This window comes from Papio anubis, chromosome X, assembly GCF_008728515.1.
Source record: "Papio anubis isolate 15944 chromosome X, Panubis1.0, whole genome shotgun sequence".
Classification (NCBI taxonomy): Eukaryota; Metazoa; Chordata; class Mammalia; order Primates; family Cercopithecidae; genus Papio; species Papio anubis.
In genome coordinates, this window is record NC_044996.1 from 117,699,023 (window position 1) to 117,771,111 (window position 72,089).

The 72,089-nt window shown below is 36.6% G+C and overlaps 1 protein-coding gene and 1 long non-coding RNA gene across 2 annotated transcripts; one reads left to right on the plus strand and one right to left on the minus strand.

Moving 5' to 3' along the window:
• Positions 1-11,368: 11,368 nt before the first annotated feature.
• Positions 11,369-45,461, minus strand: DCAF8L2 (DDB1 and CUL4 associated factor 8 like 2). The gene is made up of 2 exons (XM_021932896.2): positions 44,825-45,461; positions 11,369-14,458 (listed from the first exon to the last, which is right to left on the minus strand). Exon 2 carries the CDS (start codon positions 14,398-14,400, stop codon positions 12,520-12,522), a length of 1,881 nt encoding a protein of 626 aa, XP_021788588.1. The 5' UTR covers positions 14,401-14,458; positions 44,825-45,461; the 3' UTR covers positions 11,369-12,519.
• LOC108583866 lies at positions 18,828-47,696 on the plus strand. Its single transcript, XR_001898683.3, has 3 exons — positions 18,828-19,711; positions 45,453-45,497; positions 46,833-47,696. It is a non-coding gene; the product is annotated as an uncharacterized LOC108583866 (long non-coding RNA).
• The last annotated feature ends 24,393 nt before the right edge of the window (positions 47,697-72,089 follow it).

Here is a 72,089-nt window from a genome sequence, read left to right on the forward strand (position 1 = left end):
GAATACAGCAGACTGATGGGTCTTGACTCTTTATCCAGTTTGCCAGTCTGTGTCTTTTAATTGGAGCATTTAGTCCATTTACATTTAAGGTTAAGATTGTTATGTGTGAACTTGATCCTGCCATTATGATATTAACTGGTTATTTTGCTCATTAGTTGATATAGTTTCTTCCTAGCCTCGATGGTCTTTACATTTTGGCATGTTTTTGAGATGGCTGGTACCGGTTGTTCCTTTCCATGTTTAGTACTTCCTTCAGGGTCTCTTGTAAGGCAGGCCTAGTGGTGACAAAATCTCTAAGCATTTGCTTATCTGTAAAGGATTTTATTTCTCCTTCACTTATGAAACTTAGTTTGGCTGGATATGAAATTCTGGGTTTAAAATTCTTTTCTTTAAGAATGTTGAATATTGGCCCCCACTCTCTTCTGGCTTGGAGAGTTTCTGCCGAGAGATCTGCTGTGAGGCTGATGGGCTTCCCTTTGTGGGTAACCCGACCTTTCTCTCTGGCTGCCCTTAAGATTTTTTCCTTCATTTCAACTTTGGTGAATCTGGCAATTATGTGTCTTGGAGTTGCTCTTCTCGAGGAGTATCTTTGTGGCGTTCTCTGTATTTCCTGGATTTGAATGTTGGCCTGCCCTACTAGGTTGGGGAAGTTCTCCTGGATGATATCCTGAAGAGTGTTTTCCAACTTGGTTCCATTTTCCCCCTCACTTTCAGGCACCCCAATCAGACGGAGATTTGGTCTTTTTACATAATCCCATACTTCTTGCAGGCTTTGTTCATTTCTTTTTCTTCTTTTTTCTTTTGGTTTCTCTTCTCGCTTCATTTCATTCATTTGATCCTCAATCGCTGATACTCTTTCTTCCAGTTGATCGAGTCGGTTACTGAAGCTTGTGCATTTGTCACATATTTCTCGTGTCATGGTTTTCATCTCTTTCATTTCGTTTATGACCTTCTCTGCATTAATTACTCTAGCCGTCAATTCTTCCACTTTTTTTTTCAAGATTTTTAGTTTCTTTGCGGTGGGTACGTAATTCCTCCTTTAGCTCTGAGAAATTTGATGGACTGAAGCCTTCTTCTCTCATCTCGTCAAAGTCATTCTCTGTCCAGCTTTGATCCGTTGCTGGCGATGAGCTGCGCTCCTTTGCTGGGGGAGATGTGCTCTTATTTTTTGAATTTCCAGCTTTTCTGCCCTGCTTTTTCCCCATCTTTGTGGTTTTATCTGCCTCTGGTCTTTGATGATGGTGATGTACTGATGGGGTTTTGGTGTAGGTGTCCTTCCTGTTTGATAGTTTTCCTTCTAACAGTCAGGACCCTCAGCTGTAGGTCTGTTGGAGATTGCTTGAGGTCCACTCCAGACCCTGTTTGCCTGGGTATCAGCAGCAGAGGCTGCAGAAGATAGAATATTTCTGAACAGCGAGTGTACCTGTCTGATTCTTGCTTTGGAAGCTTCCTCTCAGGGGTGTACTCCACCCTGTGAGGTGTGGGGTGTCAGACTGCCCCTAGTGGGGGATGTCTCCCAGTTAGGCTACTCAGGGGTCAGGGACCCACTTGAGCAGGCAGTCTGTCCGTTCTCAGATCTCAGCCTCCGTGTTGGGAGATCCACTGCTCTCTTCAAAGCTGTCAGACAGAGTCGTTTGCGTCTGCAGAGGTTTCTGCTGCTTTTTTGTTGTTGTTGTTGTTGTTGTTGTGTAGCTGTGCCCTGTCCCCAGAGGTGGAGTCTACAGAGACAGGCAGGTTTCCTTGAGCTGCTGTGAGCTCCACCCAGTTGGAGCTTCCCAGCAGCTTTGTTTACCTACTTAAGCCTGAGCAATGGCGGGCGCCCCTCCCCCAGCCTCGCTGCTGCCTTGCCGGTAGATCACAGACTGCTGTGCTAGCAATGAGGGAGGCTCCATGGGCGTGGGACCCTCCCGGCCAGGTGTGGGATATGATCTCCTGGTGTGCCTGTTTGCTTAAAGCGCAATATTGGGGTGGGAGTTACCCGATTTTCCAGGTGTTGTGTATCTCAGTTCCCCTGGCTAGGAAAAGGGATTCCCTTCCCCCTTGCGCTTCCCAGGTGAGGCGATGCCTCGCCCTGCTTCAGCTCTCGCTGGTCGGGCTGCAGCAGCTGACCAGCACCGATCGTCCGGCACTCCCCAGTGAGATGAACCCAGTACCTCAGTTGAAAATGCAGAAATCACCGGTCTTCTGTGTCGCTCGCGCTGGGAGTTGGAGACTGGAGCTGTTCCTATTCGGCCATCTTGCTCCGCCCCCTAGAGTTCAGTTTTTATGGACCATTCCTTTTGTCTTTAGCTTTCAGTTTCCTTCAAAACACCATTCAGCAAAGTTATTTATGCTAACTTCTTTTCCCCCACCTGCTTCAGCGAGGTTATGTCAAACACTGTAATAAAGGCAGATTTAGTTGTCGTAATCTATATTCCATCCTGAGATCCCCTGATATCCTGCTGATTTTTTTTACTATGCATACATTAAAATGTACTCTTTTTTGACGTACGGTTCTATGAGTTTTGACAAATGCATTGAATCATATATCCACTCAGTGTTTTCAGTAACATACAGATCAGTTCCATCATCCTAAAATCCTACAGATTTTTGTTGAGGGGGGACTATGAGAAAGCACTTGGAACAAAATCTTTTTTCCTTTAAATATTTGGTTTTATGTGATGATGTTAAGGTCAGTTTATTTCCATATTTCCAAAAACATGTTTAAAACTTTTACAAATATCCTTACTCACCAAGAGTTCCTAATTACAGACTTTAAAAAATATTTATAGGTGTGATTATTAATTGTCAATTATAAGTCTTAACAGAGTAACACTGAAGGCCCAAATACTGTGTCTTACTTTGTAACTCTCACTGCAAAAAAGAGGAGCTTGTCTATAGGATGCAAGCTCTTAATGGTTACCTATCATGAATCTCAGTCCCTTACAGTGTTTGTCATACCACTATCTAGCAAAGAAATATATATTCAGTGTTCCATTAAGACATGAGATCTAAATTTGAAAATTCAACCCTCTCATTTTACTGTTGAGATTAAAATTGAGAAAATTTAAGATAGTGAAGTTCCTAGAAGTCAATCACAGGATGGCTAAGATTCAGTCTATTGTGAATTTATTGCATTATGCTTTTGGCTCACAACATGGGAAAATAAGCACTGCTGACAGTCACTGTTGGACTTTGACAAATCTTCAAAATTGTTTTGGCCTACCATTTAGCAATTATGCTCCATTATACATATTTTTCATCTCTATTCTTTTCCACACCTGTCTCCTTAAGAAATGGCTGCCAGAAGATTTCTTTTTAAAAGTATAGTTTGGCATCTCTCACAACTTTATGCAGGTAAATCCTGTGCATAATTAGGAGACAATTACAATATTTCATAAAGGTCATGAAAACCTACACAGAACTGTCCTATAGACAACCCACATTGGATGAAAATAATTGGTGTTGAAAAATTAAAGCTAAAGGGGCAGCTTCACCTGCTTATTGAACTGACGGAATTGTTAGTTTTGTCCAGTATCTCATAGCTGTCTGGTGGTTGTATTCTGTTGCTCTCTTCTATGTGCTAATAGGAAACATATGTGCATAAATTAAAACCATAACAATTACTTCATTTTCTAGAACCTAAAAAGCATATCTCAGAGATATTGCACGTTCAGTTCCACACTACTGCAATAAAGTGAATATCACAATTAAGTGAATCACACCATTTTTTGTTTCCCAGTGCATATACAAGTTATGTTTATACTGTACTGTAGTCTATTAACCGGGCAATAGCATTATGTCTTAAAAATAATGTACATACCTTAACTAACAGTATTTATTAATAAAAATGCTAATGATCATCTGAGCCCTCAGAAAGTCATAATCTTTTTGGTGGTGGATGGTCTTGCTTTGATGTTGATGACTGCTGAGTGATCAGGATGGTGGTTGCTGAAGATGGGAATGACTGTGGCAATTTCTTAAAATAAGACAACGATGAAGTTTGCCACATGAATTGAATCTTCCTTTCCCAGAATATAGTGCTTTCAAAAAATGTGATGCTGTTTGATAGTATTTTACCCACAGTAGAACTTCTTTCAAAACAGGCATCAATCTTAAACCCTGGCACTGCTTTATCTGCTAAGTTTATGGAATATTCTGGATCCTTTATGGTCAATACAACAATGTTCACAATGTCTTCACCAGGAGTAGATTCTGCCTCAAGAAACCACTTTCTTTGTTCATCCATAAGAAGTAATTCCCCATCCATTCAAGTTTTATCAAGAGACTGCAACAATATAGTCACATACCCAGGCCCCACAATTAATTCTAGTTGTCTTGCTATTTCCACTACATCTGCAGTGACTTCTTCTACTGAAGTGTCGAACTCCTCATAGTCATCCATGAAGACTGGAATCATCTTCTTCTAAACTCCTGTTAACATTGTGATTCTGACTACCTTCCATGAATCATGAATGTTCTTAATGGCATCTGGAGTGGCAAATCCTTCCCAGAATAATTTCAATGTACTTTGCTCAGATCCATCAGAGAAATCTGCATCTATGGAACCTATAGCCTCATGAGGCTTATTTCTCAAATAACAAGACTTGAAAGTTGAAATGGCTCCTTGATATAGGGGCTGCAGAATGGATGTTGTGTTAGTAAGCATGAAAACATTAATCTCCTTGCACTTCCTTCTCAGAGCTCTTGAGTGACCAGGTACATTGTCAATTATCAGTTTTATTTTGAAAGGAATCTTTTTTCCCTGAGCAGTAGGTCTCAACAGTGAGATAAAATTATGAGTAAACCATGTTGTAAACAGGTGTGCGGTCATCCAGGCTTTGTCATTCCGTTAACAGACCACAGGCAGAGTAGATTTATCATAATTACTAAGGGACCTAGGAATTTTGGAATAGTAAATAAGCATTAGCTTTAACTTAAAGCCACTAGTTGCCTCAGCCTTTAATAAGAGATACAGCCTGTCCTTTGAAGCTTTGAGGCCAGGCATTGACTTCCATTATCTATCTATGGAAGCAAGCCCTAGATGGCATCTTTTAACAATACAAGGCTATTTTGTTTACATTGAAATCTGTTTAGGCTAGTCACTTCCATCAATGGTTAATATGGTTTGGATGTTTCTCCCCTACAAATCTGATATTGAAATGTAATCCTCAGTGTTGGAGGTGAGGCCTGGGGGGAGGTATTTGGGTCATGAAGGAAGATCCTTCATGAATGATGGCTTAGTGACATCCCACTGGAGATGAGCGAGTTTTCACTGTGAGTTCACATGATATCTGGTTGTTTAAACATGTGTGACACCTCTCCCCTCTGTCTCTTGCTCCTGCTCTTGCCATGTGACAACCTGCTCCCACTTCACCTTCTTCCATGAGTAAAAGTTTCCTGAGGCCTCACCATAAACCCAGCAGATGCTGGCATCATGCTTGTACAGCCTATAGACTCATGAACCAATTAAACGTCCTTTCTTTATAAATTATCCAGCCTCAGGTATTTCTTTATAGTGACATAATGGACTAACACAGAAAATTGTATTGAGGGCGTGGGGGCTCATGCCTGTAATCCCAGCACTTTGGGAGACTGAGGCAGGCAGATCAGGAGTTCGAGACCAGCCTGGGCAACATGGTGAAACCCTATCTTTACTAAAAATAGAAAAATTAGCTGGGCATGTGGCACATACCCGTAATCCCAGCTACTTGGGAGACTGAAGCAGGAGAATCACTTGAACCTGAGAGGTGGAGGTTGCAGTGAGCCGAGATTGCGCCACTGCACTCCAGCCTAGGCGACAGAGTCTTAAAAAAAAAAAAGAAAAAAAAGAAAGAAAGAAAAAGGAAAATAAAAGAGAGAAAATTGCACTGAGAAATGGGACATTGCTACAAAGATACCGGAAAATGTGGAAGTGGTTTTGGAACTGGGTAATAGGCAGAGGTTGGAAGAGTTTGGAGGGCTCAGAAGAAGGCAGGAAGATGAGGGAAAGTTTGGAACTTGTTAAAGACTGGTTGGGTGGTTGTAACCAAAATGCTGATAGAAATATGGACAGTGAAGGCCATACTGATGAGGTCTAGGTTGGGAATGTGGAAGTTATTGAGAACTGCAGTAAAGGTAAATCCTGTTACACCCTAGCAGAGAACTTGGCTGCATTATGTTCATGTCCTAGAGATCTGTGGAAGTTTGAACTTAAGAGGGATGACTTACCATATCTGGCAGAAGAAATTTCTAAGCAGCAAGGTGTTCAAGAAGCCTGTTAGAAGACTAGATGCTTCTAAAAAGCTAAATCAGGAGCAAAGGAATGACTTAACATTGGAACTTGTATTTAAAAGGGAAGCAGAGCATAAAATTTAAGAAAACTCACAGCCTGGCCCCTTGGTAAAGAATCCAGGCAGGCTGCAGAGCAACCACTTCCTAGACACAGTAGCATAACTAAAAGGCAGCCAAGTACTAATATCCAAGACAGTGGTAAAAAGGCCTTGAAGGCATTTCAGAAGTTTTTAAGACAGCCTCTCTCATCACAGGCCCAGAGGCCTAGGAGGAAAGGATTGTTTCAGGTACCAGTCCCAGTGTGTTACTACCCTATTCAGCCTCAGGAAACTGCTCCTCACATCTTGGCTGCTCTGGCTCCAGCCTTGGCTCAAAGCGGCTCAGGCACAGCTCAGGCCACAACTCTGGATGGTGCAAGCCATAAGCCTTGGCAGTGTCTATGTGGTGTCAAGTCGGTGCATGGAATGCAAGAGTGAAGGAGGTTTGGAAGCTTTCCCCTAGATGTCAGAGGATGTATGAAGAAGCCTAGGTGCCAGTAAGAAGCCTTCCACGGAGGCAGAACCCTCACAGGGAGACTACTAGGAAAGTGCAGAGAGGAAATGTGGGGTTGGAGTCCCCACAAAGAGTTCTCCCCACTGCCTAGTGAAGCTGTGAAAAGGGGGACTGCTGCCCTCCAGACTCCAGAAAGGTATAGCCATGGACAGGTTGCATCCTGAGCCTGGAAAAGTTACAGGCACTCAACTCCAACCCGTGATAGCAGTCACAGGGGCTTCAACCTGCAAAGCTACAGGGATAGGGCTGCCCAAGGCCTTAGGAACCCAACCCTTGCCCCAGTATGCCCTGGATATGGGACATGGAGTCAAGGAGATTATTTTGGAGCTTTAAGATTTAATGCCGACCCTGCTGGGTTTCAGACTTGCATGGAGCCTATAGCCTTTTTCTTTTGGCCAATTTCTTGCTTTCAGAATGGTAGTGTTTATCCAATGCCTGTACCACCATTGTATCTTGTGAGTAAATAACTTGTTTTGACTTTATAGGCTCGTAGGTGGAAGATGAGTCTCAGATGAAACTTAAGACTTTGAACTTGATGCTGGAATGAGTTAAGACTTTTGGAGACTATTGGCAGGGCGTAATGGCGTCTTTCAATGTGAGAAGAACATGAGATTTAGGGGGCAAGAGGTGAAATTACATGATTTGAAGATTTATCTCCTCTAACTCTTATTTTGAAATGCAATCCTCAATGTTGGAGGTGGAGCTTGGGGGTGGTGTTTGGATCATGGGGGAAGATCACTCATGAATGGTTTAGCACTGTCTCCTTGGTGATGGGTGAGTTCGCATGAGATCTGGTTGTTCTGGTTGTTTAAAAGCATGTTCCCCCCACCCCTGCCACCTTATTCCCCTTTTTTGCCGTGTGATGTGTCTTCTCTGGCTTCACCTTCTGACACGAGTAAAAGCTCCATGAGGCCTCACCAGGAGCTGAACAGATGCCAGTGCCATGCTCTTACAGCCTGCAGAGCCATGAGCTAATAAAACCTTTCTTTACAAATTACCCATCCTCACATACTTCTTTATAGCAATGTAACATACAAACACAATGGTTTTAGTTATATTTTCTGGATAATTTGCTGCAGCACTTGTTGCTTTACCTTGAACTTTTATGTTATAGAGATGCCTTCTTTCCTTACACATAATGAACCAACCTCTGCTAGCTTCATGATTTTCTTCTGCAGCTTGCTCACCTCTCAGCCTTCATAGAACTGAAGAAAGTTAAGGCCTGCCTGACTCTGGATTAGGTTTTGGCTTAAGGGAATGTTGTGGTCGGTTTGATCTATGCAGATCACTCAAACTTTCTGCATATCAGCAATAAGGCTGTTTCAGTTTCTTATCATTTATGTGCTCACTGGAGTAGCACTTTTAATTTCCTTCAGAAACTTTTCCTTTTCATTTACAACTTAGTCAACTATTTGGCACAAGATGCCTAGCTTTTGACCTATCTCAGCTTTTTTGATGCTTTCCTCACTAAGCTTAATCATTTCTAGCATTTGATTTAAAGTGAGAAACGTGTGACTCTTCCTTTCACTTGAACACTTGGAGGCCATTGTTGGGTTATTGATTGGCCTAATTTCCATATTCTTGTGTCTTAGGGAATAGGAAGGCCATAATAGAGGGAGACAGACACCGGAATGGCTGATCAGTGGGGCACTGAGAACACACACAACGTTGATTGAATAAGTTCATCATGTTATAATGGGCACAGTTCATGGTGTGCCAAAACAGCTACTATGGTGATATCAAATATCACCAATCACATCTTGCCTGTAATCCCAGTTGCTCAGGGGGATCACTTGAGGCCAGGAGTTCCAGACCAGCCTGGGCAACATAGCAAGACCCCACCTCTAACAAAATTTTGTAAAAAAATAGGCTAGCCAGGGGTGGTGGTTCAGGCATGTAGTCCCCCTACCTGGGAGGCTGGGGTGGGAGGATCCCTTGAACCCAGGAGGCTGCAGTGAGCTATGATTGCACTACTGCACTCCAGCCTGGGTAACAGAACAAGATTGTCTAAGAAAAAAAAGAAAAGATCATCAATTACAAATCACCATAACAGATAAAATTATAAGGAACATTTGAAGTATGGCAAGAATTATCAAAACGTGGCAGAGGCATGAAGTGACCACATGCTGTTGGAAAAATGGTGCTGATAGACTTGCTTATTGCAGAGTTGCCAAAAAACTTCAATTTGTAAACAAAACAAAAGCAATATCTGCAAAGCACAGTAAAGTGAAGTGCAATAAAACAAAGTATGCCTATACTACATCAGCTTCATTGAGAGAGAGAGAGACAGGGAGAGAGAGAGAACGAGGGAGAGAGGAAGCCAAGGAGGATGACTAAGAGGCAGTTGCCCCCGGCCAGGACTAGGATGAGGTGTAGAGGCTGTGTCCCCCATCTCCAGGGCTGGACTGAGGCCCGAGCACTCCTGCAGCAAAGCCAGCCTTGCCAAATAATGTCTCTATGAGACCGGAGGATTTTCTTTTCTTCTAGGCAGGTTTGGATTTGGGGTGGATTTTAGTTTTGTTTCTCTCCTCTCTTCTTTTTTAATGGTGTATTATCTTTGTTATTTTTATTTTATTTTTTGAGACAGAGTCTTGCTCTGGAGTCACCCAGGCTGTAGTGCAGTGGTGCGATCTTGGCTCACTGCAAGCTCTGCTGCCCGGGTTCAAGTGATTCTCCTGCCTCAGCCTCCCAAGTAGCTGGGATTACAGGTGCGTGCCACCATGCCCAGCTAATTTTTTTGCGTGTTTTTAGTAGAGACGGGGTTTCAGCATCTTGGCCAGGCTGGTCTTGAACTCCTGACCCCGTGATCCACCCGTCTTGGCCTCACAAAGTGATGGGATTACAGGCATGAGCCACCACGTCCGGCCAATGGTGTTTTACCTTTGATTCACTTTTAGACCTCACCCCTGGTTGTTATCTTTCTTCATCAACATCTTTTCCCGATTTTGTCCCCTTCTTTCCCCAGATCTCTTAGCTACCTTCCAACCCAGGGAGCAGCAGTGTAGACAGGAAGCCAGAAGCCTGAGACTCCATCTCCTCTCCTTCTTAGAGCCTGGAGCCGGCCAGGAGAAGGAGGTGGTGTTCTCCAGTTCCCCAGCACTGAGGAAGAATGGGGTTCTTACCATGTCACCCTTCCCTTTGTCTCCTGCTCCCAGGACTGGGCCACTTCTGAGTGAGTCAGCAGATCCCAGCTCAGCTCACACTGAGAATGTAAGAATGTGTGTGTGTGTGTGTGTGTGTGTGTGTGTGTGTATCAAGTTCAACTTCTCCCTTTAGGGACCTATAATTCCTCCAGATGGCAAATGTCCAAGTCTAAGTAACCAGGGGATTTATTCAGTCCAAAGCATGTGGGGGAGGTTGTATCAGTCAGGGTTCAATCAGAGAAACAAACACTCTGATTGAACAAATATAAGATGATACACATATGGGGGTGATACACATATAATAAGGGACTTATAATAGGGTCTAGGCCTTATTGAATTGTGAAAGCCGGTTAATCAGTCTCAGTGAGGCTTTTGTCTTTGCATCATATGCTGGAACCTGAAGTCAGCAGGGAAGTCAGGAAGAAGAGATGTTGCAAAGTAGAGGAAGCAAGGGTAAATAGAATCCATGAGGAATATCTGGAGCTCTCAAGGACTGACTGGGACCCATGTTGATCTTCCACTGCCTCTAAACCTCCAATTTCAATGACATGAATGTCCTGCCAAAAAAAGTGGGCATTCTTTTTTATGGAGCTGGGAGAAGGAAGATATGAAGGAGAACTGGAGCAATTGTGGGCCCAGCTGCTGTCCCCCCACCAAGGTAAGCCAGGATATAAGCAAAAATATTCATGAGCTGTAGTAGCACCTTTCTTAGCATAAAACAAATGTGGCTACTACTTTACCTTTGCCTCCTAAATCTTTTACCAAATGCCTCTTGTAGCACAAGCTATCTCAGAACCATTCAGGGAACTCTGAGTAAAGTTTTAGTTCAGCTAAGTGAGCAGAGTATAAATCCCCCAGAGGCAGACCTTCTAAACAGCAGGTGGGGAAAGAACTGCGTAATTTATCTGCTTTCACTTTTGCTAACACTGACACTGTCACTTGAAATCCCAAATGATTTTTTAAAAATGTTTTGTTAATATTATTGCTGGTATGTACCCCATGAAGTTATACAGGGTGCCCCAAACTTGGAATTCTAGTTTTAACACTCTTCTTATGGACTATAAATTCTCTTTTAGGACTCTTAAGATCTTTTCCTGACAGCAGACCTTGGTAGGGGCTTCTTGAGGCTCCCAGACCCCCGGGTAGTTGTCCCTAACTTTGGATCTCAGTGAGTAGGAACTTCGGTCGTTATGTTCCACTCTAAATTCTAATCTCATTATGCAAATTGCTCTACATTTTCCCAAAAACACAGAGATAATACTCATTTCAAGAAGTATTATCAAAGAAAGCCATTGTCAGGACATAGGATGTTTCATTACATTCTTCTTTCCCAAGAAAAGTCTACAGAGAATGGTGTGGTATAGTTCATGGGTGTTGGGGAAAAGGGGATCTTCTGAATTCATTCACACAAATAACACATATAAAATAAAGACGAATATTTTTATTGAGCAGTAATTGGACATCCAGTGCCCTTATTTAATTTATATTAAATGAGGCATAAAACAATTTTTAAAGCAATTTAAACAGCAGAGAGAATTTTAAGCAATGTGAGGATGTCAAATAGGATTTTTCTACCAATTACACCCAATGGTTATGTGTAAGTATAAACAATTTTTATTGCAACTTGTTCTTAAAAGTTAATTAAAATGTATTTTCAAATATGAGAGAGTTTTATACCAGTAGCTGGCATTTACAGGAAATAGCTGTCCCAGGAGGACTTCCTGGAAGGTAACCCTGTAGGAGTTCCCAACCTTAAAACTTTAAGAAAACTTAATGCACAGAGTAAACAATGTCATGTGATCAAATTTAATTTAATTCTTACCAGCTACAGTGTACTCAAATTTTTAAAAATTAATATATGGATTCAGAAAATGTAGACAATCTCATGTTATTTATTCTGAGGGAATGAATTATCTGGTTAGGAATTAATCTACACACTACTTCTTCTCTTTTCCTTTTCTGAGACTGTGTGTGTGCGGCCAAGTGTTAGGAATTAATCTACACACTACTTCTTCTCTTTTCCTTTTCTGAGACTGTGTGTGTGCGGCCAAGTGTCAGTATCGACAGAACAAAACTATAGTTTGTCTTATTTTACTTCTAAAGAAGAAACATATTTCTGAAATTTTCAGGTTAACTGAAGAACTTGATCTTCAGAAAAAATTGTTAAAGATGAAAAAAAGTAAAAAGGTAACTGTTTTCAGAATGCAGATTTGAGTAGATGCATCTAATAAGGGTATTAATTTTTTCAACAAAATTCGGAAAATCTAGAGGTCAACTATAAGGGAACAAGGGAAAAGAGGCATAAATAAGTTGCGTATGCACTCATGTAAGAATAAGGGGTAACAAAAGAGGCATAAAGAAACCAAGAGGAAAGGAATGAGAGAAGGAATGTATGGAAGAAAGAAAGGAAAGCAGAGAGGAAGGAATGGAAGAGATGGTTTTCAGCATATATTGTGGAAATTAGAAGACAAAAAGCAAATCTATTAATCTATTGACAATTCTAAATTAGTCAAACTGAATTTTAAAGTCCAGTGTACTTAGGTGGCATCTAGCTGGACTGGGTATGAGGCCTTCAGGATGGCATGCACTGCACTCGGTCTTGGCCCTCCTCCTCGGATGTCTCTGAGGTGCTGGAAGACTCATCCGATTCTTCATCTGGAAATTCGGCTTCACCACTTCTCCAGCCCCGGTGATGACCTCTCTGTGTCAGGTGACGCATGAGGAACCAAAGCATGTACTGGTCAAACAGGCTGGCATGGTGCAAGCTATCTTCATCTCGTTCCCACTTGTTCTTCTTAATCACCTTCTTTAATCCAGTAAGCTCAGTGGCAGCTTTAGCTGTGGGTGTCCAGATCTTCACATTATGATCTAGGCCACTGGTCGCCAGCACAGGTAGGTAAGGGTGGGGTTCAAGACAGTTTATTGTACCTTCTCTGTTCCCCTTTAGGAACTGGATGATCTGGCAGGATGATTTCTCCCAGAAGAAGATATGCCCGCAATCACTACCGCTCACTACAAACTCACTCCTGGGGCCATAGAAATTAACACCTTTGACTGTGGTATTATTTCTGTGCCCCTTAAATCTCTTAGTGTATTGAGCACCATCACTGTGAGAGGAGTCGAAGAGGTAAATATCTTCGTCATTGTAGCTGGCCAGAATCTCTGTGCCATCGTGACTGTACACAACACAGGTGATGTTTGTTGGGAAAACACAATTAACCAGATGATGAGGAGTGAATTTCTTGAGCACTCCATTGTTTTCTTTCTCATCAATTCTCCTCTGGTCATAAATTCTTACAAACTGATCTTGTCCGCCCACTGCAAATTGGTAGGTATTGGCGGGATTCACAGTAATTGTATATAGTCCCACTTTCTTATCCTTTTCTCTTGTTACCACAACTTTTGAAGCTGGCCGGTCTTGTCTGAGGTCAATGGTGAAGACAACAGCATCTTCACCTGAAGTGAGGAACTTAGAAGGAGAGTCAGGCACCAGAGCCAACTTGTGGGCAGGTCCCCTGTGCTGGGCCACACACTTAGTATTCTCGAAATATGATGCATTAATTAGTTCTGCTACCCGTACCTGCCCATCACGGGCACACATGGCCAGGGTGGAATCACCACAATTAGGAAGGAATTTGGCCTGGAAGACATTATTTGTGTGACCACTTTCAAAGTTGAGTACTGGCCTCTGCCGTACCCAGTCCCACACTATCACCTTTAGATCATCACCGCTACTGGCCAGCCGGGTGCCACGCTGGTTAAAGTGTACAGTATTGACACAACCGACATGGTCTGCAAGACGATATTGCAGGCGGAGACGCTGCACAAAGGCTCTTGCCCCACAGGCCTCATATACAAATCGGGGACGTGAACCCAGCTGCCGCTGGTGAAGAGCAGTAACGACCTGCCAGCGAGGTAGAGGCAGGGCAGATGTCTCTGAGGAAACCCACTCCTCCAGCGCCTGATCCTCCTCTAACAAGTACTGCTCATGGTTGGCACCACTGCATTGTGGACCCGCCCGAGGCTGTTCTTCTTCCTCCTCCTCCTCCTCCGCCTCCTCCCCTCCCTCCGCCTCTTCCCTTCCCTCCTCCTGTATCTCCTCTTCTTCCTCCTCCCTTTCTGTCTCCTCCTCTCCCACCAAAGGGTAATGGAATAAACTTTCACCACTCATGAGGAAATGCTCAAAGTCCTCCATGCTGTCAAGTTCGATGTCTTCACTTGCACTTTCTCGGTCTGAGCTTCGATTTTCTGTGCCAACATCGTTGGGGAATCCACCATCCGTGGTATCACTGTCATCTCCGGTCATTGTCACACTCTGCTCTGAGGTCGCTATGTCAATGTCTGAGGAGGCCTCTGTCGCCGCCACTGCTCCAGACTGCTCCTCTGGGTTGCTGAACAGGCTTTCAGTCCCTAAGTCTGGTAAGCCATCTGTGCTTCCCTCTTGGTGGGACATCTCGAACGATCTTTGCTGTAGTTGATCTGGAACTGCAAAGGCCAGGCCCCTAAAAGCTCTGGGAAGAAAGTTGGCCTGCGGTTAGGACTGATGGTCGTGAAGGAAGTAAGCGCGTGGCAATCAAACGCCAATCTGATTGGCTAAAGGGGACAATAAACTATTCTGACAAGGCAGTTGCCAGTATGGGATCCCATGAGGTTCAGAAAGCTTCTTACCTGCTCGCCTCCTCGCAGCATCCAGATTGCTCTAGGTTTTCCAGGCCCAGAGCCCCACCCCGACAGGCATCTTACACTGTGAGTAGCTGCGGGTTTTTGAAGATGAAACTTGCTGCACCTTGGAAAATGTTCTTATTAGAGAACCATGAGCAAAAGTGATCCTCTTTAAGCAAAATAGTTTTTAGAAGCCTCTCAGTGTTTTGCTTGAAGGTAATGTACTCTATAAAATGAAGATGTAGGCAAGAACAGTGAAAAGTTAGCTAAGTGTCCCACAGCTAGTGACTTTTGACATACAAGAAATATCTTAAATCGAGCAGCTTGAGGGAAACCTTGAGTGCTCTAACTGGTAGAATCGATATAGGGTTGCCAGATAAAATATGGTATGCATAGTTAATTGCATTTCAGATGAAGGATGAATACTTTTTTTAGTATGAGTAGGTCTCAAATATACATTAGATATATTGCCACTAAAATTTTATTTATTATTTATCTGAAATTCAAATTTAACATGGTGTCCTCTATTTTTATTTGTTAAATCTGGCAGGCTCCTTTAGTGAAAAGAATTTAGACCCTCAGTGTAATGAAGGCTGAAATCAACTGAAAGTGGACATTGAAATGAGTAATGGCTTCACCTATTTGAGATAGAAGTAGTACTTCCTTTTTTTCTTATGCCACTAGAGTTCTTATATATTTATTTAGAGTTAATTCAATTTAAGATACTTAGGGAACACCAACACAATTTTATGGAAAAAGAAATTATGTGATGTCATAGAACTATAAAATCTCTTACATATCACCCACAATATGTCAGAGGTTTCTGTGGGGCCTCTAAGGAACAGAAAACAGCTCTACAGAGACAGTTAATTGGCATTACTGTGTTAATTTAATAGTTTCTGTGAATGAATTATCTAAGGTGATGTCAGCATATTTTCAAAGGGCTACAGTAAACTGCTAACTAAGAATGCCAGAATGAGGAAAACAAAGTTTCCCTCAGAGTAACTGCAAGATAAATGCAAAATTGATTAAAAGTAGAAGTACACAGTCTTCTAAAGAAAGCGGATGGTTCCAAGGCCAATAGTAACAGAAAGATATGTAAAAGAGTATTCATAGCAACTTGTAAAGCCTAGCACAGCAAACTGAAAACCACTGAAAAGCCCATCAGGAATAACATGGATATATAATGGAATAATGTACAGAAGTGAGTAGACTACACTAGAATTGAATACATGAGCATGGATGAATCTTTAACACAATGATGAGTGAAAACACAATTAACAAGGATAGTCAATAATTTCAATTTTTTGCAAGTCTATATTATTTTCATATAAAATAACATCATTTAAAAAGGCAAGGGAGTAATTGATTCACAACTCAGGATAATGATTAAAGTTCAAAAAGAGAAGAAGGTTGAAATCTGAGAAAGATGGAACTTCAAAAATTCTTGGCATTATTTATATCTTATCCTCAGTATAGGTGTCCAGTTATTCTTTTTATTATTTATTGCTAGGCATACACATTTTATGTGTATGATATATTGCATAGTAATTATTTAAAAGAATTCATGTTCATAAACAAAGGGTCTTGCTCAGCCATGGAACACAAAAACAGGAAACCTAGAGCATCAAAGACTAACATACCCATAAAGGAATTATCCAGGAAAGGAAGTGTCTTAGTCCATTTTGCTTTGCTCTAAAGGAATAGCTGAGGCTGGGTAAGTTAGAAAGAAAAGTGATTTACTTGGTTAAAAGGTCAGCAGGCTATACAAGAGGCAGGCACGAGGTTCTGCTTTTAGTGAGGAACTCAGGAAGCTTTAATCATGGCAGAAGGAGAAGGGGAGCGGGAGTGTCATGTGGTAAGAGAGGGAGCGGGAAAAGAGGAGGTGCAAAGCTCTTTTTAACAATCACATCTTGTGAGAACTAATAGAGTGAGAAATTACTCATTACCTGGAGAGAAGGCACCAAGCCATTCATGAAGGATCTATCCCCATGATCCAAACACCTCCCACCTGGCCCCACTTTCAACACTGGGCATCGATTTTTTTGATAGCTTTTAATTGTGCTTTTCTTCAGCTTAGTTCATTAAAATATATTTATTTTAAACATCCTATAAATAAAGTGACCACCAACTAATGTGGAATATAGGTCACCCTTCAGTATGATATTTGTTTTAAGCAGTGTTTCTCATAGGAATTTTATTGATTGTACAGTAGTTACAGTAATGTCAAATATAATGATGTATACAATTTAAACGAGATAGGCCGGTTAAGAACTTACATAATATAAAAATATACATATTAAAAGTTAGCCAAGTGGACAGATGCATGTAACAGGGAGAGCAGGTAACAAGAACCCCTTTAATTATCAGTCAAGGGCCCAGATGCAGGAATCTTGTTTTCCCCTCCATTACAGTAAACAACGTTCATTAACAGATACAGGTCTTCCAGATACATCTAAACACACAGGAGTAAGTTGTGAATTGCTACGTGTACAGTCTAAAGTGGTGTAATTGTGATCTTCCTGTGATACTCCTGAGAAAAAGTAAATAGTGAACCCCAACAAGTAGTAGGAAGCATTGGTCTTTTATCATAGGTTGGACTTGAAGATATTTAACTCCTGACATTAATATCTGTAAACAGGCCAGGCATGGTGGCTCACATCTATAATCCCAGCACTTTGGGAGGCTGAGGTAGACATATCATTTGAGGTCAGGAATTTGAGACCAGCCTGGCCAACGTGGTGAAACCCCATCTCTACTAAAATACAAAAAATTAGCCGGGTGTGGTGGTACACACCCATAATTCCAGCTACTTGGGAGGCTGAGGTGGGAGGATCACTTGAGCCCAGGAGGTGGAGGTTGCAGTGAGCTGAGATCACACCACTGCACTCCAGCCTGGGCGACATAATGAGACCCTGTCTCAAAAAATAAATAAAAATTATAAATAATAAAAGCCAGGCATGGTGGCTCATGCCTGTAATCCCAGCACTTTGGGAGGCTGAGGTAGGTGGATCACTTGCAGTCAGTAGTTTGAGACCAGCCTGGCCAACATGGCAAAACCCCCTCTCTGCTAAAAATTAGCAGGTCATGGTGGCGTGAACGTGGTCCCTGCTACTCGGGAGGCTGAGGCACAAAAATCACTTGCACTCGGGAGGCGGAGGTTGCAGTGAGCCGAGGTTACGCCACTGCACTCCAGACTGGGTGACGGAGTGAGACTCTGTCTCAAATAACAAACAGACAAAATATTCGTAAACAGCGCGTGCCCCCTTTTATGTTTTCTCCAAAAATGGCACGGACTTAGGGTGGGAGAATTCCGATGGTCGTTTGACCTAACAGTGAACTACTGAACTACTGTTTAAAATGTGAGAACCTTTCAAAAAAATTAGACAGGTGTGATAGCACGTGCCTATAGTCCCAGCTACTCAGAAGGCTGAGACAAGCGAATCCCATCCCTTGGGCCTGGGAGATCGAGGCTGCAGTGAGCTGTATTTGCGCCACTGCACTCCAGCCTGGGTCACGGAGTAAGACCCTATCTCAAAAAATAAAATAAAATGAAATAAAAAATAAAGTGTGAGAACCTTTTAATACTATTTAGTTACGCAGTTTAAAAAATGGGGATCATCCATAGCTATAAGCCAAAAGGTAGAAGGGAGTGCATCTTAATTTTTATGCTTTTAGTTTTACTGTTCTGTGGTTTCTATGGCTGTCCTAAAGAATGACACTGGTACACTGCTGGTTTCTTTACCAACGCAGACACTAGTTAGAGCACTTAGATCAGACAAAACCTGAAATAGAAGAAATGCCACTCTTTTTCTCTGGGATCTTCTAAGAAACTAGACTAAAATTATGAATTATTAAAGTTTCCTATTGAGTGGTGGTGTTTTTATGTATGTAACTATCCAGAGAACAAATCAAATAGCTGTCTAACACTTGCGAGAGCATAGACTTTTGGTATACTTCTGATAGGGATCAAGAACCCCGAGCAGCAGTCAGAGTTCTTTTCTTTCTTTTTTAATTATTTTTGCTGGATGAGATGAAGTCTCGCTCTGTGGCCCAGGCTGGAGTGCAGTGGCATGATCTCAGCTCACTGCAACCTCTGTCTCCTGGGTTCAAGCAATTCTCCTGCCTCAGTCTCCCGAGTAGCTGGGATTACAGGCGTGTGCCACCACACCTGGCTAATTTTTCTATCAGTAGAGACAGAGTTTCACCATATTGGCCAGGCTGGTCTCAAACTCCTGACCTCAGGTGAGCCATCCACCTCGGCCTCCCAAAGTGCTGGGATTATAGGTGTGAGCCACCAGGCCTGGCTAGAGTTATTTTCCTACACACCCCATTTACCCTGCGCTTGTGCCAACTACTATGATATATGCATTTTGAGGGATTATGGTTCACAACGGCTTAAAGATCCTCTTAGAGAGATTGCTCTAGTTGAGTAAAAACCCCTCTATAAAAAGGTGGCAGGTTCTGTGAACCTAAAGATAAGACTCAGTGTCTCTCTGAATACCTTTAAATTACTGCTAGAATGGGAAGTTCCTATTTAGGGGAAAACAATATTAAAATAACTTGAAAGTCTATTTTATTGGTAACTTAGAATGCAAAATATTTTATTTTAAAAATTCTAAAATTTGGAAGCAAGCTAGCCTAGGTTAAATAATATGGTTTCTAGACCTGAGTGTGTTCATTTGGGGCTCAGTTTTTCTGTTTAATTACAAGAACAACTTCCTAACTTCCTAGGTGGGAACACTACTGTTTTGGAGATCTACAATTAGATAAACTGATCCATCTCAGTTGGTAACACTTCTTTTTTTCTTTGGTAATGGTGTAAAATTCTAGAATAAATGCATTTTTATCTAGTTTTACAGTGACAATTTCATTCCAAAATCTATTGGGAGGCATATACCATATATAGGAAGCCATCTTCATCCTTCTCACTCCTCATACACCTCTGAAATCAGCGAGGTGATGCTCATCATTCTGTGCCCAGTCACCGACAGGAAGAAGGCTTGATTAGCACAAGGAACTTTGTTTCATCCAGAACAGGCAGCTGCTTCTCACTCTTGTATCCTGTTATCACGGGGATTCTGGTTGGATGCTGCTCTCCGGTAAGTGAGACATCTACTCTTTGTCTTAAGGTGCAGGCTGCTTGAAGGTCTTCTGAGACATGGTGCTGGGGCCTGGGGGTGGGGGCAGGGGGGGGCTAGGCTGAGGAGGCAGGCTGCAGAGACCCTGAAGGTCTGGTGGCTCTGGAGAGGGGAGGAGAGGGAGAGTGGTGGTGGCTCTGACTCTCTTCGGGATCAAATTTTAACACAAGATTTGAAGGTACAAATATCCAAATTATATCAGGAAATCTTAATCGGCTTTGGATATGTCTTGACCCGTTGCAAAGAACAGTTCCAGTGTTAGAGGGTGAATCAGATTACTTTAACCTGATGCTATTTTATCAATCTGCTTTTCATATTTGCTTATTAGGCAAATTTTGACTATAAATTGGCTTTTCATTTAAGTTTTTGTTTAAGTTTGGCTTTACATCTCATCAATTCATTTTATATATTTCCATTCTCGTTCATTAATCCACCATGCATTTATTTAGGACTTCTATGTGCCATGTACTATTCTAGGTACTGATAATACGGTGGTGAATAAAAGTGGCATTCCGTTGACTCATGGAGTATGTAATATAGTGGATGAAAGAGAAAATAGACAAATTAATATATAGATAGACCAGATGAAGCAGTAAGGAATATTATGGAGAGAATTAAAGTTGTGTAAGTGCATATAAAATATGAGTTGTTATTTTAGATAGCACATTCAGGAAGGACTCCTTAATGGGGTGACATTTAAGTAGAGGGCCGAATGAAAAGAGAAATAGATCCTTAAGTACCTAGAGTAAGAACATTCCTTATAAAGTGATACTGAGTGCAACTTATCTGAAGTAGGATCACAATGTGAGTGTTCATGGAACTTCAAGGAGGCTGTGATTCAAACAGTGTGAGTAAGCTTTAGGGAGAGTGACAGGCAATGAGATTGGAAGTAGCCATGGCCAACTAAACAGAACCTTGTTGACCATTATAAGGAATTAGAGTGCTTTATTTTATTCTAAGTGTGCTGGAAAACCTTTGGGAGCTTGCCAGCAGGGGAATGCATTGTGTGACTTACTTTTTAAAAGGATGACACCAGCTATTGTGTGGAGAATAGCATGGGAGGAGAAGAGAGAACAGATGTACTAAACTATTGCTCTAATCCAGGTGAGAAATTAAACTGGATTAAACTAGTGTTGGAATGGTGTAGGTGGAGAAAATTAGTTAAGTTTGGAATATATTTTGAAGTGGAAAAGGCAGCATTTGCTGATGAGCTGAATATGAGTGTGAGGTGAATTAACCTGTCAGCAAGAAACATACCAGTTGGGTAATTGGAAGCAGTTCAACAAGTGGGCTCCTTACAAAGGTGAGAGCAGGCTAAATCACAAGGGAAGCATGCGGACATTATTGCTATTACGAACAGGAAGACATTATACTCCTAAGCCAAAAGGTATAGAGGGCAGAGAGAAGTTATCAAAAACCTGAGACGAAAAAGGGAGTGTGGAGAGTCTGGTGTGACATAGCCATTCCTCTGTGAACCCATAGAGAGGCAGTCAGGGAAATAAATTCCCCAGATTTATTCTCCTTTCTGTGCTCTCCTGCTGGTGCTTCCCACTCAATCACATTAAGAAGGGAGGAGAAGGAATCTGGATGTGTAAATGTAAGCTATCCAGCCTCTGGTGGACAGATAGGAATCAATGGTAACTCCTAAGTATTTGACAGGAATAATGGGTTAATGGTGGTGACATTTACTACAGTGAGGATTAGGGATGAAGATGGGGAATCAAGAGTTCTGTTTTATTTACATCAAGTATAAAAATGTCCACAAAACATTGAGAAAACAGAAGCACTGAGTTGGCAATTGGATACACATGTCTGGAGTTTACAGGAAAGATTATAAATATAGATATAAATTTAGAAGTCATTAGCCACTGGGAGTAAAGGAGATCACCTAGGGAATGAATATAGTGAGAAAGCAAAGATCTGAGAACTAGGCATTGGAAAACTCCAACATTTATTTTAGGAAGAAAGGAGAAAACAACCATATGGAGCAGAAGGAGCAGCCAGTTATGTAGGAGAAAAATATGAGAATATGAAGAAAGTGTAGAATTTATTTTACAAAGTTGGGTGTGATTGACTGTACCAAATATTGCCAAGAGGTTAAGAAAAAGCCTGGGAAGTGACCACTGAATTTGGTAAGAGGGAGGTAACCAGTGACTTATTGTAACTCTTTTATAAGACTTACGAGAAAAAAGCTTGGCCAGGAATGTTTGGGGAGAGAAAGGAGAGGGAAGAAGTGATGATGGTGAGTGAGGAGAGACAACCCTTATAGAGTTTTGCTGCAAAGAGAAGAGAACTAGAGTGATAACAAAGGGAAATGGGGTCAATCGATTTTTTTAAAAATCAGGTTTATCACAGGATGTCATATACTAATGATAATGATTCAGTAGTGAGGGGAAAGTTGTAATGCAGGGGGGACAGAAGTTTCTGAAAGTCTTAAATAGGGGAGAGAAAACAGGATTCAACGCACAGGTGGAGGGGTTGTAGCAGGAGAGGAGATGAAATATTTGGCATGGAGGCAGGCAGGTTGTTAGATCTGGTGGTGAAAGAGTATATGCATGTTATCTTCTAACTGCTTCCATTCCTGAAGTGAATAAAGAAGCAAGGAAATCACTTATGAATGAGAAGGAATACCTCTGTGCTAGAGCTTTGAGACAGAAGAAGGTTTGGAACTGCCAACTCAGAGAATGAGAGAATTAGTCCAATAGAGAAATGGAGATTTGTTGCCTGGAAGCAGATCAGACCACTTTTAGTTTCATAACACAAACGTAAAGTGAGACAGCATTGCTACTTGTTTTTCTCTAACCATTTCAGATACTTGAGGACAGAAATGGAGTAGGCAGATACCTGGATTGAAGTAAATTCCAAATTCTTTTGCTAGTTGATGATGACAGAGAGTTGGGGGTGGGGGACAAAGGAGCTTAGATTTTACATAGTGAAATTTTATAATAACAAACCATGAAATTTAACTATATTAAAAAGGGAATTAAGGACTTGAGGAAGAAGATGGAAATGGCAAATATGATAGGGTCAGCAGGTTGGAGGTCCTAGGGAAGTCAAAGTTTGCTCTGATCAGCAAATGTGTTCAACTAGGCCTGCAAGTATATATGAAGCTTAGGAGGACAGGATGATTCAGAGCACTGTCATGTGGACTCAAGCTATTAAGGCAAAACAATTCGATTAAAAGAGTAAAGTAGTTCACTCTAAGATGTGGCTCAATTTTCTTAGAAGCTATTTTCTTAATCTGAGGGGAACTTCCTACTCTGGGGAAGATGTTTTTTAGACAAAACCTTCCAGTGCCACTTGAATATCCCAGGACATTACCGTAACTACTCTTGGAGACCAGAAGTATGGCAGCCTGATTCTGAAAATGTCAATCAAAGAAAAAGATGGGTTATTAATCTGATTGCTTTGGTGGGTTTAAGGATTTAAAAGACAATCATTTCTAAAATGCTATATCACCTTCCTTATGTAGTGGGTTTGTCGTGTTTTCTGCCCTCATGGAAATAACATCCCAGTGGGAGAGATACATTTGCAAACCAGTAATGATTTTAAAGTGAAATGCATACTAAGATTAGTAGAATTTTTTGTGTGACGATTTCATAAGGTGTTGGCAAACCTTACATTTAAATGTGCTTCCTAGATTTTAGAAACACTTATTCAAATTTCTGGGAAGTCCATTAACTTCAGACTGTCATTTGGAAACAAAAGAGGCCAAAAAAAAAAAAATTCTCTATATTCTAGAACAATTTCCATTAAAAACAATTAAAATAGCCAAATATATGCTAATTGAATTATTAACAGAGGGTCCTGTGAAAGTACAGTGAAAGGAGATACTGTTTTGGGGTAGACATAGTGTTTAGATTGGCTTCCAGAAAGGATATTTGAGCAAAACATTGAAAGCAGGAGCAACAGAGCAGCACATAGCCACCTAACGTGAATTTTCTTCTGGGCCCTTATGTATGCATGCCCATGCTCCTCTGGCTCAGACTCACTTTGTTTCAGTCCCTTTTCTGCCTGGTATCCAACAAGGTGGGAAGCAGGTGGAGGTGGGAAGCCTCCTGTGACAGGAGGGAGGAAAGAGCATGATACATTTTGGAAAATGGAAAATCTTAGTATGGTTGGAACACAGAGTAAATGTAAGCAGCAATACGAGATAAGGCCAGCTCACAACTTGGCATGTTTTAATGCAGCATTTCTCAAACTTTTTGGTCTCAGAGTGCCTTTACGCTCTTAAAAGTTATTGAGAATCCCAAAGGGCTTGCGTGTGTATGAATTATATCCATTTATATTTGCCGTACTACAAGTTAAAGCTGATAAACTTTTAAATATTTATTAATTTATTTTAAACAATAATCAACCCAATACGTGCTAACATAAATAATACATTTTATGAAAGATTTTTTTCCCAACAAACCAAATTTAATAAGGAGATTGGCATTGTTTTACAATTTTGCATATTTTTATTGTCTGGTTTAATAGAAGACATCTGGATTCTCATATCTGCTTCTTCATGCAATCTGTTGCAATATCACACTTTATGCAGTGTCTGGAAAATTCGACTGTACATTTGTGAGAGAATGAGACTGGAAAAAATAATATTTTAGACTTACCATAAAATAATTTTGACCCTGCAGACTCACTTAAAAGGTCTCAGAGACCACCCTCAAGCTCCCCAATCACACTTTGAGAACTGCTGCTTTCTTATAAAGGCATGCTGAGAAGAAGTTAAATTTTAACTAATGCACAGATAATTTAGGCAAAGGATTACCTGATAGGATTTGCATTTTATAATTATTGCTCTCAGGGTGGGAAATGAATTGGAGACAGGCAAGGTAAGATGATTGGAAATTAATTACATTTGAACAATTTCTCACATTCTATCTGAAATAAATATTTTTACAAACTTTTATAAAATGCCGGTAATACTTTTTATGTGTCTAGTTTACTTTGCTCAAGAGAAAGTTACTTGAAAGCAGATACTGCTTTTGATTCATCCATATGACTATGGCTTTTGGTAACGTGTACAGAGTAGGCACCAAGTAAAGATTTGTTGAAAATAAATGAAAGAACCAACTAAGTGGCTATCAGAATAGTGCAGATAAAAGACGATATAGTCCTGACCTTAATGGCAGTGGCAAAACAGAGTGCAGATAAAAGACGATATAGTCCTGACCTTAATGGCAGTGGCAAAACAGAGGAGTAAATTCAAGAGAAGTACTGAATTCATTGTTGACTGCCTGGAAATGTCACTGACCTACTTGACAGATAAGTGCTATGAAGGAAAGAGAAGGTACACCACCATGTCGGCCATCTGTCTGCTTCATGTGGCCCTGATTCAGGAAGTAGTGAAGGGACAGAATGGGGTGGAGTATGAAGGGGTGACTTCTGGTTTCATTTTGAATATGAATTCCAGATGCCTATAGGACTTGAGCCACCCGTAGCACCTGAGGCTGTTTTAAAGTTACATAAGTGTCTTATCTAATTAAGCCAAGATCGTAGTGTATTCTAATATTTGTTCTCAATGCTTTAATATTTTAGCATTTGTTTTTAGTACTTTTGATGTTTTAGTGTTTATTTTTAATGTCTTAATATTTTAAATATTTAATCAGAATTCTTGGATTTTTGCTGGCCTAAATTTCCGATTCTATTAGTGGGTGCCCATTTACTGTCAAACACATGGGATTAATTTGGCTGCTACACAGTGGACGCTATTTTGCTTTCTGATTCACTGTAATGTACTTCTAGATTCCATCCAGAGTTTGGGAAGCTGAATTCTTCCTACAACTGTGTGAAGGAATCTGCAGACCCCATTCTTAATATGCATGTATGGTAGAAAGTAGAAGACGCAGCATTGGACTTATTTACAGAAACTGATCGAGTCTCCTGTCACCATCCTCCCACTTTGCAAGTCCTAATTAAAGTTGATGACACATTTAAAAGTACAAATATCTGCAAGTATGGATTTTAGTAGTTCACAATTCATTAGATAGACAACATGTGATTGAAAATAAAGAAGCATTATGCAAAGAGTATGTTTTGAACAACTTAAAATGAGTTCAGAAGGAAGCAAAACAAACTGGCTTTATGTTTCCAAGAGAGTAGCCCCAATAGACAGAAAGGAAGCCTTTAAACACTAAAATAATTTAGTTCTCATATCCTTTATTGCTGCTTATCTTTTCATCTGGTTGGAGTTGCTGTTTTATCCAGTACTTCACTGTTTAGCACCATCCTGTCTTTATATTTTGATTCCAATCTACTCTGCAAGCCTAATTGTTGCCCTGTCCCAGGAGGATGTGAATCATTTTAAAGTTAGAAAGAGAAGCATCTGCATAGATAGAAAATAATTGTAATTTCATTATAATTACTCTATTTGTTTTTCTCTTAATTATGCTGAAAATGTATCAATATCTCCAAAGAATGAATGACTACCACCTGTCATAAATGTGGAAGGCAGCCCCCAACTCTAATCACTTTCATCACTTCAAATTAAAACTATAGTGTTTATGAAAGTTTGAGCTCTTGATATAATTTCTATTGGTTGCATAATTTAGTGAGTTACAGAAATTGTACCATTTAAGAAAAATAAGATATACTTTGAAAAGTATATTTTGCTCGCTCTTCACCAGTTATTAATTGTGTGTTTCATAAAGCACATATTGAACACATAAAACTGCAAGAATTTCATTAGAGACATTTATATACTTGAAATGGAATACAGGACATTATTTCTAAGACTGTCCAAGGATACTTATGGTAATGTGTAAAATACAGATATAAAACTGAAACACACAAAGCTTCTGGGGTCACCTAACAGAATTTTTATGCTCCCCAATAGAGAATTAGGCAGATAAGTTTAAAAAGTAACCAAAGGTATATTTTATCAAACATGTTATTATTATTATTGAGAGTGGTGCCACAATTTCTTTCTCCTCTCATTTACACACTCAAAGGAATTTCTGCTCTTCTCTGTTTTTGGAAATTCTGCCTTTACTCCTAATGTGATACTTCAGACTTTGAAGTATGGTGGGTCACATTTTACTCTTGCACAGAGTCATGGTTCATGTGTTACAGACCCTCTTGCTCTCTCATTTGCCTCAATGCTCAGGCACGAAGGGCACTCCTGGGTTTTTTGTTAATGTGCTTGGACAGTGCCCAGGATCTAGTAGGAATGCTGGCCCTCCTTCTTAGAGCTACTCTCTTTCACCACTGATTCTATGTGTTAGTTAGACCAGGCATCTGCAAACAGGGATATTTTTACTTCTTTCTTTCTGATGTAGATAGGTTTAATTTTGTTTTCTTGTCTGATTGCCCTTGCTCATACTTTTAGTACTATGTTGAATAGAAATGCCAAGGGTGGTCATCTTTTCCTTATATGGGATCTTAGAGAGAAAGCTTTCAGTTTTCCACTGAAAACTATGATTATTATGTTAACTGTGGGCTCTTCATAAATGAGTTTTACTGTGTTGAGAAAATCTCCTTCTATACCTATTTCGTTGGGAGTTTTTTATTTATCAAAAAATGATGCTTAACTTTGTCAAATACTTTATCTGCATCTATTGAGATGATCATGTGGTTTTTATCTTTTATTCTGTTAATGTTGTATATCACATTGACTGACACAGAAAAATGGAACAGAACAGAAACCTTAGAAGTAAATCCAACCACACATGATCAACTAATTTTTGAAAAGGGCACCAAGAACACACAATGAGGAAAGGATAGTTTCTTCAATTCATGGTGTTGGGAAAGCTGGATATCCACATGCAAAATAATGAAATTGAACCCTTATCTTATACTATACACAAAAATCAAATGGAAATGGATTAAAGGCCCAAATATAAGAATGAAATGGAAATTTCTAGAAAAAAATACATAGGGGAAAAATTCCTTGACATTGGCCTTGGCAATGACTTTTTGTGGCATATCATACCACAAGCTCAAGCATCAAAAGCAAATATAAAAAGTGGGACTACATCAAACTAAAAAGCATCTGGAGAGTAAAGGAAACAACGAAATGGAAACACAGCTTATGGATTAAGAGAAGATATTTGCAGACCATATATTTGATAAGAGCTAATATCCAAAATATATAAGGAACTCACTCTAATCAATAGCAATAATAAAAATAATATCCAATTAAAATATGGCCCAAGGACATGAATATATATTTTTTCCAGACATAACTAAATATGGTCAACAAATATATCAAAAGTGCTTAATATCATTAATCACCACAGAAATGCAAATCAAAACCAAAATGAGATATCACCTCACACCTGTTAGGATGAATATTATAAAAAAGTCAAGAGATAACAATTGTTGTTGAGGGTATGGATAAAAGGGAACCCATGGCTGGGCGCGGTGGCTCACACCTGTAATCCCAGCACTTTGGGAGGCCGAGGGGAGTGGATTACGAGATCAGGAGATCGAGACCATCCTGGCTAACACAGTGAAACCCAGTCTCTACTAAAAATACAAAAAAATTAGCTGAGCATGGTGGCACGCACCTGTAGTCCCAGCTACTCAGGAGGCTGAGACAGGAGAATCACTTGAACCTGGGAGGTGGAGGTTGCAGTGAGCCGAGATTGCACTGCTGCACTCCAGCCTGGGCAACAGAGCGAGGCTCCGTCTCAAAAAAATTAAAAAAAAAAAAGGGGGGAACCCTTGCACACTGTTGGTAGGAATGTAAATTGGTATAGTCATTACAGCAAATACTATGGAGATTACTCAAAAGATTAAAAGTAAAATTATCATATGACCCAGCAATCCCTTTTCTGGTTATATACCTAAAGGAAGTGAAATCAGCAACTTATGGAGATATTACTGCAGCATTTTTCATAGTATCCAAGATATGGAAACCACCTAAGTGTCTGTTGATGGATGAATGCTTAAAGAAATTTTGATAGAGTGTATATATGTGTGTATATATATACATACATAATTTCTGCTATGTGAGGACATAATTATAAAGAGGAATCTAATCAGCTGGCACCTTGACACACACACACACACACACACACACACACACACGAAAATTATTAAGCCTTAGAAAAGGAGATCCTGCCATTTGCAGCAACATGGATGAACCTGGAGGCCATTATGCTAAGTGAAATAAGCCAAGGACAGAAAGAAGAATACTGCATGATCCCGTGGATATGTAGAATCTAAAAAAAGTGGAATACATAGAAACAGAGTAGGATGGTAGCTACCAGGGTTGGTGGGAGAGGGAAATGGGGAAATGTAGGTCAAAGGGTACAAAGTTGCAGTTAAGTAAGATGAATAATTCTAGAGATCTTATGTACAGCATGAAGACTATAGTTGGTAACATTGCATTGTTTACTGGAAATTTGCTAAGTCAGCAGATTTCTGGTGCTCTTATCACAAATAAGGTTAACTATGTAAGGAGACGTATATGTTAATTTGCTTAACTGTAGTAGCAATTTCACTATGTGTATGTAGATCAAAACATCATGTTGTACAGCTTAAATATATACAATAAAAACAACAACAACAACACGGGACCCAGGACCAGGGTTTGAATCATGGTCTTACCCTTTTCCAATTGTATCATCTTGGGCAAACTATATAACATTTCTATGTTTCTGTCTCACTGTATGTAAAGTGATACTGATTATACCAATTACTTCAGAGAGAATTGTGGGATAAATAAAATAAATGTAAATGGAATAAATTATTAACATTAAATAAATTAATAGTTTTGAAATGCTTAAAACGTTTCATGGTACATAGTGAGCACGATGTAAAGGTTAGCTGCCATTATTAGTGTCAGCCTGTTATGTACTGTGTATTTGTGTCTTCCTAAAATTCATATGTTGAATCCCTATGCCCTAATGGGATGCTGGAGCTTTTGGGAGGTGATTCGAGTTAGATGAGGTTATGAGGATGGAGTCCTTATTTGGTAATGCATTTATTAAAAAAGGAGGAGACCAAGGATATTTCTCTCTCTCTTTCTGTCATATGAGGATAGAATCAGGAAGAGGGCTTTCACCAGCAATCTAATCGGCTGGCACCTTGATTTCAGACTTCCTAACCTCTAGACCTGTGAGAAGTAAAAGTCTGGGTTTTGTGTTTGTTTTTTGTTTTTGTTTTTGAGACAGAGTCTTTCTCTGTCGCCCAGGTTGAAATGCAGTGGTGCAATCTCGGCTCACTGCAACCTCCGTGTCTCCAGGTACGTGCCTCAGCCACCCGAATAGCTGGGATTGCTGGCATGTGCCACCACGCCTGGCTAATTTTTGTATTTTTTTTCTTTGTAAGTAGAGACAGGGTTTCACCATGTTGGCCAGGCTGTTCTCGAACTCAGGAGTTCCACCTCAGGAGTCCTGACCTCAAGTGATCCACCCGCCTCAGCCTCCCAATGTGCTGGGACTACAGGTGTACCATGCCCAGCCTAAATGTCTGTTGTTTAAGTCACCCAGCCCACGGTATTTTTATTACAGCAGTGCAAACTGACTAAGACACAGCCAGAGCAAGTTCGGTGGTCACAAAGTTCAAGATACTGTACTTGATTCTAAGTATTTCAACATTTGTGTCAAAAGTTTGAACAATGATATTAAAGGCCTGTGATACAAAATGGGAGCTATATCTCTGATGCTAGGCTAAAGTCAATGACATGAAATATGTTTAGGTCCCCCAAAACAAAGGTTTACATGCCAAATATTTGCCAGCATTGTGATATATTTATTTTAAATATATGAGTGCTATGTTGTGATCTGTTTCACAGCTTGAATTGCAAATACAGCTAAACAAACTTTGGTAAGTTTTTATTTATTTTTTTTCAAAAATGAAATATGTGGCTGTGTGCAGAGGCTCACGCCTGTAATCCTAGCACTTTGAGAGGCTGAAGCGGGTGGATCACCTGATGTCAGGAGTTGGAGACCAGCCAGGTCAACATGGCAAAACTCCGTCTGTACTAAAAACACAAAAATTAGCCAGGCGTGGTGGTGGGCACCTGTAATCCCAGCTACTTGGGAGGCTGAGGCAGGAGAATCGCTTTAACCAGGGAGGTGGAGGTTGTAGTGAGCCGAGATCGTGCCACAGCACTCCAGCCTGGGCAAAAGAGCAAAATTCTGTCTCAAAAAACAAAATAAATAAATAAAATAAATAAAATATGTGATTCAGTTATGTAAGATGAATAAGTTCTAGAGGTCTGCTGTACAACATTATCTGTGGTTAACAATACTGTATTGTGTACTTAAAATTTGTTAAGGGTAGATCTCATGTTAAATGTTTTTATCACAATATATAAATAAGCAAACAAACAAACAAATAATATATGTGATTTCAAATGTCATAGGATGAAATTAGTAGAAAATCCAGTATCTTTTCTCCTCTCACCACCTTTACCTCCAATTTGTTGAAAACTTAGGACTTATAGAGACCTAAATATCTTCAGGTGTCATGGGAAGGGTGGGTCATTCCAACTTCTAAACCCACACGAGGATTATGTAATAAGTTCCTTAATGTTTTGCCTTATCATTGCTACATAAAGACATTTTTGACAACCAGTCTTATAACATTATGAATTCCACCAGCAAGAACCTTTGAGGGAGACTGATCCATTCCTGCAGTGCTTATCTCAACCATGAAGCCTCTTACTTTGGGTACCCATGGATATACTTCTTAGGACTCAGTATGTTTCATCTCGTATTCAGGTAGGAGTACAGCATCAAAATTGGTTTAGGACTGCAGTGGACTGAATGCTTGTCTTTCCGTAAATTAATATGTTGAAATTCTAATCTCCAAGGTGATGGTATTAGGAGGTAGCACCTTTAGGTGGTGATTAGATCATAAGAGTAGAGCCCTCATGAATGGGACTAGTGACCTTTTAAAAGAAACTCCAGAGAGCTAACTTGTCCCTTCCACAATGTGAGAACCGAGGTAGAAAGTACCATCTATCAACCAAAAGCAGGCCTTACCACACACTGAATCTACCTGCACCTTGACCTTGGGCTTCCCAGCCTCCAAACAGTGAGAAACAAATTTCTGTTGTTTATAAACTACAGTATTTTGTTACAGCAGCCCAAATGGACTAAGATGGGATGGCAATAGGAAAAAGAAAATTTAAAGATCAGTTATTTACTACCGTACAGCTGGGGTCAGCAGAGAGGACTGAGTGCAAAGGAGCATGAAGGAACTTTTGTGCAGATGATGGAAATATTCTATCTATATCATAATTGCCTTGATAGGTATATGACTGAATACATTTCTTAAAACTCATCAAACCATACAATTAAAATGAGTGGATTGTGTTGAATACAAATTATACCTCACTAGAGCTTCCTCCCCCTGTCTTCTTCATTCCCACACCCTAAAGAACTGAAGACTCCTCACTTTCATCTTGCTAAACATGAAGTGTCTTATAGTACTCTCTCTCTCTCTCCAGGGAGCTTTATATTCCACCTATTATTTAATTTTATGTTTTAAGTTAAATTTAATAAATTATTCTTTCAATGGTTATTTCAAACATTTTCTTGTTTTGCTTTCTTTTTACATATGTGGAGGGATGTCCTTTCCCCTTTAAAAAATTCACTTGACAAGATATTTAATGAATCCTTACTAAAAGTCAGGCAGTTTTATAGGCACTATGGATACAAGAGTGAGGAAGACATGTCCTGATAAATTAATATTAGATGATATGCTAAGTAGAAAAGTAAAGCAGAAGATAAGGATAGGAATGACGGGATGGGGTTATGTTTGTTGCAATTTGTTAAAGTCTGGACAAAAAGACATCACAGAGAATGTACTGACTGAACAGACTTTAAGAAGAAAAAGGAAGGCACATGGAGATATACCTAAGTATCTATATCTGTATCTAATAGTCCAAGCAGAGAAAGTAGCAAACATGACTTTTTTGAGAAGAGAGGATATCTGGAGTGACTGAAGAATAGCACAGGGGCCAGAATGGCTGGAGCAGACTCCAAAAAGGGAAGTGTAGAAGACATGAGGCCTTGTGATAGTTTGCTAAGAATGATGGTTTCCAACCCTACAACTTAAAGTATAATAATAATAAATAAATTTAAAAAAAAAAAAAAAAAGAAGACATGAGGCCTGAGAGGTAGCAGGAGGCCAGATTATTTACAGCCATATGACTCACTTGAAAGGGTTAAGGCTTTCCCTTAAATAGGATGGTGAGATGTCTTGACAAGAAAACTGATTTTGGAACAAAGGTTTGTGTGTGAGTCATTTATTGGGGGGGATGTGCTCAGAAAGTGGCAGTGAGGACCAAAGGAGATTCCAAGCAGGGAAAAGAGGAAAGGAAAAAAAAGACATTGAATTGGCCATTGCTACAAGTGACTAGTGGTTCTATCCATGGGATCATGTAAAAAAATTGTATTAAATGTGCCCCAGGAACATTCACGCAGGGGGGAAAAGGGAGGAGTTTTTATCCTTGAGATTCCATAATTTTGTTGAACCTCCCTAAGGTGCATTAACTCATCTGAAGTTCTGTGTTGCCTATTTACTGTAGCACCCCATGCCCAAATTTAGTAGGCAAGCCCGAAGCAGGAGGTGTGACATGCAGAGTAAGGTGGAAATGTAATGTTCTCAGGACATTACCCCATGAAGCTGGTCGGAACCCAGGCAGAACTAGTCATTGCAATTGTATTTCTATAGACAAGATACAATTGGAATGTGAAATTTATAATAATGGTGCCATTTACAATAGCATCAAAAGATGCCAAATGCCTAGGAATAAATATAATTAAACATATCCAAAATCTCATAAGAGAAAACTATAACTGAAGGAAACAGTGCAAAAAGAGATGAAAAATACAGAAGCAAATGAAGTTATATTCATGTTCATAGATTGGAAGACTCATTATTGAAAAGATGCCAATTTTCCCAAAATTGATTGGTAAATTCAATACAATCTAAATAAAATTTTTAGCACAGTGTTTATATGTGTGTTTTGGGGCTAGGAAAGGAAAATCTGAAAAATTATAAGTGATTCTAAAATTTTTAAAGAATACAAGTACAGATAAAATATATTTGAAGAAAAAAAGTTGGAGAATTTATATTTGTAGATATCAAGATTATGATTAAGATAGTGTGCTGTTGATACAGCGACAAACAAATAGATCAATGAAATAAAACAGACTCCAGAAGCATGCCCACACACATAAGGGCATTCAAATGATTAAAAAAGTGGCCATAAATGAGTCATAGAAGAATATCTTTATGAGCTTTGGGAAGAGGAAAAATTTCCCAAAAGATAAAGGGAAAGACTGATATGTTGGACTATTTTAAAAGGAGGAACTTCTGTTCATGAAGTGATACCATTTAAGATTTTTAAAACCAGTATATTTGCAACCCATATACACAAATGAGACATATAGATTAATGAAAAAAGTTGGAAGACCCAAGTGAGAAAAGGGACAATAAATTTTTAATATCCTCTATAAAATATAAAAATAGCTTATGATCCTATGGAAAGATGCTCAACCTCTTTCTTAACCAGGGAAATTCAAACTAAAACCACAATGAGATGTCCACTAGAATACTACAATTTAAAAGACTGAAAACATCCAATATTGTTAGTAAAGAGCTTTCATTTCCTTCTTATTTAGGGTGTATGGTGAAAAGAACTATTTTGGGAAATTACTTGGCAGTATCTACTAAATTTGCAGATATGCAGATCCCCTGATCCAACAATACCACTATTCAGTATATACCCAACAGAAAAGCACACATATGCGCATGAAAAAACATAGGAAAGAATGTTCATACAATCATTATTCATGATATCCTCAACTTGGAAACAACCAAAATGTCATGCAAGAATGAAATTGATAAGTGAGTTCACGCTATACAGCAATGAAACAAGGACTGCTACTGCACAAAACATTATGGATAAATCTCACAAACACATAGAGCAAAAGAAGCCAGATTAAAAAGAACTCAATTATGTGATTGCGTTTGTAAAATGTTCCAAAACAGGCAAATAATCTGTTGTTGGAAGGCAGGACAGTCATTACCTTTTCAGAGAAGGGAGGGAGTATGATGGGGCCTCTGGAGCAATGGTAATATATTATTTCTTAGTGTGAGTGCTTTATTTGGGTGGGTTTACTCTGTGATAACAAATGTTCTACACATATGATTTGCTTAGCTTTGTATGTATAATACATAATATTTAAAAGCTTATAAAATTGTTGTACCTACCTTAATATGTTCCTAAAAATAAATGAGACAATACATGTCTCATGACTGGCACATAATTCATGTTAGCTAGTGGCATAAAGAAAGGAACTACATAATCTTTGGTTTTAAGTAGAACTGTAAATTAGCTTAGAGAAAGAAAGAGTTGTTAAGAACGGATTTCCCAAATCCCATTCAGATTACGAGGTTATGAGAACTGAGAGGGGAGAAAAATAATCACTTAGCTGCCACTGAGAATATTTATTATGAGGGAAAGGACTAGAGAGAAATGCCCTGCAGGGCACTGAAACATGAATAATAAGTGGCAGTTTTTGGTCTATGTTGTGATATAAGTTATCAAGCTTGTGTTAGACCAAGTAAGGTACTCAAGCAAGAGAGTATAGCTATATAGATTTAGATAATACCAAACCATTAAGATAGGTTGCAAACTCATTTCTCTTTTTCTTTTCAAAGACAGCTATATTATTGTCAGAAAATAAATTGAAAGAACATTTGTATTTGCAGTGTTTTGTTTTTAACAGAGGTTCTGATTTATATTTATAGATATATTTATTTCATATATTTATTTTATATATTACACTTAAAAGATGAGCAACCGATTTCTTGTTCTGAGCATTTTCATAACATACTTTGAATTATTCTGATACGCTTATATAGCTTCAAATATTATTAATTTATAATAATTTTAATTTGCAAGTTATATTATTCTACTTGTAACACTGTCCTCTGTATATATGTTCAATTACATTTAAAATGCAATTTATAATATTTGTCTTTACAATTTTTAATCATGTATATTATTGGACCCATCTAGAGCTTTATAAAACATATTTATATTTTAACTCTGAAAACAAAGACTTAAAATATAAATACATTATGTTGTCAAAATGCCATCATCTATATTCAGCAGGTCAAATTTATTATCTGTCGTTATCACAAATAAATATTTTTGGGTGGATAAAAACAAAATTCTCCAATTCTAGCTACTATTAACTCTCAATGCAGCCTCCATTTGGGGATTGCTGAGCTAAGAGTCTATCTTAATACTTAAATAGTATTTGCAGTATCTTTGAAGGGAAATCCTTTCCTTGGGCATTTTGCATGTCCTTGGAAATGAGATTAGTATTTGATTTTTGTTTTCCTAAATATGACCAATGTAACCGTCGCTGGGGATGAATCTTACAGAGCTGCTTGCTGAAAGATTCAGCTAAAAATTCTGACTTGGCTTATACAGTTTTCTCTTGTGGATGGAGTCTTTCTGTCTTGCAATTAGAATGTGCCACAACTTACTATCATGTCTCTTATTTTTAAAAAAGAATTTATAAATATGGAATTGCCAACATGAAATCTGGATGCAATATTTGATATGAGTCTCATAACAATATTATATTTTATTTATTTTCCTTAATAATTATTTAGAGTCAAATAAGTTTAAATATTCAAGCTGTTAGTCCATTTTCTCAGAAACGGAATATATACACTTACTTATAGTAATGTCATATAGGTAGTTCTTTTTGGCTAAAATATGACTTTTTCCCCTCCCACTTTAAAGTATATGTGAGATGGCTGAATTTGAAATAACAACATACCTAGAATATACAAACAGACAGTATTTAGTTAAAAACCTGGCAAAAATCTATCAAATTGTTAATAAATGTGAATATAAATCTGTTACTTGGAGAATTGATTCTGTAGCTGTGAAGAATTGAATGTGCTTACATCTTTTGTATTTTTAAAAAAAGAATTAACAAATAGATTTTTATAACATGCTTTTCTGTTGCCTGATAAATTTAATATATTCCACTAAAGTTAGTATACAGGTAACCCAGTATATTAATGACTTTTGGAGTAGGAACAGTTTTTTCCCCCTTGTTCTTCCTAGCAGAAAATTAAAGAATTTTTATATTCCAAACAGTTGCAAGCTCAGTTTTCCAGTAGTTTATCCCAGTCTTCAATGATGTATGAAATAAACAAGTGATACTGTCCCCAACAAAGAGGTGGAGACAATAATTAACGTTTGTTAATTACTCTTTGTTGTCTTATAGTTGAGAAATATATAAAGCCTCTTACATCAAATGTATCCAGTAAATCTTATTTTTCTTCCTATGTAAACATATCTAAAATGAAGTAGAAACATAAATTTAAACTACTATTTAAAATGATACTTCAAAATAGAGAGCAGGGTCATATTCCTATGATTGTTTTTTAAGAGTTAATTTTTTGAGTAGATAATATATTTATTCAAAATCATATGAGATGCATGTTTGGAAGTCTTGTTGCTATCCACCCTCTTAACCCACTCTACTGCACTGTGTACTGAGAAATATTTTTATTGCATTTTTCTTATCCTCCTAGTGTTTAATGCAAATATATGCAAATAAGAAAATATATTCACTAGCTTCATTTCTTAGGAAATAAAGGTAGCACACCAAACAAGACAATATTTTACCTTATTTTTTTTTACTCTAAAATGTTATTGGAGATCACTCTTTCTTGGTACATAAAAGCTATACTCATTCTTCTTACAGATGCATAATATTCTATTATGTAGATATAGGTCCAGTTATTTCATAAATTTCCCATGGTTTACTTACAGTTGTTTACTATTACAGTGTCTCAATGACTAATCCTGTTCATATATCATTTAGAATGCATGATCATTTTTGTAGGACAAATACCTGGAAGAGGAAATCTGTGGTCAAAGGGCAATTGCATTTGTATTTTGGTAAATAATGGCAGATTGTCCTGGATAGGAGTTGCATCATTTTCCACTCTTAGCACTAATGTATGAGAATGGTGTTTTCCCGTAGTCTCAACAGCCATATTTTGTTAAAAATTTGGAATATGATAGGTAAGGAAAAGCTTCTCTGTAGAGTGTGTTTGCATTTTTTAATTTATAAAAAACTCAGAATCATTTTCTATTTTAAAATTCAGTTTGTATTTGTTTTGCTAGGAATCATCGGTTCATTTCTTTGCCCATTTTTTCTGTTTTGTTGTTGGTCTTACTAGTCTTGATTTCTAGGAGTTTTTTTTTTATTATTCATTAAGCAGGTTAGTCTGTTTTCTGTGGTACAAATCGTAAAGATGTTTCACAGCTTTTCATTTGTCTTTTGACTTTGCTTTTGATTTAAAAAATAGTTTAGAAACATTTATTACTCTTTTCATTTAGGCCTTCTGGATTTTGATTTTTTGTTATTTATAAATTTTATAATTTATAAATTAACTTTGGGGGAATGGACATCTTTATATTGCTCAATCTTCCTAGATAAAAGATGGCATAGTTTTCCATACAAATATAATTCTTGCATCCTTCAGAAAACCTATAGTTTTATTTCAGGTTTGTTTCTCTATATATTCTCCTGTTCTGTTGCCATTGTAAACGAATACAATTCTTTTAATGATTTTTAATGGATTTTGTTTGTGCAGATGTCTATTGATTTCTGAATACTAATTTTATAACTCAATAACTTATTTTTTTTCTAGTAGCTTTTCAGATCATTCTCCTGGGGTTACAGTTACGCTTTCTTATTATCTGTTATATGAAATACTTTTACCTCCTTATTTTACATTGTTATACCTCTTAATTTCTTTCCCATATTAATCTCACTAGCTAATGCACCTTATAAAATGTTAAGTAGCAGTTGTGGTAGTGAGCATTTTGTTATCTTCCTGTTTTTGTCTGGAACACAAGCAGTATATTATAATAAACATGTGCTTTAAGATTATACACATGCACACATACATACACACAGAGACAATCCTCAACTTATAATGGTTCAACTTGTGAATTTTTGACTTCATGATGTCGTGAAAGTGATACACATTCAGTAGAAACCACACTTCCAATTTTGAATTTTGGCTAATTAAAAATTCAAAATTTGAAGTATGCTTTCTACTGAATGTGAATTAAACATTCTTCATTATAAAATAATATTTGCATTAGAGGGTTTTGTCCCATTTTAGACTAATGTAAGAGTTTCGAGCACATTTAATATAGACTAGGCTAACCTATGATCTTCAGTAGGTTCAGTGTATTAAATGCATTTTCAACCTACAATATTTTCAGCTTATGATGGGCTTATCAGAACGTAATGGCATCGTTGAGATTTATCTGCACATAAATCATTTTAATGAAGTATCTGTTAAATTCTGTTTTATTTTACCAAGGTGTTTTTATTTTGTTTTCTTTTAAAAAAGGACAGATTTGAATCCAGTAAAAATGTCTTTTCAACATTGTTAGAGATCAATCATATTAATTTGCATTAAATTGCATAAATGAGATGCCTCAATGAGAGATAAATGAAAATGTTCTGTGGTTTTCCTTTTTGTGCATTTTTCAGGTTATGGATAAAATGTCATTCGTGCTTGATAAAAATAATTTTAATATATTTCAGCTTTTTATGTACTCATGAATAGGTGGATTACCATCAGAATGATCTGTTCTTTATGGATTTGGTAGGATTTCATGTGAAACCATCTGAGCTTGGTGTTATTCACAGGGAGGAGGGCATTATTTTATTTACAAATTTCTCCAGTTGTCTAGGGAAATTATCTGCTTCAAATTTCTCTTCTGGTAATTATTCTTCTATTGCATTTTTCTAGAAAATTATCCATTTAATTTAGATTTTTTACATAGGGCTGCATAAAATAGTTTGTGAGTGATTTTTTAAAATTATGAGTTACTTGATTGACTCCTATTATTTCTTATTTTGTGTTTTAATGCTCTCTTTTTTGTCTCCTATGTGAGCTAAACTACTTTGTTATTTTAAACAATCTTATGTTTTCTTATTTTGCAGATTTTGTTTTCTAACTAATTTCTCTTGTCCATCAATTCATTTTCAATCTTTGTTTTATTCCATAGATTAGAATTAGGTTTGCTTTGTGTTTCAATCCTAAAAAAAATTATTAGGTGAATTATGTCCATTTGTATTTATTTAAATGTTTAGTATTTTGTAGTTCTTCGATATTTAGGACTTTAAAAAATCCTTGTTCTATATATATTCATATGACATCCTTAGTCTTTTCTTTGTTTAAAAATTATGTATCAGAACCTTATTATGAGCAACAGTGAAATTAATTAGCTTTTAACTTTTCCTTTTTGCTCTCCTCACACACCCATTTTCTTAAATTGGATTAGCTTTAAAGTATTTGCTACCATTATATTCAACATTATACTGGAAGTATCAGGTAGTGCAAAAAGATAAATTGAATGAATGGATAAATAAATAAAAGGCCTACAATTTGATTGAAAAATAAAAAAGCAAAGCCATCTTGATTTGCAGATAATCTAATTATGTATGTGGAAAATCCTTTAAAATCTACAAGATAGTTATTGCAATTAACAATCACATTTTTCAAGCTGACAATTTATAAGACCAATACAAATACAAAGACCAATACAATATAAATTAATTGTCCTTCTATAAAATAAAAATTAATATATAAGAAATAAATTTAAAAATTCAAATTTTAATAATGTAAAAAATAAACTATTTATAAATGCATTTAATAAAAGATATGTAAGGTCTGAACACCGAATTACAAAACATTGGTGACATTAAATTAAAGAAGACACACATAAATACATATAGTTTTCATAAATTAGAAGACTAAACTTTTTTGAAATGTCAGTTCTTCTCAAATTGATCTATAGATTTAATGGAGTCCTAGTCAAATTGATAGGCTGATTATAATAAATATATGAAAATAAAAATAATCTACAATAGCTGAAATAGCTTTGAAAAAGAATAACTTTGGGGAACTGTCACTATCTGATTCAAGACTCGCTATAATGATAAAATAATTAATGCAGTGTAGTACTGGTGTAATAGACAATATCTAAATGAAACAAAGTCAAGATTCCAGAAACAGACCTACATATATATGGTGAAGTGGTTTTTGACACAAGTATTAAGGTATTCCAGTAGGGGAAAGATACATTTTTAAATAAATATTACTGGAACAATTGGATATCTGTATGGTTAAAAAAAACCTTGGACTCAAAATCATATACAAAATTTAGCTTAAATGAATTATAGACCTATATGTAAGATGAAGATATAAAATCACTTGAAGAAAACATGAAAAAAAATTTTTGTCATATTGACTTTGACAAAGTTTCTTAAGCAGGACATAAAAAAAGCATAATCCGTAAAAGAAAAGAAAAAAAAGACAAATAGACTTTTGTTCTTTTACAGACATGGTTTAGGAAACAAAATTGATTGCCGTACACTGAATAGAAGAAAATATTTGTAAATCATAAATTTAACAAAGGTCATGTATCCAAAAAATATAAAGAACAAATTTAATTCACTATCAAGAAAATAACATTTTTGACCTGGCACAGTGGCTCACGCCTGTAATCCTAGCACTTTGGGAGGCTGAGGTGGGCAGATCGCTTGAGGTCAGAAGTTCGAGACCAGCCTGGGAAACATGTCAAAACTCCACCTCTACTAAAAATACAAAAATTAGCCAGGCGTGGTGGCAAGCACCTGTAGTCCCAGCTACTCAGGAGGCTGAGGCAGGAGAATCGCTTGAACCCAGGACGCGGAGGTTTCAGTGAGCCAAGATCATGCCACTGCACTCCAGCCTGGGTGACAACAAGACTCCATCTCAAAAAAAACCAAAAAAAATTAATAGGTAAACGATTTTAAGAGGTACTGTACCTCTTAAAATACACTTTCTTTATACATGTTTTATATTTTACACATTTTCCTTAACAAAACAAAATAAGTCTATGGCCAATTATAATATGAAAAAGTGTTCTATGTCATTAACCATGAGGAAATTAAAATTAAAACTGCAATGATATATTCACTAGAATTGCTAAAATCTAAGAAATGGAAAATACTAGGTTTGGACAAAGATGAAGCAACTGCATTTCTCATACATTGCTGATGGGGATGCAAAATGTTGCAGCCATTTTGGAAAAAATTGACAATTAAATATCGGCATTATATGCACTTTTCATCAGAAGTCCCACTCCTAGATGTTTGCCCAAGATAAATTAAAAAATGGATCTACAGAAAGACTTTGTACTAGTCAAAATTCTTCAGAAAAACAGAAGCAATAGGATATATGTGTGTGTGTATGTGTGCCTGTTTTATGTATACATATATACATATATACACACACATGCATATGTAATAAGAAATTGGCTGAGAAGCACCAAGACCTGCAGTTAGCAAGACAGAGACCCAGAAGAGCCAATGGTGTTGTATTAGATTGAGTCTGAAGTACCGAGAACCAGGAGCACCAAGATTTTAAATTCCATTTGGAAAGCCAGCAGGCTTGAGACCCAAGGATAACCAATGTTTCAGCCATGGTTTGAAAGCCAGAAAAGAGTAATGTTGCAGCTCAAGCAGTTAAGCAGGCAGTGTTCCCTCTTGTTCTCAGAAAGGTTGGCCTTTTTTTAAAATTCTATTTAGGCCTTCAGTTGATGGGATGAGGACTCCCCCCACATTAGGGAGGGCAGTCTGCTTTACTGAGTCTACCATTCAAATGTTAATTTCATCCAGAAACACTCTCACAGACACACCCAGAATAATGTTTGACCAAGTAACTGGGCACCCGGTGGCCAAGTCAAGTTGACACATAAAATTAACCATAATAGGCTTATACACAAACTAGAAGGGGGGGAATTGTCCTAAAAGTGGTGATCGAATAAACAAATTGTGGTATATTTATACCATGGAACAAAACGACCAAAATAATGATATACACAAAAACATGAATGAATCTCAAAAACATGATGGTATGTTAGAAAGTGAGACATGAAAGACTGCATACTACACGATTCCATTTATATGAAATTCTAGAAAAAGCAAAACTATAGTGACAAAAAACTGATCAGTGGTTACCTGGGGTGGAGGATGAGAGGAGGAAATCTAATTCAGAGTCACTATGGAATTTTTGGGGTTTATTTAAAAGATCTATATCATGTTTGTGGGAATGGCTACACAAATACATACAAACACCAAAACTCATCAAACTATACATTTAATATGTGTTGGTTTTATTTTATGTAAATTATTTCTCAAAAGTTAGGAAAAATGATGTTAATTATAACATTGTTAACAAGAGTAAAATAGAATATTTTATAATAGAGAAATGACTAAAGTTATGGCAATTCAACTGAATAAAAAATGATGCCCTCTTGAAAATTATAGGATTGAAAATGCAATCAGAACTGTACATGGTTGGTAGACTATGCTTGTATGTATTTTTAAAATTTCACATTTCTCTAGAGACTGAAAAGAGAACATGGCTATTTTTAAATATTGTTTTAAGGAAACAAAACATGTATCTTAACAAAAGCAAAAATTGACAAATGGTATCTAATTAAAGAGCTTCTGCACAGCAAAAGAAACTATCAGAATGAACAGGCAACCTACAGAGTGGGAGAAAATCTTTGCAATCTATCCATCTGACAAAGGTCTAATATCCAGAATCTGCAAGGAATTCAAACACATTTACAAGAAAAAAACAAACAACCCCATTATAAAGTGGGCAAAGGACAGGAACAGGCACTTCTCAAAAGAACACATTCATGCAGCCAACAAACATATGAAAAAAAGCTCATCATCACTGATCATTAGAGAAATGTAAATCAAAACCACAATGAGATACCATCTCAAGTCAGTCAGAATGGCCATTATTAAAAAGTCAAGAAACAACAGATGTTGGTGAGGTTGTGGAGCAATAGGAACACTTTGACACTGTTGGTGAGAATGTAAATTTGTTCTACCATTGTGGAAGACAGTGTGGTGATTCCTCAAGGAGCTAAAACCAGAAATACAATTTGACCCAGCTATCCCATTACTGGGTTTATAGCCAAAGGAATATAAGTCATTCTATTACAGAGATATATGCACACATATGTTAACTACAACACTATTCACAATAGCAAGGACATGGAATCAATGCAAATGCCGATCGATGAAAGGCTGGATAAAGAAAACGTGGCACATATACACTATGGAATATTATGCAGCCATAAAAAGGAAGGAGATCATGTCCTTTGCAGGGACATGGATGAAGCTGGAAGCCATTATCCTCTGTAAACTAATGCAGGAACAGAAAACAAAGCTCCACATGTTCTCACTTGTAAGTGGGAGCTGAACAATGAGAACATGCGGACACAGGGAGGAGAACAACACACACTGCAGCCTGTCGGGGAGTGGGGTGGGAGGAGAGAGTATTAGAAAGGATGGCTAATGCATGCTGGCCTTAATACCTAGGTGATGGGTTGATAGGTGTAGTAAACCACTATGACATACCTTTACCTATGTAACAAACATGCACATCCTGCACATGTCCACCAGAACTAAAAACAAAAAAGGAGTAAATGTAATCCTAAAGCAAAATAAAATACTTGGGTATCACAAGTTTTACAGCTCAGAAATACATATAGTCTCAGTTTCCCGTTTTTAAAATTGAATGACACATTTCCTATGGGAGCTGATGGTAAGGCTTGGAAAGCCAGTGATATAGACACAGCGGCACATTAAACTCTTATAAAAGCGAAGATTTTATAAATATGAGCAAGTTGTAAACATATAAAGAAAAGGTTGTTTGCGTTATTTCTGATTATTGTTGTTTCATTTTGCGACAAGATTTACCTTTGTGTTTTTCAATTGCTTTGTATTTTTCATGTGTTATCATAGTTAATGGGAAAATGTATCTGACACAAACTAATATTCAAGTACTTTTATTAGGCAAACTATTATTTGTAATGCCTTCACAGTTTTACATTTTAGTTAGATTCTTCCTGTGCCTAAATCATTCTCTGTTAATGACTTAGGCACTAGAGGCACATTAAAGCTTTTTAACCACTAAGTAATCACAGGTCTTTTAGGAAATTGCTGCCGCCATGCATAATTTGCTACCCATGCCACTCACCTGTGTCAGTAGCAATTAGAGATTTCCCCACTGATTCCACACCGTCCTGAAAGAGTTAATGGACCTCTGCAACAGTGCAACTTCCTAACAGGATAAAATAAATTGTTTCAGTGCAAGTCTAATCAGATTTCTTAATAAAGATAATAAGCTAACCAAGTCATTGGATTTTAGTTTGTCCAATACTGATGAAGGGAGAACATAACAAATTTAAGTTTAAGGTTATGCAATGTGTAGTTCAAACATATGTGACAATAATAATGTTAAAAGCTCTGAGAAAGAAAAGCAAAAATATTTATATCCATTCTGAAGAAAGGACTATCATTAATTTAGCATTAGTCATCTCTGAAAGTCTGATGTACTTGTAGCTAAAGTTATTGAAGCGGAAATGACCTGGGAGCATGAATACTTAGTTTTTATTATGACATAGCTTGACGCGGTGATATCCCCAAGCTCTTTTCCTGGGCCACTTTCTTTTGCATCAATAACTTCCCCTCATGCATTATTTATTTAGTTTTTATTTAACTGACACTTATTGTGCTATGTACTGTTCTGCGTTTTTGACAAGTATTAAAACATTACTCCTTATGATAACCCTATGAAGTGGGTATTACTAATTTCTGTTTTACAGATGAGAAAGCAGAGATCCTGAGGCATAAGTAACTTTCTCAAACTTGTAAGTCTGGATCCTGAATCTGTGCTCTTAACCATTGAGTTAAAGTGCCATGACGGTTTATTAGTTTTTCCAAATTCCACCACAGATTTCAAGAATAGATCTACTCTCAGTTCCCCCCCCCTTTTTTTTTTGAGATGGAGTCTCGCTCTGTCACCCAGGCTGGAGTGCAGTGGCGAAATCTCAGCTCACTGCAAGCTCCGCCTCCTGGGTTCATGCCATTCTCCTGCCTCAGCCTTCTGCCACCAGCCCGGCTAATCTTTTGTATTTTTAGTAGAGACGAGGTTTTACCGTGTTAGCCAGGATGGTCTCGATCTCCTGACCTCGTGATCCACTCGCCTCGGCCTCCCAGGGATTACAGGCGTGAGCCACCGTGCCTGGCCTACTCTCAGTTACCTTTGACTTCCATTTCCACTCAAATATTATTTTCCCTACAAATTATTGTACACTATATCTTGTGAAGAGAAAAATATTAGTGTCATAGTAAAACCATTTTAAGTCCCCAACACACGGATGAGAAGCTATTTTCTGAAAATTATGTCTGAACCCGGAACTACTTGCCTTTAACTAAAAATAATAATAATAATAATAATAAATCCATGTGGTTTCTACTTTAAACATGTTTTATAAGGTGGCTGCAGGGTTCTTACTCAAAAGACTGAGGTAATATGGCCTTAAACCTGACAGAATCCAGGGCACTGACATTTGCAATTACTTCAAATTTTGGAAGAGTAAGGAAAATGGGGAGGCTAGAAAGACCTGTCAATATAGTCAATCTCAGAAAACATGATTTTCTCAAATATCTGTATTCTCGTTGCTATAACTTTTGCAATCACTGTAGTTTACAGCACCTTCTGTAATGTAATGTTGGCTGCCATAGAAGTACTCCACCAAAATAGAATGCCTCCTAAATCTTAGTGGTGTTAAAATGTAGTCATTTTATACAATGGGAATAAACATTTCTCTATTAAACTAAGCATATTTAGAGAAAAGTTTTTGAAGTTAAATAATGGTTGGGAAAGAAATTGCAAGGAATATTTTCTTTGCCTTATTATGATACACAAACAGGAAAAAGATGTTTTAGGTGCATTTTTAGAACAATCTCAAGTTAAAACACACACACACACACACACACTATGAATTACCATACATTTAGAATCTGGTTTGGTAAAATCAAGGGTTAACAGTAATTCTAACCACCTGATTTCTTAGACTGTTCTATCGTTTTAGGTGTTTAATGAATGAGAAGCAGAATTAGTGTTATTTGAGAAACCATTAAAAATCATTTTGCATTTTCCTCTCTTTTTTTCTATTATAAAATGATTCTGTTACTGTTAGCAGAGCCTGGAATAGGGGTTGGCAAAGCTGAAGATGTTTATCAGGAATAGCTAGGATAATTAAGATCAAGTGGATGACTTAACATTTCCTAACATGGAAAAACAGAAGAAATCTAAAGGAGAGTTGTACATGCTTCTACAACCACCATCTACCATTCTACCTGTATAAGGGTCATATTTCACCCTAAATTCTATTAAAATGGATGAACTTTTTCTTTTTTGATCAAATGATGATCTCTCTACTTGTATATTGGATCCTCTCAAGGCTTGCCTACTCAAGAATTTAATTTCTGATATTACCCTCTTTTCTCTTAATATCAGTGGCCAGCAAACTAAGGTGCACAACCCAACCCTGCCTTTCATCTGTTAGTAAATCAAGTTTCATTTGAACACAGCCATGCCCATTAATTTACATGTTACATATGGTTGCACTTATGATGGAGCTCATACGGCTGACAAAGTTTATAATATTTAATATCTGTCCCTTTAGAGAACATGTTTGCCAACTGATGTCCTACATCTTCCATTTTCTTTTCCCTTGGTTAGATAAATTCTGCCAGCAAATAAACATTGTGTATTGTTACTTTTAACATTAATACCTTTTTTACCCCAGTTATCTCCTTCAATTACTGCCCCATTACTCTGTTCCCCTTTACAGAAAATCTCCTCAAAAGGTTTGTGTATGTCCTAGATATTTCTGCCTCTTATTACCTATTTTTTTCTTGAATCTCCTGAAGAGTTTCTTTCAACTACTTCATACACACTGCTCTTTTAAGGTAATCAATAATGTACATTAATCCAATTTTACCAGCCAATTTTCAGTCCTCATCTTATTTCATTCATTAACAACATTTGGCAGTATTCTAATCCAATTTTCTTGAAGCATTTATTTGATTCTCCTCATACCTTCCAAGTCCATTATTTTATTCTCAGTCTTCTTTCCTTGTTTCTTCTTATTTTCCTGGCTCCTAAAGCTGTGAAATGTCTCATTTCAGTCCTCAGACTTTGTTCTTCTTTACATAAAATTATTCCCTTCATAGTTTAATCCAGTATAATTCACTCAGATGCCATACATTCTATACACTGGTGATTACCAAAATTCTCTTTCCAACTCAGACCTCTTCCTCAAATTCTGTACACCGGTCTGCCTCAGCATACCTACCTGGATCATAAATACGGATTTCACTGTTAATAAATTCAACACAGACTCCTTACACATATTTTCTGATGGGTCCACTTTACTGAGGCTCATGCCTTTGCTCAATCCCAAGTGAATACAATCTATCTCTACAGAAACAGATAATTATCTATTTTAAAGCTTCCACTTGCGGTTTCTGCTTCCATTTTGGAGGAGTAAGCGCCTAACATATTGATCCTCCCACAAATATCAGCTATAAACATTAGACAAAAATAAACAAACTCAAATACCTGGGGCTCTAGAAACTGTACAAATAAAAACATTTTTAGAAGGGACCAAGTGACCAGCACTGTGTGAATATCCTGTATTTTTACAGTTTTACCTGAGAGTAGCTGCAGTCACAGAGGCATGGAAGCAGCTAAAACGCTAATGGTAAACTAGAAATGTTTCTGGTAGTCAAGTGAACACAGAACCCTGGAAAGAAAATAATCAAGAGAAACTCTAAATTTTGTGTTTAAACTCACTTCAGGCTGGGCACGGTGGCTCATGCCTGTAATCCTAGCACTTTGGGAGGCCGAAGTGGGTGGATCACGAGGTCAGGAGATCGAGACCATCCTGGCTAACATGGTAAAACCCCACCCTACTAAAAATACAAAAAAAAAAAAAATTAGCTGGGCGTGGTGGTGTGTGCACCTGTAGTCCCAGCTACTTGGGAGGCTGGAGGCAGGAACAAAGAAACCTGAAAGGAGCTTGCAGTGAGACGAGATTGCAGCACTGCACTCTAGCCTGGGCGACAGAGTGAGACTCAGTCTCAGAAAAACAAACAAACAAACAAACAAATAGAAAAAAACCTCACTTCAACCTGTGAAGCATGCATATGTAGGCAAAACTGGAAACAGCTTTGAACAACTGAAATTTGAGCCACTGACCCCTTCAGTTAGGATATTTTGCAGTTTGGGTCTAACTATTCTAACTACTTACTGGAAGAGAAACAAATTGCTACTGTTCAGAGCAATATAACAGAAATCAGAGTGTCTACAACATGAAATTCCTAGTGGCCATGATACAATTTGAAATTATCTGACACACAAAGAACCAGGAAACTTAGACCCCACTTCAAAGGAAAAGACAGTCAGCAGATGCCAATTCTGAGATGACTCAAATGACAACAATATGTTAATTGGGTTAAATACTCCAAAATAAAATAACACCAAAATCTGGTTCTTGGAAAATATCAACAAAATTCATGACCCCTAGCTATACTACTAATAAAAAACGATAGAAAGAAAATACCAATATCTTGAAGGAAATAATGAATATTACTGCAGATCCTATATCTATTAAAAGGATAATAAAGGAACATCATGAACAACTTTATGCAAACCAATTCTAAAACCTAGATGAACAGACAAATCCCTTGAAAGATACAAGCTCCCAAAACTCCTTCAAGAAGAAATAAATAACCTGAGTAGTGCTAGATATATTAAAGCAACTGAATTCATAGTTAGCTATCTTCCCTCCAAAAGCCTCCATGTTTCTGGTGGCTTTTTTGTTGAAATCTAGTGAACATTTGGGAAATTATACCAACCTCAAACTCTTTCAGAAAATTCAACGGAGAGAACACTTTTCAACCCATTTTATGAGGCCAGCATTACTCTAATACTAAAATCACAAAATGATATTATTTTAAAAACTGCAGATCAGTATTCCTTTTTAATTATTTTCTTTATTCTTTATTCATTTAAATCAATTTTATTGTGTATATTTGAGGCTTAGAACATGTTGTGGGATACAAATAGTAAAGTGGTTACTATAGTGAAGCGAGTTAGCATATCTATCATCTCACATAGTTACTTTTGTGTGACGAGGCATATATATATATACACACATAAGCACTTTTAAACTGAAGAACAAAGCCAAATATACACACACACATATATATATACACACACACACACACACACATACACACACACACACACACACACACACACCCCTACAGATGTAGTGGAAAATTATTCACCCATAAAAAGGAAGAAAATTCTGCTATTTGTCCCAACATAGAAAGACCTGAAGGACATTATATTAAGTGAAATGAGCCAGACACAGAATGAAAAATATTGCGTGGTCTCACTTACATGCTGCATGGTCCAAATATTACTGAATCTAAGTCCACCATATATAAAATAATAATACACTCTGACTAAAGAGGGTTTATCTACAGAATTCCAGTTTTGTTTAATACTGAAGTAATCAATTAATGTAATTAGCAAACCATATTAAGAGAACAAATGGAAAAATAATTGTCTTTTTTATTATTTTCAATTTTTATATTTTTAATTTTTGTGGGTACATAGTATGTGTATATTTTGTCATTTTATGAGATGCAGAAAAATCATTTTACAAAATCAGATAGCCATTCATGATAAAAATATTCATCAAACTAGTAATAGAAGACAACTTCCTTAATTTGATAATGAGCATCTACAAACAATGAAAATCCTACAGCTAACATCATACTTAATGGTGAAAGAGTAAATCTTTTCTTCTAAGGTCAGAAACAAGACAATGTCCCCTTTCAACACTTCTCTTAAACTTTGTGTTGGAGGCCCTAGCCATAGCAATGAAGGAAGGAAAAAAATGAAACTGATAAAAATGTTAAAGGAAGAAGTAAAACTATATACACATGCAGAAGAAATAATTGTTAAAATAGGAGAATGCTGAGGAATCTGCATATAAATTCTAGAAAAAATAGGTGACTTTATCATGGTCAGAGACTAGATTAATATACAAAAATGAATAAAATATTAGTTTGTGTTTACAATAGTACCTAAAATCACCAAGTACTTATGATTAAATTTAACAAAAGACACGAAAGACAGAACAATTGAGACTAGAGAACACTGATAAACAGACTAGAGAATATTTAAATAAATTAAGAAAAACACTCTAATTCTGGACTGGATGACTAAAATAGATAATATACAAAGTTACCCCCAAATTTATATATTCAACACAAAACCAACCAAAATTTCAGAAGTTTTAAAATTTTATAGAAATTGGAAAGTTGATTCTAGGATGTATATGGGAATTGAAAAGACCAAGAATGCCTGCCCAAAGTACTTTTAAACTGAGGAACAAAGTCAAAGGACTTACACTATTTGATTTGAAGAGTTACTCTAATGGTGCATTATAACATTGGGCTACAGGATAGGCACGTAGTCAATGAAACAGTACAATGTGCAGAAAATGGATAGAAAATCGATGGGAAAAGAATCTTCAACTACACTTGAACAACTGAACATCTACGTGGAAAAAAACTGAGCATAGGCCCTTAATGCAAACCATATACAAAAATTAATTCAAAATACATTTCATAGAAATGTGAAAGCCAAAAATAAAAAAATCCTAGAAAAAGTAGGGCAAATTATTTGCAAAGATTTATTAGATAAGACACACAAAAAGCATAATCATAAAACGAAAAAAAAATTGGACATTTCCCACATTTAATCTTTTGCTTTTTGAAAGACATTGTTAAAATAAAATGAACATGCCAGCCACAGAAACAGTCTATGAACATGCCAGCCACAGAAACAGTCCACAGACAAGGACTGGTGAGGAGACAAGATTTAGGCCCCCATGATCTTTAACCCCTTTAGCCCATGGTGTTACTTCTGCGATTTTTATGTTACATGGCAAAAGAGACTTTGTAGATGGAATTAAGATTTGCTAATCAGCTGACAATAGAATAGAGTGGTTATTCTAGATTATCCAAGTAGGCCTAACGTAATCACACAAGCATTTAAGAGTGGAAAGGGAAGGAAGAAAAGTCAGTCAGAGAGTACAGTGTGAGAAGAACCCCATCACGGCTGCTAATATTTTATTGTTTATGGTGTAGTTTAAAATCAGCTGGTTCCTTGCCTTACTTTTCATGTAGACCTTGAATCAATCAACTGTAAAGAAGTTCAGTTTTTTATCTCTCTCTATGCACTAATCAACAAAATAAATTAATACAATGTTATACAAAAAGTGTTACAACATAATGCAAGGAAAATACAAACACAAATGAAAGTCCTTAAGGTCCAGTGAAGAGAACTAGCCCAGAATGTAATAGAGTGGAAAGGTACCAACTTAAGAAGCAGGTGGAACTGGCCGGGCGCGGTGGCTCACGCCTGTAATCCCAGCACTTTGGGAGGCCGAGGCGGGCGGATCACCTGAGGTCGGGAGTTCAAGACCAGCCTGACCAACATGGAGAAACCCCATCTCTACTAAAAAAATACCAAATTAGCCAGGCATGGTGGTGCATGCCTGTAATCCCAGCTACTTGGGAGGCTGAGGCAGGAGAATTGCTTGAACCTGGGAGGCTGAGGTTGTGGTGAGCTGAGATCGCACCATTGCACTACTCCAGCCTGGACAACAAGAGCAAAACTCCGTAAAAAAAACAAACAAAAGAAGCAGCAGCAGCAGCAGGTGGAACCAGAACTATGAGAAACTCAACTGAGCTAGTGAAGAAAAGAAAATGAAATGAAACACTAGAGGCATTTTCCAGTAATGGAAGAGTAAATGGGTAGTAGAAAGAAATGCTACTTGAGATTGGGAATATTAAATAGCAGAGGATAGCAGTGTTTTGAGGAGAAGGGGAAGATACTCGTCCTCAATAGATCGGTAGGGGTTTCACCTGAAAAATCTTCTGTAGCAATGCCTTTGGCATCTACTAAAATCAATCTATGTAGGCTAAAACAAATGGGTAGACAATAGTACAAATGTTCCTTAAAACATCCTTGAAAGAAGATTGCATATATGTAAGCAATTATAAAATCAGAGACAGTAGATATAGCTAAGATAATACAAGATTGAAAATGCCGCCTTATGAGAGTCGAGTGTAGCACTATGTGACAGAAAGGCGAAACTCCCATCCAAGAACTAACCAGGCATGACTCTGCTTAGCTTCTGATATCAGACACGTTCAGGGTGGTATGGGTATAGATGTCAATGATGGACTGGATAAACAGAAGGTGGTATATATACACCATAGAATACTATGAGCCATTAAGAAGAATGAAATCATGTCCTTTGTAGCAACATACATGCAGCCGGAGGCCATTATCCTAAGCAAATTAATGCAGGAAACAATACCACATGTTCTCACTTATAAGTGAGAGCTAAGCACTGAGCACATATGGACATAAAGATGGGAACAATAGACACTGGTAGCTATTAGAGGGGGAAGGGAGGCAAGGGTTGAAAAAGTAACTGTTGGGTACTATGCTCAGTGCATGAGTGATGGGAATCAATTGTACCCCAAATCTCAGCATCACTCAATGTATCCAGGTAACAAAACTTCACATGTACACCACAAAACTAAAATAAAAGTTGAACATTTTAAATAAAGTAAAATAAGAAATGTGAAACTCACAGAGAAAACACATACTAAAAGATTTTGAAATTGGTGGATAGGAAAGAAAAGCACCTCAAATAAGATGCCATTTTTATTTATCATAACTTCCATAATCACAAAATTCTACTTTGTCAAAAAAGCAACGGTATTTCCAATAACGCTCTCAGTAACTAATGTATCTATAGTTTTATTTTCCCTCCAGATATTATAACCCCCTAGTGCAAATATTAACATATTATGGGAACAAAAAGCCCAATTTAATCCTAAACTCATAGACCATGGATTCCAAGCAACAGTAATAGGCTGATTAGCATCCTAGTGAAATGAAAGCCAAGATGATTTCCATATATGCTCCTTTCCCTAGATATTACCGAGTCTTCATTCTGGATTGCAACACTCGGTTCTGGTTTACAGAACTATAATTTGGCTTCAAATTACTTTTTTGGTATTTTTCCATCATTATATTTGAAATTTTTCAAACATATAGAAATGCCTTATCCATATAATTGCCACCTAAATTTTATGATTGTTAACATTTTGCTGTTTGATTCATCACATATCTGTGCCTCTAGCCATCTACCCATTTATCCAATTATCAATCCATAACATATTTGATCAATTTCAAAGTCAGTTTCAGATATCAGGAAACTGCATCCCTAAAAACTACAACATGCACATTATTTATTTTTAAACAGGCTGACTGAGTTATTAACATTCAATAAAAATCATCCATTGAAAGTATACAAATCAATAGTTTTTAGTATATTCACAGAGCTGTGCAGCCATCACCACAACCTAATTTTAGGACATTTTCCCCACCCCAGAAAGAAACCCCATGCTCATTGGTAGTCACTTCCCATTTTCCCCCATTCACCTAGCCTTAGGCAACCACTTTCTGGCTCTACTCACTTGCCTATTCTAAACATTTTATGTAAATGGAATAATACAATATGTGGTCTTCCGTGACTGGCTTATTTCATTAGCATAATGTTTTCAAGGTCCATTCATATCGTAGCATGTATCAGCACTTTATTTCCTATTTTTGCTGAATAGCATTCCATTTTATGATATACCACATCTTATTTATCCATTCATCAGTTGATGGATATTTGGGTTGTTTCCACATTTTGGATATTATGAGTAATGTTGCTATAAACATTCATGTACAGGTTTTTGTGTTGGCATATGTTTCCATTTTTCTTGGATATATAAATAAGAGTGGAATTGCTGGGTCATATGGAACTCTATGTTTAACTTTTTGAGGAACTGCCAAACTGTTTTCCAAAGCAGCTGTACCACTTCACAATCCCATCAGCAATGTATGAGGGTTCCAATTTCTCCACGTCCTTGCCAACACTTTTTATTGTGCCTTTTTAAATTTATAGCCATCCTAGCGGGTGTGAAGTAGCATCTCATTGTAGTTTGATTTGCATTTCCTTAATGACTAATGATGTTGAGCATCTTTTCATGTGTCTATTGCCTATTTATGTATCTTCTATGGAGAAATGTCTATTTAATTCCCTTTCCCAGTTTTTAGTTGGTCCATCTTTAGAGGAAGAATCAATAATGTTAAAATAGTCACATTGCCCCAAACAATTTACAGATTCAATGCTATTCCTATCAAACTACCAATGAAATTCTTCACAAAATTAGAAAAAATTATTTTAAAATTCCTGTGGAATCAAAAAAGGAGGCCAAATAGCCCAGGCAATACTATGTCGATAATAATAATAATAATAACAAAGAAACTGGAGGCATCACGTTATCCAACTTCAAACTATACTACTGGGATACAGTAACCAAAACAGTGTGGCACTGGTACAAAAAACAGGCACATAGACCAATGGAACAGGATAGAGAGCCAAGAAATAAGGCTGCACACCTACAAGCACATGGTCTTCGACAAAGCTGACAAAAACAAGCAATAGGGAAAGGAGGGCCACCTATTCAATAAATGGGGCTGGGATAACTGGCTAGCCATGTACAGAAGATTGAATCTGAACTCCTTCCTTATACCACATACAAAAAATCAACTCAAGATGGATTAGAGACTTAAATGTAAAACCTAAAATTATGAAAACTCTGGAAAATAACCTAGGCAATACCTTTCTGGACATAGAAACTAGCAAATATTTCATGACAAAGATGCCAAAAACAATTCCTACAAAAACAAAAATTGACAAATAGGATCTAATTAAACTAAAGGACTTCTGCACAGCAAAATAAACTATCAACAGAGTAAACAGGCAACCTACAGAATGGGAGAAAATATTTGCAAACTATGCATTTGATAAAAGTCAACTATCCAACATCTATAAGGGGCTTAAGCAAATTTACAAGAAAAAACAACCAACCCCATTAAAAAGTGGGCAAAGGACATGAACTCACTTTTCAAAAGAAGACACTCATGCAGCCAACAAGCATATGAAAAAAAGCTCAGCATCACTGATCATTAAATACAAATCAAAACCACAATAAGACACAAGTTTGCATTCAGTAGGATGGCTATAGTGAAAAAGAATGACAATAATAAGTGTTTACAGGGATGTGCAAAAACTGAAACCTTCATATTTTGCTTATGGAAATGTAAAATGGTCCAGTCACTTTGGAAAACAGTTCTTCAAAAAGCTAGTCATGGAGTTACCGTATGATCCTATAATTTTACTCCTAGTTATATACCTAAGAAATGAAACATATCTCTACAAAAAAACTTGTATAGAAATGTTCATTGCAGCACTATTCACAATAGCAAAGACATGGTATCAACCTAAATGTCCATAAATGGTAGACTGGATAAAGAAAATGTGGTATATATACACCATGGAATAGTATGCAGCCATAAAAAAGAATGAGATAATGTCCTTTGCAGGAACATGGAGGAAGCTGGAGGCCATTTTCTTTTGAAAACTAACACAGGCACATAAAAACAAATATTGCATGCTATCATTTATAAATGGGAGCTAAAATGATGAGAACACATGAACACTAGGTAGGGAAGAACAGACAATAGGGCTGTTCTTTTGTCTGTTGGGGACAAAAGAACAGACAAAAGACATGGAGGGGAAGAGGAGGGAGAGGATCAGAAAAAATTCTTATCGGGTACCATGCTTATTACCTGGGTGACAATCTGTACACCAAATTTTTGTGACATGCAGTTTCCCTATATAACAAACATGCATATCTACCCCTGAATCTGAAATAAAAATTTTTGAAAATTTCATGTCTTAATTTTTAAAATTTATTTTATTGCATATTGTTAAGGTGTTTAACATGATGTGTTGCTATACACATACATAATGAAATCATTACTACAAACTAACAAATTAACACATTGATCATCTTCCATAGTCACTTTAGGTAAGAGCACCTAAAATCTACTTTCTTAGTAATTTTTCAGTATACAATAAAATACTCTTAACTATAATCCTTATGCTGTACATTAAATCTCTAGACTTATTTATCCTACATAAAGGATTGTACCCTTAGACATGCTTCTTCCCATTTCCTCCCCCTCTTCATACCTGGCAACCACAATTCTCTAATTCTATTTATTTGACTTTTTAACAAAATTCCACATCTAAGTGAGATAATACAGTATGTTTCTTTCTATGTATGGCATATTTTATTTAGCATAATATTCTCCAGGCTCACTCATGTTGTCACAAATGGTAGTATCTCCTTTATAAGGCTGAATAATATTCCATTTTTTTGTGTGTGTATATATATATATGTACATATATATATATGTACTGCAGCACTATTCACAATAACCAAGATATGGTAACAGCCTAAGTGTCCATCAATTGATGATGTGTATCTTGATTTATACATATATATATACACACACAATGTTATCTTTACATTATGGAGTCATAAGAGTTCTTTATGTATGCTGATCCAAGTCCCTTATCACTATATGATTTGCTAATATTTTCTCTCATTGTGCAAATTTTCTTTTCACTTCCTTTATGGTAATCTTTGAGTGCAAATATTTTTAATTTTGATGAAGTTTAATTTATTTTTCATTTATTGCTTAGATATATACTTTTGGTGTCATATCTAAGAAAACATTGCCTATTTTTCTAAATACAATACAAATAAATACAAATATTTATTCCTATGTTTTCTTTTAAGGCTCTCATTGTTTTAACTGTTACATTTATGTGTATGATGCATTTTGAGTTATTTTTGTGTGCATGCATGGTGTGAGTTCAGGGTCTAACTTCATTCTTTTGCATATGGATATCCAGTTGTCCCAGCACCATCTGTTGAAAATCATTATTTCTCTATTGAATTGTCATGGCGCTCTTTTCAAAAATCAGTTGACCATGATTGATTTTCAAAAATCAATTGACCAATTCAAAAATAAATTGACCATAAAGTAAGGGTTTATTTCTGAGCTCTCAATTCTATTCAATTAATCATCATGTCTAACCTTATGCCAGAACTTTACTGTCTTAGGTACTTTAGCATTGTAGTAAGTTTTGAAATGGGGAAATAGTGTCCTTTGTCTTTGTTCTTCTTTATCAAGATTGTTTGGGGTATTCTGAGTCCCCTACATTTCCATATAAATTTAGGATCGGCTTGCCAATATCTGCAAAAACGCCAGCTGCAATTTTGATAGAGGTTGTAGATTAATTGGTAAATATTGCTATCTTAAGAATATTAAATCTTTCAGTCTGTCAACATGGGATGTGTTTTCATTTATTTAAATCTTTCATTTCTGTCAAACTGTTTTGCAATATTCTGTGTACAATTCTTATACTTCTTTTGTTAAATTTATTCCTAAGAATTATGTGATTTTGATTTATTGTAAATGTGTTTTCTTAATTACATTTTCAGATTGTTCATTGTTATTACATAAGAATACAATTGATATTTGTGTATCGGTTTTGTATCCTTCAACCTTGCTGAACTTGTCTATTAGTTCCTATAGTTTTCGAGTGGATTCCTTAGGTTTCCTGTACACAAGGTCAGGTCATCTGAAAATAGAGTTTTACTTCCTTTTTAATATGAATTATTTTTATTTATTTTTCTTGCCTAATTTCCCTGGCTAGAACTTCCAATACAGTGTTTAAGTGTCAAGAGCAGACATTCTTGTCTTGTTCCTTATCTTAGGGAGAAAGCATTTAGTTTTTGACCATTAAATGTGATGTTAGTTATGGATTTTTATTAGATAACTTTTATTAATTTGAGGCAGTTATCTTTCATTACTAGCTTGTTAAGATGCTTTATCATGAAATGTTGAATTTTGTGAAATGTTTCTTCTGTATCTATTAAGATGATTATGTGCTTTTTGCCATTTTTACCTATTAATATGATATATGAAATCAATTGCTTCTTAGATGATAAACCAAACTTGCATTCTTGGGACAAAACTTATTCAGTGATGATGTGAAATTATTTTTGCATGCTCTATATTCAGTTGTCTAGTATTTTTTGAGGATTTTGGATCTATATTCATAAGGAATATGGCTTGTAGGGTTTTTTGTTGTTGTTGGTATCTTTGTCTGGTATTTCTATCAGGGTAATACTGGACTCAAAGAATGATTTGGGATCTGCTCCATCTTCTATTTTTTTTCAAAGAATTTGTGAGGGAATTGGTATTAATCTTCTTTCATTGTTTGGGAGAATTTATAGTGGGGTCTCTGGACCTGGGAATGTTTTGTGTATTAGTGGCAGAGGAGTTACTTACTAATTCAATCTCTTTACTTTTTATGTCTACTCAGCTTTTCTATTTCTACTTGAGTCAGTTTCAGTCATTTATTGAAAGCTGTCTATTTCATGAAAGTCATCTAATTTGTGGCATGCACCCTTATTCACATTATTTTCTTAAAATTATTTTCTCGTATCTAAGGTCAGTAGTGGTATATTCTCTTTCATTCCAGATATTAATAGAAGAAAAGTCTTCTCTTTTCTTGATAAATGTAGCTAAAAGTTTGTCCGTTTCTTTTTATCATTTCAAAGCACCAACTTTTGGTTTCATTGATTTTCTTAGCTTTTTTTCCTCTCTAATCTCTGCTTCATTTATGTTCACTCCGATCTTTATTATTTTGAGCCTTTTGCTTTATTTGGATTTAGTTTGCTCTTATTTTTCTAGTTTCTCAATGTGGAAGTTTATGTTACTGATTTGAGAGTTTCTTCTTATTTAATAAAGGCATTGCAGCTATAAATTAAGCACTACTTATAGCTATTCTTTGGACATAAGTTTTGGTATGTTTTTCCTTTTTTTTTTTTTTTTTACCTAGAAGTGTTTTCTAATTTCCCTTGTAATTTGTCCTTTAACTCATTGGTTATTTAGAAGTATATTGCTTAATTTCCACTTATTTATTGATTTCTCATATTTCATTCTGTAATTTATATCTAGTTTCTTTTTTAGTAAGAGATCATATATTTTATTGATTTCAGTCCTTTCACGTTTATTGAGGCTTGTTTTATAGACTGGCATATGTTTTATCCTTCAGTGTGTGCTTGAGAAGAATGTATTCTGCTTTTGTTGGGTGGAGTGTTCTCCATGTCTGTTAGGTCTAGTCACTTTATAGTATTCTAAAGTCTTATATATTCCTGTTCTTCTAACTTGTTCTATCCATTATCAAATTGTTTGGATTACCTTTCTCTCTAAAATTTGTAGCACTGGATACAATGCCATGATAATGTTCCCTGTTCCTTTACTTTAATCCATTGTTTCTTTGACTCTTTAAAAATTAAAGCATGTTAGGATCTTGGTGTTGAATTAATAAAAACACTGCCCTGAATTATACTCATCCCAGTAAGAAACATCCCATAATGAAGCTTCTAAATGAATTTTAGTTTGGAACTATCATGAAGAAGCCTCCTGAATGAGATTTTTGCAGGATGAGAGATTGGGAATATAAATTATGGATTTTAATTTCTTTGGATCTTTAACTCATGAGAGGAAGGTGATTTTATTCGTGGGGTTTATTCAGGACTTTAACTTACAAGGAAGTTTAATCTGTGAACTCTAATTTCTTTCCAGGAATTTTATATGGGAGTGATATGATTTTTATTTAAGTTTAGAGTGGCTTTATATTGGCATTTTATTATTAGAGTATTTTAATTGTGTCATTTTATTCTGTTGCAGAACGTTTGGCAATATGGCTAGAAATAATGTACAGTGAAAAAAGAAAAATAGTGAGTGAATATTGGTCTTGGCTACAAAGTAGACTTAGAACATAATAAATGTAATATTCAGTTCCACTTCAGGGGTTTCAGGTGGAAAAATTCATATTTCCCAGTAATTCTCCTGGAAGGATAACCAAAGAAGCAGTGAGCACCATCCAAGAAAGAGTCTCATAAAGGTGAGAAAAGAAAGGTCCTGAGAGATAATCAATCAACTCTAATAGGAGAATGAAAAACTGTTGCTTGGTCAATGGTTTTCATCAATGGTAAATAATGCAAAGAGAAAAAAATATTAAGGGGAAAGGTTCTTCCCACTCCTTATATATCCTTTCCCCTCCTATGAGGATGGATTTTTTTTCCTTAACACTTATGACCCATCTCCAGATGTGTTAATACTCCTCAACACATAAAATGCTTTAATGATCGTTCCTCCTTTTTCAGTTAGTTTCATGTATCCTGTCAAAGTTACAGCACTCAGGAGAACTGGTCCCTTCTCCAATTTAGGAGTGAAAGGCAAAGATCTAGGTACATTGGTCTGAAGACACAATCTTTCATTGGATGGGTTGATCCAGGGTTTAGACTAGGGGCCAGGAAACTATCAGTCCATTTTGGCTCTTATGATAGGCTACATGCTCCAGCCTAGATTTTATCAGTATAAAATAAATATAGGTAATATTTTGGCCCTGTGTTTTCTCCCTTCCCCTTCCCTTCCCTTCCCTTCCCTTCCCTTCCCTTCCCTTCCCTTCCCTTCCCTTCCCTTCCCTCCTCTCTCCTCCCTTCTTCCCTTCCCTTCCCTTCCTTTCCCTTCCCTCCCTCCTCCCCCATCCCCTCCCTTCCCCTCCCCTCCCCTCCCCTTCCCTTCCCTTCCATTCCCTTCCCTTCCCGCCTTTCCTTTCCTTTCCTTCTCTCTCTTTCTTTTTTTTTTGGACAATCTGTCACCCAGGTTGGAGTGCAGTGATACAATCATAGCTCATCTTGATGTCAAACTCCTAGGCTTAAGCCATCCTTCTCCCTCAGCCTCCCAAGTAGCTATGACTACAGGTGCACACCACCATGCCCAGCTATTTCTTTTGTTTTATTTTTATTTTTGTAGAGATGGAATCTCCCTATGTTGCCCAGGCTGGTCTCCATCTTCTGGCCTCAAGCAATCCTTCTGACTTGGCCTCCCAAACAGTGGGATTACAGGTGTGAGCCATACACCCTGCCTATATTTTGGCAGTTATCTGCTTAACCTTTTCATTTATTTCCCGGTGGTCTCAGAACCTGAGCATGGAAGCAGGTGCTATTTAATGGATTGCCTTAACACTTCAGAAACCCACTACTTTGATGCTACCACTTGGCTTGAGACATCATCGTCTCTGGCCTGTAATTGCAATAACCTCACAATCAGTTGTTCTCTATCCATATTTGCTCCTCTATAGACCCACTTTTTGCCATATAAACCAAGTCATGTCAATCTGTCAATGCTCAAAACTTTACAGAGATTTATCTTTCTTAGAGTGATAGTCATATTCCTTAAAAATGCCTATAAGGCCTTTTCTCTCTCCTAAGTTATCTCTTGCTTTTCCCTCCCTTGCTGACTATATTATGCTCACTTTAATATCATTGTTACACTTTGAATGAGACAACAATATTTCTACCTAAGGGCATTTACCCTTTCTGTGCTGTCTTCCTGGAACATTATTTTTCTGCAAATATCCACATGGTCCCTTACATCCATGAATTCTTTTCTAAATTATCCCCTTAACATGGAAGGCTTTTATAAAGACACTATAAAGTATAACATCTTTTTCCATCCCCAGCACTATCTTTACACTGAATCACATTTTTTCAAAACATTTCTTGCTTTGCTTATTAGCTATTTATTTATTAGTTTTCTGCCAATTTTTGTTACAATATAATCATCATGGCTTTTTTGTTTGGTACTTTTGGCCTAGTCCCTAGACCACAGCCTGAGATTCCATAACTTCTCAACGAATATTTGGGCAATGAAAACCCTTTTGATAGATACTGTGCTGAGAAAAAGGTTTTAATTAGAAAAAGGACATTTAAAATAGTCAAAAGAATAAATGTAGAATATTTTGCATAGTGTCTGCCCCACAGTAGTAGCAGGTTCTCAGAAAGCATTAGTTCCAACTTTCTCTGCATCATTCAATTGTTTCATACATTTGAGAGTTTGAGATTTCCTACACATAAAGCAGAAAGAAGTCATTTTTTAAAAGAAAAGGTCAGATGGTGTACAGTTAAGATTCATTCAACAGCAAGTGACCAAATACGCAAATAATAGTGGCTTAACTACTACAAGCATATTTTTTTTAAGAAAAAGTTTAAAGTAGATGATTAGTCCAAGGCTCAGGGGCCCAAGTCATTATCTCTGTAAATCTCTTGATGAAATGGTAGCAACATGACCATAGCAAATATAACATCTTCACACTGAAATGTCTCTAACTGGAAAGAAAGCAATTGTCAAAAAATGAAGGTCCTCTCATGTGTCCTCTCCATTTGTATGAAGGAGATTCAGTCCTACAAGCTCCCTGGCAGTCAAACCCCCATATGCCAAAGGCAAGAGACATTGGTGTCTTGGCCCAGTAGGCTCAGGAAGTGACTATCTTTTTGGCCTCTATGCTGGGAGACAAATCAAGACAGAAAAGGGATGCAACAGTTGTTGCATCAACAAACAATAGTGCCTGCCAAATTAATAACACATATAAATAAAACAAAACCTTTGTTTGCATTTCATGCCCCAATATTAAAGAAAATTTATCAAATAAGGAAAAAAAATCAAGATAAACATCATACAAACATTTTCTTGAATTTAAATCATTATGTGAATAGAATTCCTTTTTTTCCACCATACACACTGGGAAAAATGTATCCTGCATAAATGACAAGGAAACTGTAAGGATAAAATCAAATAGTTAACAAAAAATAATTTTAAATTCATAAAGATTCAACTATAAGGTTTTTGAACTCTTTTGCTCCTGAATGCCAAGAGTTCTTATATATACATATACTTATGACGATTGTATGATTCTTACATATTTATGCTAATATCATTGTTCTTTCATTCTTTTTCTTTCTCTCTTTCTTCTTCCCTTTCCTTCATTTACTTTGTTTCCTTAATTGTATTAAAAATAATATTCTCCCTCATTGCCTATGGATAGCCTGATTATAAAGAGGTATTCATTGACTAATTAGACAATGATTCATTCTAGTCTACAAAGTAGCTAGCTTATCTAGAGACAGTCTATTTTCAAAGTTTTAAGAGTCTCTTTGCTAGACATTAAACATTAAGGGAAATAGGTAATATTTAATCGCGTAAGTAAAAAAATAAATACAAAGAGTAGAATAATTGACAAACTAGGTAAAATTTATCTATTTTGTTGGGTTTCTGTTGAATTGCTTTGTAGAGTTCCTGAAAAATATTACAATCCTCCAATTCTGCACATTTTAATATATAAATTTAACAGAACACAAAGAACACTTACTGAAAGGTGTACAGAATATGTGTGTTTCTAATTTTATCACACATTATTGGACATCATTCTCATTTCTCCAATTCCCAAAGCTATTAGGAAACATAAACAACTTTATGTAAAGACTGTACATATCACGGCATCTGGTTTGAGGGAGAGGATTATATGAATGTTGAAAAATACTATAAAATAGAAATATTGAATTGACATAAGTAGATTTGCTTTAAGATTTGATAACTCAACTGTAGCACATTTTTATCACCTCTATAAAGTTCTTTCTAAGCCTTTCCCTGTCAATCATACTAGTGAAAAACCGTGACCTCTGTTTACTTTGCGGAAAATTTTTACCTGAAAAGAAGTGCCCTTCTGCTTTTACCCAAGTACCAGGGGTTAGGTCAGGTTAAAAGAATATTGTATACATTTTTTACAGAAAATATGTTAAAACTCTTCATGGCACATGCAGTAGTGCCCTCTTCAGCCCCTTCTGACCTGATAAAATGATAATGCCAGACTGAGCTTCCCCATTTAGTTGTATAAATAACCTTTTGGGGATATTATTCTACAATAAAAAAAATCTGCTGCTTTAAAGGACACGAGGGTTTCCAACTTCCCTCTAAGTGTCTTCACTGCCATTGTGTTTTTTTGTCTAAGCTGCCCTATGGAGTCTATTTAAAGAGGGATTCAAGAATCAAACCCACTGACAATCTTTCAGAAGGATTTGCTATTGCACTTGACAGGAAGTGACTTGTCAATCATCTGAAGATCTTTTGCTTGAAAAACTAATATTTTGGAGGAAAAGTAAAGCAAATCTTGAGGGTCATTTACTCACAACTTGTTCATGTTTATATGCCTTAAATTATTCCTTATGCTAAAGGAATATCTGTATACAGATTTTGGAAAACTATGACTATTTATTAAATAGCAAATATGAACACTAGGTATCATAAAATTATGGAATTAAAACAAAGTGAATTGTGCAGGTATCCAATCTAAACGCTCATTTCTCTCATTTTATTGAAAACACAGCTGAACAAGGTGTATCATATTGTTCAGGAAACCACAGTTAGAGTCAGGCTTGGCTGTATTCTTTCTAGCATGCCATCCAATGCCTTCCATTTCAATTTTCTTTTTTTTCTTTTCTTTTCTTTTTTTCTTCTTTAGATGGGGTCTCACTCTATCCCTCAGGCGGGAGTGCAGTGGCACGATCTCGGCTCAGCGCAACCTCTGCCTCCCAGGTTCAAGCGATTATCCTACCTCAGCCTCCTGAGTAGCTGGGATTACAGGTGCGTGCCACAAACCTGGCTAATTTTTGTATTTTCTTTTAGTACAGATGGGATTTCGCTATGTTGGCCAGGCTTGTCTCAAACTCCTGATTTCAAGTGATCTGTCCACCTCGGCCTCCCAAAAGTGCTGGGATTACAGATGTGAGCCACCACGCCTAGCTCCATTTAAATTTTTGACAGTAATATTAATCTACTTATATTGAATTATAAAAGTTTACATTTACATGTGAATTCAAATGTAAATGTTAAAATGTAATATTTGAAATTTGAAAAATACTTCCTGGTACACTGCTGAAGATAAACTGGAGAGATTCTATTGTAAATTCATATCTATAGGCATTAAAATATCTATTTTAATCAGGACACACATGTTAATTTCTTAATTATAAAGTTATTATATTTATAATGGTTATTCACTATGATACTATTTTATGCCAGGCACTATGCTAGCCTGTAAACATTTTATGTTGAGAAGTAGGTATTGTTATACACATATTTTAGATGAGGACATTGAGAATCAAAAAGGTAAAGGACTTGTCAAAGATACCTATGTAATGAGTGACAGAGGACTGATTCCATTTCAAATCTGCCTGATTTCAAATTCCAAGCTCTTAACCATTTTGATAACTCCAAAATGCCATTCTGCAGCCCATTCCAATAGTGAATAAGAACTTATTTCATTTCTGGTTTAGTTTAAAACTTGTTCATATACTTTTGTTTTCTATTGGCAAGTAAAATTGCTCTGCATAAATTCTTATATATTACTATAAACACAACTTGCAAAAATAATAGTAACCTTCATAAAAGGTCACCTTTTAGCATTCTCTTAACAGAACACAGAATGGTATACCAAGGAAGAATCTTATACTTTATGAAGTAAACATCCAGTAATTTTCATAAGTGGAAACTGAGGCCTATTACTGTGAAGGGTCATGAAGCCAATTAAGTTTTAGGAGGGTGCGAGCTCACAGAGAGGGCCAGATCTGAAAACCAAATCTCCAAACTGTTCTGTCTGCTCTGTGTGCTGCACAAACTGATGTGGTTGAGGTAGAAAAGAAGGAAGAAAAGAGCAATTAAAAACCCATTATGTAAGCAGAATTCAGCTCTATGAGGTGGTCCTTCTTGAATAAAAATATCCTACAGTGTAACTGGAGTGTCATTATACAAGGCATGTTTACATTTCAAGTGCAGTCATGTTTCTATTGTCATTATAATGAGAGACAAGAATGGCATGCGATGCTTAAAACCTCATAGATATGTGACAAGAATAATGCATATGAGTAATTGATATCCTTGGATACCTGAAAGTTTTCTATGAATATTATTTTAAAATTTAAGTTTGTTTTCCCTTGTTAATAGAATTACCAATGCACAAAAAAGAAAAATATGATCTTAAGTCTTTAATTAGGTAGACAAAAAGAGAATCTTTTCAAATAATTGAACTTTCACTGTTAACTTGGCAGTAGCTATTACTTGATATGTTTTAAAGAAGCAACAGTAACATCATCTTTCACATATGCATTAATACTGAAGTGCATACTTGATAAGAAACATTGCTAATCTAAGATTTAATTACCTACCAAAAAGATCAGTTTGATAGAAATGTTAATGTTTTTTAAGTTTTCAAATAAATATAATCATGGTTAAATGGAGATAAAGATAAAAATAGAGGAAATTATTATTTTAAAAATAATTTCCATTTTTATGTTAGATTAAAAGAGTACATATGCAGGTTTGTTACAAGTGAATATTGCGTGATGCTGAGGTTTGAGGTATGGATGATACTATCACCCAGGTAGTGAGCATAATACTCAGTAAGTGGTTTTTCAGTCCTTTCCTCCTCCTTCCCTCCCTCATCTAGCAGTCTCCAGTGTCTATTGCTCCCATCTTTATGTTCATGTGTACTCAATGTTTAGCTCCCACTTATAGTTGAGAACATGTAGCATTTGGTTTTCTGTTCCTACATTAATTAGTTTGGAATAATGGCCTCCAGCTGCACCCACTTTGCTGCAAAGGACATGATTTCATTCTTTTTTGTGGCTGCATAGTACTCCATGGTGTATATGTACCACATTTTCTTAATCCAGTCCACCGTTGATAGGCATCTAGGTTGATTCCATGTCTTTGCTATTATGAATAGTGCTGTGATGAACATATGAGTGTATATATTTTTGGTAGTTTGATTTATCCTCCTTTGGCTACATACCCAGTAATGGGATTTCTGGGTTGAATGGTAGTTCTGTTTTGAGTTATTTGAGAAATATCCAAACCGCTTTCCAAAGTAGCTGAACTAATTTACATTCTCATCATCAGTGTATGAACGTTCCTTTTTCTCTACAGTCTTGCCAGTATCTGTTATTTTTTGACTTTTTAATAATAGCTATTCTGACAGATGTGAGATAATATGTCATTGTGGTTTTGATTTGCATTTCTCAGATTATTAATGACCTCATTAAAAAAATGAGCAAAGGACATAAACACATCTGAAAAAGGAAATTATTAAAAATATGATAAAATTATAGAACAGGTTTCTATATGTACAGGAACATAATAAACAAAGGAAAATATTTATTTTAAAATTAAACCATTTAACTAGGGTAAAATAGGAGGGAATAGAAGTTATATATAAGGTGAGAAAACCTGAATGATTCTAATATGAAGACTAGTAAAACTATAAATTAATAATTTATGAAGAACTTGCCTTTATTTTTCTCAATAATATTTAATTTTTAGTTAACTCAGAAACGCATAGACATGCACTAGTGGCTACACTTTATAAATTTCCTGATTTATATAGCTAAGTTTCTGGTTTTTTGTTAATGAGCTCCACAGTTTTACTGATGAAACAAAGCACATGGGAGTTTAATGTCCATTAATTTTAAGCAGCTTCAAAAATATCCTTTCAAATATCCATGTGTGCTTATTTTTTGTATTTTTAAGAGACAGAGTCACTTACTGTTAGAATATTCTATTAAAATGATACAGACTTTTCTTGGCTTATAATATAATTCACATGTGAATTATATCAATCAGTGACCTGGTTAAAAAATTGTTTTATACACTGGCACATATGTTGCATAACAAAATATCGAAGTATTTTTCTTTTATATTATCCTAGAACTCTGCAGGGATGAAGGCAAGCTTTCTCAGTTTCAGCACTATTGACATTTGGGGCCGTATAACTCTGCTGGTGGGGGACTATCCAGTGCACTGTAGGATGTTTAGCAGACTTCCTATTCTCTACCCACTAAATGGTAGTAGAACTTCTCCCTATGTTATGATAATCAAGAATGTCTCCAGAAACTTTCCAGTTGTCCCCTGGGTGACACAGTCACCACAGTTGAAAACTACTAGGTTAAGGATATAAAATATCTCACCAAAATAGATAAACAATTTTCTCTAAGTCTCTAATTCTTCGCTGTTTAGAGTCATGAAACCTTTGAGAATCAAACTCTTTCAGAAAAATTCCACAGAGAAGCAACATTGTGCTTATTAAATCTTGGTGATAAGGACCTTTTAAACCCATCCATGCTCTTTTGTTTAAAAGTCTTCTTTAGATAATATTTATGAACAATAGATTTGAATGGAAATAAAGAATAAATTGTGAAAATTAGAGAAAACACATTGTTTAGGCACTTAATACGTTAAATTCTTTTACAAAACCCATTGGGACACCAAGAATTCATTTCAACTGCCAATCTTATCATATCCTGTATGGCTGTAAGTGAGTAAATTCTCTTTTTCTCACGATACTATGAAAAGTCCATGTCAGGCTATTATTTTTCCCTTGACATTCATATTAAGTTAATGTTTAACTTTAAGTACATATCTCCAAGAAGCCAGAAATCTGAATGTAACACCTTCAATGACAAGCAATTTTGTAGTAAATGTAGGTATGTCCATACACATAAAGTGAAAAGGAGAGCTATGTTATTTGGAAGATATTTGGAAGATGCCAGTCACTGTTTGAATAAACTATACCTCTTTCTCACCAGAATAATATTCTACATCACTACTCTTATGTTCCTAGCTGATTAAAAATACATTCAACCATATCAAATATATGACCATATGTTCAACAGAAGCACGTTATGATCAACCTCTTCAAAATAGAACTAGCATTTTTCAAAACTCAAATCTAAATCCTCCTTATTTCTACGAATGACATCTTCATATTTTCAATCTCCTAGGCTTCAAATCTGAAAAGAGAATTCCACTCCCTGTTTCTCACTAGGCACCACCTATCCTCATTCAGGCTGTCCACATAATAAGATGAGTTTTAAATTTTAACAATCTTAGTGTGAATTCAATCTCTGTCACTTGCTGGTATGCAATTTTTGGCCAATTATGGACACAGCATTCTGAGACATCCCTTGTTTATAAAATAGAAATAATAGTACACATATCATAAGCTAATTCTGATGATTTTCATTACATGCAAATCTCTGGATATTCCATCGCTCAATATCTTCATAATAACATCCACACTTTTAATGAAAAGAGGACAGAAAAACAGAAATAGATGTTTCAATGAAAATTAGCTATCATCATTAATTTTTTGATACTTCTCTTACATGCAACCACATCTTTCCAGCAAATAGCCAATAGTTTAGCAGTGGCACATATAAAATGATTTAGGTAGAATTTTAAAACTGTGTTTTATTTCTTAATGAATTGCAATTATGTCTATTTTTTATCATCTTGACATGGATTTAAATTTGCCGTATAAATGCTTAGGAAACAACATTATCTGTCATCTATATTTCTCCTAAAACAACTTTTCAGAAATAAGTGACACAAAAACCCACATCTATTTAACATAAAAAATGATTTATAGTATAAAATCAGCTATTTTATGAAGAGTTATAACCTTGTTAGATTCATATGTTAATGAATTGCTGCAATTTGATTTAGATCTTAAATGTGATATTTTGTTAGCTTTTTTCCTCAATATATTAAATGTCATTCTGATAGAATGATAAATGTGCATATATCTAAAGAAGTTTCAGGTAAATGTGCAGAGAAATACAGAAAAATTGCTTGGCACAGGGAAATGCGTTTTCGTCCTTCATTTTAAAAAATGCTTATTTCAGTGGTATTTGATGACACACGGGAATATTAATAGACATGAGCCTTTATGCTCTCAATTTGTAGTTCTCATCTCAGTCAAGAGAAGCTTCAAATTATTTCTAATTTAGGGATATTAGTTGTTCTAAAAAAATGACTTTTTGTGTCAATTCAATTGAGTTGTAAATAGTTTATACCAGAGTGACTACTAAATGTGTAGGTACAAAAGAGAAAAAGAGCAAAACTCAGTTTGGCATGCCATAGCCAGTGAAGGGCATGGTAGAAACAACGAGAAAAGAGAGGAGGGAAAGGCCAGATTAGAGGATTTGTAAGCCATTATAACAATCTGGCATTTTATTGTGCTTATAGTAAAAGGCTATTTTTTTTCTCCTTTTAGTGGTGAACAATTTCATGTAATTCATATGTCAGCAAGATCACCTTAAAAAGATCTGGTGGTCAGCCCTTGGTGGGCAAGAGTGCCTAACTCTGGTAAGATAAGGCCAGAGAAATGAAAAATTGTATCTCTTTCTACACTTTGAAATGTATTTGTCTGAGAAAAAATTAAGAGCCATAGTCAAGACATGCATTCTGTAGATCATCACATGCTCTTTAATTCCCTGTACTTTTTTTAGCCAGCCTGATTTACACATTTTTGTTATTGAAATGGCTATGGATGGCATTTGGGGTTGCAACCCAAATAAATATTCAAATTAGCAAAGACTATACTACTGCTCATAAATCGCATGCATCCAAGCTCTTGACCTCCTCTAGTTTATCTTCTTTTATTATTTAAAAAATAATGTGTGTGGTAAAAAGAGTTAAAATGTACAAAATTTACATCACAGAAAGTCATAATTAACAATATTAGTATCTTAAGATTATTTTCTGTCATGATTTAGTCCCTCAGTCTCTCTTCAGAAGTATCCCCTACTGACAGACAGGGTCTTATGTATCCTCCAAAAAAGTCTCTTGAATATATGCATATATAATTATATGGAATATATACATTTTCTTTACTTTTAACATGAATAGGACTATAATAGCCTAACTCTATTTCTTTATTTTTACTAAGCAATATATACTTTTGTTCCTATTTTCTTATTTTTCTTTATGGCGCTTAATCACTACATTGCATTATATGACATTCATTATGTGTTTGTTTTTCTGGTTAATGTCTGCTTCTGTCACCACATTTTGAAATCCATAAAGGCAGGAACATTGTCTTGTTCATGGCTGCATCAGTAATGCTTGGAATGTAGTATGAACTCATATATTTGCTGAATGTATGAATGAATGAATCATTTATATTGTCTGCTGTCAGCCTGTATCCTATTCTTCCTAATGGCTACATGGCCTTCCATTCGACAAGTAACAGTAATTCATACAACCATCTTTCAATTGCTAGTTATAAAGGCTATAATGTGGCAATGTATTCTTGTATGTATATCTTATGGTTGTCTGGGCACGGTGGCTCACGCCTGTAATCCCAGCACATTGGGAGGCTGAAGCAGATGGATCACCTGAGGTCAGGAGTTTGAGACCAGCCAGACCAACATGATGAAACCCGTCTCTACTGAAAATACAAAAAATTATCTGGGTGTGGTGGCGTGCACCTGTAGTCCCAGCTACTTGGGAGGCTGAGGCAGGAGAATCACTTGAACCTGGGAAGCAGAGGTTGGCAGTGAGCCAAAATCGCACCACTGCACTCCAGCCTGAGCGACTGAGTGAGACTCCATCTCAAAAAATCTATCTATCT

Bases quoted from the DNA above. Each gene is read 5' to 3' on its own strand.
- DCAF8L2 (XM_021932896.2), bottom strand. From the start codon at position 14,400: ATGTCCCACCAAGAGGGAAGCACAGATGGCTTACCAGACTTAGGGACT.